This window comes from Enoplosus armatus, chromosome 16 (assembly GCF_043641665.1).
Source record: "Enoplosus armatus isolate fEnoArm2 chromosome 16, fEnoArm2.hap1, whole genome shotgun sequence".
NCBI lineage: Eukaryota > Metazoa > Chordata > Actinopteri > Centrarchiformes > Enoplosidae > Enoplosus > Enoplosus armatus.
The window spans coordinates 7820277-7890541 of record NC_092195.1 but is presented as its reverse complement, the minus strand read 5'-3'; the positions used below and the strand labels follow the sequence as shown (position 1 = coordinate 7890541).

At 41.5% G+C, this 70265-nt stretch overlaps 3 protein-coding genes across 5 annotated transcripts; 2 read left to right on the top strand and 1 right to left on the bottom strand.

The window, feature by feature from the left end:
* The first annotated feature begins 9731 nt into the window (after positions 1–9731).
* Positions 9732–27079, top strand: rims3 (regulating synaptic membrane exocytosis 3). Its single transcript, XM_070922228.1, has 6 exons — positions 9732–9996; positions 24724–24865; positions 24948–25060; positions 25744–25845; positions 25964–26103; positions 26867–27079. The coding sequence occupies exons 1-6, from the start codon at positions 9732–9734 to the stop codon at positions 27077–27079; spliced, it is 975 nt and encodes a 324-aa protein (XP_070778329.1).
* Positions 27080–36541: 9462 nt separating this feature from the next.
* smap2 (small ArfGAP2) lies at positions 36542–50982 on the bottom strand. Its single transcript, XM_070922292.1, has 9 exons — positions 50877–50982; positions 41282–41415; positions 39268–39432; positions 39003–39062; positions 38629–38686; positions 38101–38258; positions 37305–37485; positions 36752–37152; positions 36542–36667 (listed from the first exon to the last, which is right to left on the bottom strand). Exons 1-9 carry the CDS (start codon positions 50980–50982, stop codon positions 36542–36544), a joined length of 1389 nt encoding a protein of 462 aa, XP_070778393.1.
* A 1172-nt stretch (positions 50983–52154) lies between these two features.
* Positions 52155–57847, top strand: trappc3 (trafficking protein particle complex subunit 3). 3 transcript variants are annotated; one of them, XM_070921575.1, is made up of 5 exons: positions 52155–52302; positions 53599–53696; positions 54964–55063; positions 56636–56818; positions 57124–57847. In XM_070921575.1, the coding sequence occupies exons 1-5, from the start codon at positions 52261–52263 to the stop codon at positions 57241–57243; spliced, it is 543 nt and encodes a 180-aa protein (XP_070777676.1). In that variant the 5' UTR covers positions 52155–52260; the 3' UTR covers positions 57244–57847. The 3 variants fall into 3 exon arrangements, with proteins under 3 accessions (XP_070777676.1, XP_070777675.1, XP_070777677.1); XM_070921574.1 differs by having other exon boundaries at positions 54943–55063; XM_070921576.1 differs by lacking the exons at positions 53599–53696; positions 54964–55063.
* The last annotated feature ends 12418 nt before the right edge of the window (positions 57848–70265 follow it).

The following is a 70265-nucleotide window of genomic DNA, read 5'->3' as shown; positions in this document are numbered from 1 at the left end:
TTTTACACCATTGTGTAATATATTTAAAGTTTGTATTTTTCATTGCACAGCGTCAGGTGATCATCCATTTGAATGCCACTCCCTCAAAAAATCAATTCCACCCAACACCTGATATGTCTTTGAGGCTGCTGCAGGAGCAAAGGTGACCTCCATCATATGCATCTAGGAGACAAAAGTCTTCTACGCTTCCTGCCAAAAGAAGTGTGTAACAATATAAAAAATGGCCAGTGTGTTTTGTAAACTGTCTTGATGGACATAGCGTGTGTTGCGTATGTTTAAATTTGATCATTTAGCAGGGTGAAAAAAAACCCTGTCTGTACCAAGACACTGAGACAGCATGATAATATAACAAACTAAATAAGTGAAACTAGAGTTATGTAGGTCATAATCATTCATCAACAAAGTAATCAGACTGCATTCATTGGGATTGAAATTCTACAAAAGGAAAAGGATATGACTATAATAAGAAGACCTATCATCATTAGTATATGTTGTTAAAGTAACTGCATGTCAATTTGTGTAGTTTATGTTCCTCACAATGGACTGCATGATAATAAGAATTTAAACTGCATTTGCAACAAGTCACTCTGGAAGAAATCTGACGTAGAAATGACTTTTATTCTTAATTTAAAAAACATAATTGTGCATTACGATTCACAATATAAAAAAAACACAATATGAATACAATGGTAGACAAAGCGTTGAAATCCATTATATTAATGGCAAATAACACTGACTAGCTATAATGTCCTGTTGCACCAAAAGACCACTATCAGTCCGACAGATCAGCCAAACACTCAAACATGCAGGCGGCCAAAAAAATGAGGTCACGTATAAAAGGAAGATGGGAGAGAAATGGATTAAAAGCGTATGATAGAAGTCTTAAAAACATAAGCGGGGAGGGAGATAAATATACAGCTCTTATCTTGTCCTCCCGTGGGATCTGACTGAGTTCCAGTGCACACATCCCATCCAGAGGTCTAGCAGTAAATAAGACAGCGAGGCGTGCTTTGGTTGACCCCGGCCGTGTCCCAGCAGGCCTGTTGTAGCCCCCCCACCTCAGCACCACACAACCCATGCTGTCTAAGCTTGGACTTGGTGATCCCGACTTGGTAAGTGGGGTGAGATCCTGCGTGCTACTCCGCCCTGGGCTGGTTACCAGCATCCCAGGTGGGATAGAGAGACGGGGTGGGGGTGGCTGAGGGGTAGTGCGAGAGATGTCACTGACCACATTAGTCACCAGAGAAAACAGGCCATGAGTCAGGAAAGCTCCCAGTCTCATCCATCACGCCCCTCTTAACCCACTTTCCTTCCAGTCCAGCCACCCCGGCTTTTTATTTTTCTATTTTCTGCTGGCTCTCCATCCCCCTGCTGCTGACAGAGGGACTTTGCCATCCTTCTTTTGACGGTGATGAAAAGGAGAAGAGGGCGCAAAGAGAGTGGTTCAGGGCTGGACAGATTGCAGGTTGCGGCGAGAGAGCGAGAAGAAGTTTAGGGTCAACCTTTGCAGTGCAGAACGGGAAACAGGCTTTTTTTCTCCCCACACAACTTTTACATTTGAAGCAAATAAATACGATGATAAGAGGCAGTTTGTTTAGTCTGTGTCACTGTAGGGAGAGACAGAAGATAACACAGTGACAAAGTGTGTCTCATTTTCACACCAGATTCCCCACGGTGGTGTGTGGAGAGAAACCCTGCGAGCTGGTGAGAGTGCTTTGAGGTAATAAGTGATGATATGAGAGTCTCACTTCTCCAAAAGGCTGCTGGCTCAAATCCTGGACAAGGTATTTGATTCACTGCTGAGATGAAAACACTGTATTGCTAGCTCAGCTGTGGAGGGATTAGCGCGGAATACAGGGGAAGCTGGGGATGAGTGAATGAACATTTGAAATGATACTCCACAGGGTAGTGATTTGATGGTTATCGATGTGGCTGAACGCCAAAAGTACTTTCATGTAATTGTTATTGTTATAAACAGGTAGCCACCTAAGTATGAGAGTGCGTTTCCTGTATGTGTTCTTCTGTCGTTTATCATGTGCAATATGGTGTAGAGGGAGCCTGCAGTAGTGCATTCCAGTTTATTACAACTGAGGTTGGATTCACCTAAGTCTGGCCACCAGTTCGACATTGCAGCTAACTCATTCAGTTAATTGCTGAGGTATTGGAATGCGGCAACATCGCTAAAAAAGAAGGGAAGAAACACGAGCCGGCAGTCGATCAGACAGGTTTGAAACAAATCCCCATGTTAGCCAAACTTATGTGGAAAAAGAAGGAGGTGAGTGGTGAAATTGTTACTCTCAGCTCTCAATTGTAAACCTCCATCAAGATTCAATACATCAGTCTTGCCGTAGTTATGCCTGCACACAGTTTTCTTGAGCAGTGGATTATTACTAACAGTACTGGTAGACTCACTTTTGGTTTTACCTCCAAGTGGTTAAAATAATCTGGCTAAACCTTTATCTTATTTTATTGTCTGGCTGCTCATGTTGTATTTTGTTGTAGTAATGTTGCCGTCTTCCCAGATCTCTGCAGTCACTTAGGTGAGTACCATATTTTCATAGGCGCTAGTAATGTGAAAATAAGACCCAAGTTGTAATAAACTGACATTATCTTTTAATGGATAATGTTTTAGCATGATAACAAATGGCAACACCAGTGTTTACGTAAATGAATACCAAGCAAATCTTTGTCCGAATTCCAAAATATTAGCATATTATCCAGCACACAAATATGTATGCCAGCATAACAGTGTGGAAACTGCACATGTCTAACATTTTGTATGCTAACAACAGAAAATAAGCTTGCTACGGTTTACATTCAAGCTACACACTGTTTTGTAAACAAATGTTAGCATTGTCAAATATTATAATATTATTTTATTGAGAAAAGATGCTCTTAAAAAGTAGACCAACAAACAAAACAAAACAAACAAACAACATTACTGGCATATTAACACAACATCATTTACAGAACTAGCATGCTGAAGTATTAGCTGTGTTTTTTGTGCTCCTTCATCTTTGCTGAGTGGATGCAGGCAAACACAACCAGCAGTAGTTATAGTGTCATATGTAACTCAAGCATGCATTGAATAAGTACTATAATAAATTCTGTTTTAATGACAAATGGCAGAAAACGAAATAGATGATGCTTTTCTGAAAATATAGAGTTGATGTTTGCCTTTCGATAGCAAGAGGTAATGGCTTCCATCTTTTTGTTTACTGCTATCACTGGTCACAGTCACATTTTAATTGAGCATTTCAGTTCTATATTACATTTGAAAACAACCTCAGATGAGCTAATTTGACCCTTTAATTGTTGCTCTGATAGAGAAGGTGTAAACCTTTGCTTCCCTGCCATGGCTGACTCAACATGATCCAGGCAATTTGTGTGAAAACATGCTGTGACGGATCGAATTTATGTCTGCTGTCACAAGGTGATGTAGAGGGAGTGACTCAATGATTCACCTCATTAAAGATTTTATTGGATAAAAATTTGATTGGGCCAATGGGAGAGGCAAAGCGAAAGCTCATTATGAACTCCTTTTTCTGTTCATTTCACGGCTATTTGATTCAGATGTGTGTGTGTGTGCACCAGGTATAATATTGCTCTGCAAAGTGTGAAATGGGGAATTTGTGAATATTTAATGGTGGTGTGACTGTATCTGGTCAATTATTTTCTGATACACTGTACTTTCTTGGTCATTGTGATACTGGAGGAATCTAATCCGTGTCAGAGCAGAGTGTTTTACAGGAGATTTGGATGTTAATTCAAGTCCATCAGCCAAGACACCAGTGTCAATGCCCCCTCTCATTCAATATTTCGGCTTTTTCCTCTGCCACACTCTGGCACGTACATTTAGAACAGCATATGTGTGTTTGTGCTATGCTGGGTTTCTCTGTGTGTGATTTTGTGTGTGATCCATTTGGCTCTCAGTCGTCCCACAGCCTGGCACTCTTACTCTGTCTCTGTGTGTGTGGCTGCAAAAACAGCCTTCTGTTTTCTCGCCTTAAGAGACCCCTTATGATCAGAGAGATGCCACACACACAAATGCGACACCAGGCCAAACACAATGGCAGCAGGCGCCAGGCCGACACATACAGTATCATAACCTGGGATGTTTCCATGGTAGCCTCAACAGGAAGTGCATTACAGCTCCTGCCTGTCCTTGCACACTGCCGGTGTGATTGTTCATCATGAATTCCTTTTTAATTCTAGCTATTTTTCACTCTTGTGCTCATTGTAAGTTGCATGTACACAACATGTGTAGGATATAAAATGTAAAAAAATAAAACATATCATCAGAATATGCAGTTCCATAAATGCTGTAGACGTATGAAACATACGATGATACCCTCACCAACTTTATATATCTACTCAGTAGAGTTTTTCAGCTTTTACTGATAATTTTCGACATCATCCATGTACAGTATATTACATGTACTGTATCCTATAGTTCAGTTTGGATACAATTACTGGCAAGAAATGAAGGCAGCACATTTGGCCTGCCAGCCTAATTTGAGTAAAAGTTACATGTTTCAGGATGGCTGGTTAACACTGGTGGTTGGCATTCAGATAACCACACATGGCAACTTAACAGTCAAGACACATCTCATTCAATATGATAACATGCTGATTATTTGGAATATAAATGTCTGATGACATTTGCTCGATGACAAATAACCAACAGTACAGTTCCTGATAGATACTTTTTTTCTTAGTTGTTATTTAGTTGATTCAGCTCAGTTCGCTCTCTACTGTCCCACATGGGAAATTCGGCTTGCAGCAGCCAAAGACACTTGGCAAAAACACATGAAAGCAGACTCATCCAACAGAAAACACAAGAAAACAATCTATTAGAAAAAGTCACATGCAATAGTAAAAGCCATAACTGGAGGCAATAAGTAAAAACAAATTAGAAATGTGGAAAACCAATGAAGAAGAGCAAGGTAAGAAAAGATAATAAGGCAGATTTGGCTGTGTATTGGTTCAAATTTATGTTGAGGTTTATCAGCATTTCAAACCTTGGCTTTATACAGTTTGTTTTCTGTGTTTACAAGACACTACAGTATATATTTGCCATCTACTTTGCAGCTAAATTGTAGGTTAATTAAGTGCCCAGCAGTGGCAGTGTGGCCTGCATACTAGAGAGCAACTTTAAAGAGACCATTAATGGATCGCTCAGCCATATCTAATTACAAGGTTGTGGCATTTGTGTTTAGGGGAGAAACTGAAAGGAGAGATCACATTTTTTACTCTTTGCTGCTCTGCATCAGCTGACCGCAGAGTGTCTCGCTTGGTTGAATCACACTGAAGTTCATGTTTCTTGGTCTCCTACATTATAGCTTGCCAACAGAGTATTCTGCTAGACAGTTGGTGTTACTTTAAATCCAAACATTAATATTTTTCATTCATATTAAATGTATTGGTGCTCTCTGGGCTATTCTTTCTCCGATTTAATCTGTGAAATATTTATCTACCAAAAATGATCTGTGCTCATTCAATATGCTCTTTCACTTTCTTATTGAGAGTTACATGATCGATACCACTCTCATATCTGTCCGATAAATATCAAACGGGGTAGCTTAGCTAAACAACTGGAAACATGGGGAAACAGCTAGCCTGGCTCTGTACCAGCACCTCTAAAGCTCAGTACTTAACACGTTTGATCACGTTTGTTGAATCTGTTTAAATGGCCACAAAACAGAGTACTGTATGTGTATCTTTGAATGTGTTTGTGTAAAGATTGTCTTTTGCATCTTATCAAACCTAAAGAAAGTGTATTTTCTTTCATTTTCTTTTTTCTTGCCCTCAAATCTGGATCCCTTTCACTCTCAAATACTGTGTCTCCATAGGAAGTGTTTCAGCTGCATTTTTCAGTCATCTGTCTCATGTGTGGCTGACGGAACAGATATGCTCATATTTTAACAATCCAGCTGTCTACACAGGCTGCATAACGTCTCACGTTTGCATTATATGCGCACAAACGCGACCCGTAGCGTGTTTTTAAGTCTATTCTCTTCTGTTTATTATATATTGGGCTCTGAGTGCTGCCAAAACATGGGTGACCTACACTCCGTACTGTGGCTGAGGGATCCTGTGTAGACACAGACGGAGGACTTAGCTGCTGCAGCTGCTCTAGCTACACCTTTATATATAACACTCATACAAGATCTTAAATGGTAGGGGTCGGTGTGGGGATCGAGACGGGTGGTGTCGAGGTGCAGAGGAGGAGCTGATGGCCACCAGGCTGGGTGGAGGGGGGTTTGCTGACGGGAGGAGAAATAAATGAGCTCTGAGATGAGAAGTTAGAGCGCACAGAGACATACGGCAGGGGAGCTGTCTGGCACCGAGATGAAGATAGATGGGCATGGGGTGTACCTTTAGGTTCAGTGTGCGGGGACAGAAACATGGTGGCATCTTCAGCTGCAGATATCAGAGACTGAAAGACTTCTAAATGTAGGTGTGGGTTTGGGAATTTCTTTAATCCAACCATGAGCATGAACATTCTGGAAAATACACTTTCTTCCATCGATATTGCTCTCATATCCATACAGTAGATATAAAGCTGGAGATGGTTAGCTTAGCTTAGCATAAGGTAGGTGGACTTAGTTACCTAAGGACAGAGCCAGGAGAGCTGTTTCCCCCTGATTCCAGTCTTTATGCATTACTAAGCTAAACTAACCATGTCCTTGCTGTAGCTTAACAGTAAAGCACAAGATAGCAAATAAGCGTATTTCACAAAATGTTGAACTATTCCTTTAACTAGATGAATCTCTCTATTTGAAACTCACAGCCAAGCAGTGAAACTTTAGCTCTGTGGATATGAAACCAACACTGTTACCAGTGTCACTTGTCAGTGTAGCTGTCCTCTGGGCAAATCATATATACAATGTACCATATACAGTACACTGAAGTTAACCCTGGAGCGTGTCTTCAGCCAGAGACAGACAGACACAGAGACTGAGGATCTCATCATTAAGAGGAAAGGAGGAATGGATTCATGTCTCAGTCGTTGTCCCTATCCGTGTCATGTTCTTCTTCCTCTCCTTCTCTGGCTTTCACTCCATTATTTCTCACAGATCAGGCCCCAGCTTCCTGCAGGGTTTGTCTCTGTGTCCATTCATTATGAAGCATCCTCTCCTCCCACGTTTGTCTCCCTGTCCTTCGTCTTCCCTCACTTGTTCTCCTCTGTCCTCCTCATGGCTTTCTGAAAGCAGAATTATTCTGTTTATCTCCCCTCTCTCAGCAGCCTCCTCTGTCCCTCCCCTATCCTCGTTTTTCTCCTGCTCGGCATGCTGTGTGTTCAAAGTACAGAGGCCCCCCAGAGAGCCGGAGAGAAGTGCGCATGGGCTGGAATAGAAAAGAGAGGGTATGCAGGGAAGAGATGGAAGGAGAAAAAGAGAACGGAAGAAAATATAGGCATATAGGCTCACCTGAATTTCATATTTCAAGCCCCTAACTCCCCTCTCCCCCCCGTTCTTTCCCCTCAATACCCTTTTACGGTCATAACAAATGTCACTGCAGTAGTTCTGTACAAAGCGTTCATCTCCTCTTACTTAGCCATTATAGTTTTCATTACAAAATGTCAAAATGTGCCCTTTGCCACATCAGTTCATCGTTACTGAATAGCACCCGCTTCAGTTATTGTGGTAATGCTAAATGCATCCCAACCAAAAGTGTCGGTCAGCAACATTTTTTTGGGGCTGTAAGCATCAGGGTTGTGGTGATGTGACATCTGAAGCACAGGGCATTTACATCTGAGTCTTTAATTGGAGAGACATATTAAGGGCAGATTCACTGTAATCTATGTGTGTTATTTATGATTTCCAGTCATGGGAGCGAGAATTTTACTTGCATTAAGAGTTTGTGCACCATTCTCTGCGATCAGTGTAGTATGTATGTAAAATGTTTGTATGGCTTTTAGTCACGTTTGAAGAATGTCTCTAGAGATGGTACACCACATTAATCCAGACTGAAATCTCTCAACAACTATTAGATGGATTGCCAGGAAATGTAGAGACATTCATGGATCCTCTGACTCTAGCGCCACCATGAGGTTTACTTTTGCAGTTTTGAGTGAAAAGTCTCAACAGCTATTGGATGGATTGTCATGAAATTTGGTACTCACATTCATTGTCTCAGCTGGATGAATTGTAACTTTGTTGATCTTACTTTCCTTATGGCGCCATCATCAGGTCAAAATGTTAATTCATTCGATACTTTGGTTTATGGCCAAATACTATGGCAAAATGAATGACATCCCATCAGACTCAGCTGTACTCATGCTAATAGTAATTAGCAAATGTTAGCATGCTTACACACTAAATTAAGATGGTGAACATGGTAAACATTATACCTGATAAACATATTAGCATTGTCAGTGTGAGCAAGTTAGCTGATATTAGCATTTAGTTCAGTGCAGCCTCACAGAGCTGCTGGACTCGTGGTCTCAACTAAACTTTGCAAGGCACTTATGAAGTGGGTTCTGAGACAGCAAAAGACTGCATTGCTGTACTTTCTGTGCAGCAAAAAAAAAAATGAGACAAAAAAAATTCAACAGGGGTCATAATTATTAAAAAAGTGAGAAATCAGGTGGAAAGAGAAATATTAAAAAGGAGTGTGAAAGCATGATGTTGGCCACAGTGCATCTGCGTAACTAATGTGCCCTTGGGCTATCGGTTTAGTCTCAGTATAATTAGGAGTCAGGAGAGAGAAAAGGAAAGGAGACAAGGAAAGGAGTGAAGGAGAGCTATGGTGCGACAGATGCTGATAATAGTATTTGTATAACAGAAGACATTTTGGCATGTCACAGCAGGAAAAGCACAGGTGTAAATAATGAAATTACTGATGGTTGAATTCCATTTAGGTGCTTCAGTTTCAGGGTCATGACGTACTGGCACACTTCAATAAAACAGAGTCATCATTATTAGTAAGACCGGTGCTTTTCCCACTATGACAAGTCAAAATGTGAGAGTCTGCCACCAAACAGTGGTGTGTGCGTCACTTAGATATTACAAAGTTGATCAAAGTATGACTAGAGTGCACGCACACACACTGGTATCCTCCCAGGATTCAGCCAACCAGTGATGACTTGAGCTGTGGAGTTTATCATCTGTCACTGTTTAAGGTCAGACGTAGAATAAGATTCCAAAAAAACACGGGAGACAAATACCAGCTGACAGGGTCACCCCCTCAACAGCAGGCCAGCCCTGACATTCGTGTGTGTTTGTGTGTGTGACTGGAGATATTTCTTAACTCACTTGAACAGTCTGCTGCCATCTGCACCGTCCTCGTCTGCTGACCTTTGTGTTCTTTGTTTTCTCTGGTTGCAAAACTAGTGGCGATCAAAAAGACTTTCCAGAGCTTTTCACTTTTTTATTTGTCTTTTGTGGGGTAGGAAGTCATTTCTGCTGCCTCTGCAAAAAGCCAGGAATTTAATTGAAAACCAAACTGTGGTTGAAATTTAAACTCGGTGTCCTTCAGCCTCGGGGAGCTACTGCAGCTGAAAGACGAGTTATTATCCTGTATTTCATCAGACACACTACATATCAAGATGTCCTTTTATTTGAGCTGTTCTGTCCCTTCCACCTTCAACCTCTCCTCTCTAACCTCCACCCTCACCTTATTGTCTTTTTTTGTCCTCTTTCATCTTCCTCCCTCAGCCCCGCTCCAACTCTCCGCCCCCCTCCCCCTCCCCCCGAGCCCATCGGCCCTCCAGCCCAACAGGGACCATGATGCTCAGCAGCTCCGTGGAGGTGCCCAGCCCGGGCGGGATAAGCGGCCTCAGCGGGCTCAGCGCAGCGGCCCGGAACGTGGTGCGCTCCTCCAGCATCTCGGGGGCCATGTACAGCCTGGAGAAGAGTCCCGGCAGCGGAGGCCCAGACTCCACGTCACTGGCTGGCAACAAGAAGCGGCGCTCCAGTCTGGGCGCCAAGATGGTGGCCATTGTGGGGTTGTCGCAGTGGAGCAAGAGCACGCAGCAGCTCAACCAGCAAGGTCAGTTTACTATCAGTCTTCTATCTTTCTTTTACATGACTTTTGAGCCCCCATTGGATCCATCAAATTCTCTCTATCTCTATTTTTTGTCCTTTTGCCATTCACACCCTTTCAGCTAGGTCAGTGCGACTTGTGACTTCTTTTGTCCCTCTCCCCATCCTTTCTTCCCTCCTTCAGTGCTCCTAATTCTCAGCTTCCACAGGCCTCTCTTTGCTTTTGTCTGTTTTCTCTGGATAGCAATCTTTTGTTCCAATTTCGGTTTAGATTTAAAGCTGCAAAATCGTAATCCTTTCCAAATTAAGATTTAATTTGAATTTATAGGTAAGACATTTAATCACCTTTTACCCCCCTGGCTTGCCTTTAATATTTCAAAATATTCCACATGCCTTCAAAATGATTAAATGCTTTCCTGCTGCAGTTACACAGTTAAATGGATACTAACACTGGCCTAACAGGACAGTGATTGTTTTAGTGTATACACAATAACATTAGCATAATCCACTCCAAAAGGTATTTGGGTGGCACACTGCCTCAGTTATAATACCTATAATATCTTATTCAACAAGCTCTCACTGGCTTTACCTTTTATGGTATGATCATCGTAATGAGCCATTTTTAAAAGCCTGGAACACTATTGTGAACATCATTGTGTGTTGAACTCTGAAGTGGGTTTGCAGCAATTACAGATACTGTGCAGCTGCAGCAAGTGTCTTTCTGCTTGCCTGCTCACTTTGTGGTTTTTCACTTTGTATTTGATATTTAACAGAATATTGGTTAAGTGAGAAAATAATCGGCAGTCAGTTGTAGCACTAAATCACACAAACTAAAACAACACAAAAAAAAGGGGACACAAGGCTTATTTCAATGGTGGTTCATGGTGAAGAAGGTAAATATGGAGGAGTCCGGGCAATATTCAAACAAACAAATCACCACAATAAATCATCATTATCATCAGTAGAATTACTCCAACATAAAAAAAAAGTACATACAAAACTAATTGTAAGCTTATACTTATCCAAGAGAAACCAAGTTTCCCATAAGACATAACTTTTAATTTAACAAATATTTAACAAAATATGGCAAAGTTAATTTAACGTTGTCTTAACAGAATCAGTTGCACAAGGTATAGGCCTCAATAAAATAATCTAAAATGATCAAAGTTATGATTGAGATCAGAAAATCTAAGTCTGACAAAACAAATGCGCTGTGTCCTAGTTCTGTGTGAGTTTTTGCTTCATACATGTTGTCCTGCCCGCTCCGACATGGTCACCATATGGCTAATGGGCAGTGTACACAGGAACACACATACACACACAGTCATTCACATGCACACACACTCACCTAAATCTTATATCATTGTTTCTGGCACCCGTCAGTTTGAGATGGCTTGTAGCTCCAGTACTCACACACACACACACACACACACACACAAAGAGCTTGGCGCATTCATGCTCAGCTGACACTTGTCTGACGCAGGGAGAGCTGTCGATATTTTCACCACAGGGGCTTTCATGTCTCTGTGTTCGTGGTGATTAGGAGAGCACAATGGAGGGGAAAGTGTGGATGAGGAGGCTAGGAGGGGCTGAGGATGTAGAGGAGAGGAAGGGGAGACGAGGGGTGTGTCTAAATTTAGATGTTCTCAGCTGCCAGAGGAACACATCGCGCCTGGAACAAAATCACAGTATCATGCACCGCTCCTTCCTCTTCCCATCCATACCACATCTCTCCTTGCTATAGCAGCATCGTCCTCAGCTCCTGCGCAGTAGTTTTCTTGCTGTGTGGGCTACAACAGGTTTTGAGATACAGCACATACCTCTGACTGACTGAGCTTGACAATGAGGTATAACTAAACGGATCGGCATCGTTCCTGGTACCTTTTCAATTGGATCGGGTATTGGCCAGACGTGACTGACATTAAATACTGAATATTATACATTTTCTCTTCGGCTCTGTTCACCTGCTGTCATGAGCTTATTTTGATGTGTTAAGCTGCTGCCAAGGAGCTATGTAACATTAGCTTGGTGGGACAATATGTGTTATACATATTTAAAAAGTGAGCACTGGTATTTTATCTGTATTGGCAGATACCTTGAGTTTAGATATCAGAATCCGTATTGGGGGAGAAAAAGTGGCCACCATTGCCATCCTTATTTGAAATTGTCTCAGGTAGTTTAATTGATTTAGGTGTAAATTGAATCACAGTCCAGGTATTTTTATGTAAATTCTTTTATGTAAAATCCGCCCAACAACAAGGTTATGTCACTGCTCTACTAGGCGTTAGCCGTTTCCTCACTAGATTGAGCCTGGAAACCTGTCCCTGGAGACAAACAAGGCTGTTTACTCAATGACCCAGCGAGGCTGAAATGGGCTGCCCTGATCTGTTGTTTTCCTTACCTCCATTCACACCAGCTAGAGGCGAAAAATGGGTGCATGTAATTAGATGGGTGACCTGCACAGATAGACAGACTGACAGACTGACAGAAGGTCACACACACAGACAGACAGACAGACAGACGAACGGAGCGACAGGCAAACGTTCCCCCTCGCTCGATCATGTTCGATTAGGGTCCTCTCTTTGTTTCTTCCTGGTGGTCGTTAACGGTCCAATCTGGTCAGCTGTCACTGCTCCATGTTCCGAGTGACACATGCATCGATTGGCTGACGGGGCGGGTCGGCCCAGGTGCCGCTTTGCTCGGTTGCTCACCTAATAGCCGATAAGCCACAGGTTGAATTGGTCCCCAGAGAAAAGGGAATGTGCGAGCGACGTAATTTGGACTTAAGTTGCAGAAATGGGCAAAATAATTAAATGCATTCTGCGAAACAACAGACAAACTGGCTTGTGGCCATTGATTAATTGATTGATACCTGATATTATTGAATAATTTGCCACTGTATGAGTGGTGGTTGCAAAGTGAACATGGAGGGAAAAAGGGAGACCCAAAGCCACAAAATGTATCGTATGCGGTTTATTTTGTTTTCCCAGTCATTATTCTAAATGTATTGTGCCCTTTTTATGACTTTTAAGATCAGATCATAAGCAGTCTTCTATCTAGAGACTCAAAATCTGTTTCTATTTGTGGTTATTTCAAAAAAATAAGATTTATAGTGGATGAGCAAAATGGGAATAGAGAAAGAGATAGAGACACAAAGACATAAAAAAAGACAAAGTGAACAGAGACAGTGGGGGAATAAGTCAGTGTCTCACCAATAAAGTGCTATTAGGAGGTAATGTGGTTATGCCGTTGTTATTGTGTCAGAGTTTCTGCAGGGTATGTCCTAGCTGTGCTCCATTTTGCGAATTGGATCCAGTCAATTTACAACTATCAGCAGAATCTGTCCGGTAAGCTGTTGAGCAAGCAAGGAGGTGTTTTTGTTGATGTGTCCAAGCAAGAATTGCATGCTGTTTTCAAAATGACATCATTTCCAAACTGTAAAAAAAAGGCAAGTGTTCTTCTGGAAAACAGAGATGCAGCCGTTATCTCTCCGCTTTAAACTTTTGGCAACTTTGGCTTGATTACCATCCAATGATCTGGCCTTTTACAGTAGTCATCATTAGGAGTGTAACAATACATTCACAATATTTGTAACAAAGATAGAATGAAAATCCACTATACTTACTTACTTTATCCTCATTCGGAGTAAAAAAAACTCCCACTGGCATGGCTCTCTAGGTCTTTGAGACACACAAGCTTCTTCATGACAACAAACTGTCTCCATACAAAACTGGTTCCAGTGCAGAACGCAAGAAGAATAGAGGAAATGTCTGAACTGATTGACATCTTCACACAAACTGATCTTAGATGTTTAAAGTAGCACAAGGACATTTTTTAAGACTGCAGCCTTGTCAACATTTTCAGACAGCAGCTGAGGCCTCTGACAGCTCTTAGTGTTAATGGATGCCTTTTAATTGTGCCCTCTGGTGTTTCCGAACAAAAGATGTGAAACTTTAGGGAGTCCTAACTCATCAGATTTGATCTAATATTAACAATCCATTTTGCGTCTAAAAAATGTCACTTTTAACAGAATTATATTGTATCACAATATAGTGTGACACCTCTATTCCTGATTAATATCCAGCTGACGTGTCTCTGCACTTGTCTGCCAAAGATAAGTGTGAATAAAGGTGTCAAAGTTAGACTGATTACAGCATCAAAGAAATGTCGGTTAAAGAACAAATTTTATGAATATGAACGCTAATAAAATGCAGGTAGCGTAGAAGATACCTTTACATAGGTTCCTTCGTGTTGTATTGATGTATAGTACACTTCCACAGGACTGCTGTGTTGTTGTATAAGGTGTGCTTCCATATTTAGATTCTTATCTTTGACACTATTTTCATGCATTGCCACAGACGTAGTTCCATTCATAGCCCTCCTACTGTGCCATTGTCTCATTATTCTGGGTTTTGTAACAGGCGAGTTTCGGGGATGGCATTTTGGTTCTGTCTGTGTTTCTATGTATTACATGCTATTATTAGTATCAGTGAGGAGCAAGCACACACACACACACACACACACACACACACACACAAACACACAAACAGTTCCCCAGGTTTAATGGGTGAGTCACTCCTCTGCTGAACACGGTCTTATCTCCTGAGCAGGTTTATCCGTGGCTGTGAAAACAGAGCCAGCTGAGCGGATCCCGGTACACTGTCAGTCTGCACGGAGGGACGCGGCTTTCTGAGAAACAAGCGCCACTGATGAGATGCAGTGCACCAGGAGAGTTAGATTAAAGGAAACCAGGCGTGGATGAGTGTCTGTTTGTGTGTGTCCCAGTCAACTATAAGCCTTCCAGTTTATATATACTGTAGATGTGCGTGTCCATGTATGCATTTGACTGGTGCACGTTCACACTCAATCACCTCACTCTTTTCTGCTCCATTTAGCTCTCCCAACCCACTCAACACCCCTCCTCTTCTTTTCTCAGCCTAGCTTTAGCTATTCTTTATTTAAATCTCTCTGTCTTCTGCGTGTTTATTTCTGCGGCGCTGTAGATACTGTTGGAAGTCCACCAGAGACACAGAAAAGAAACAGAGACGGAGAAGGAAAATGTCTGACACAGGAAGAGAATACTTGTTAGTTTACTTATTGAATTGCTTCCAACTTTGTTCTGAGACCAATAGCAGCCACATCTCTGGGTGTGCTGTTGTCAGACAAATAATTTGGAGTTGGCTGACTGTAACTTTAGCTCCAACCTGGGAGTGAAGATATGGGAAGGTGCCAGTAATGTTAAGAAACCCATTTCCCATACTTCTGACTGAAATAACACAGGTGTTTCTGTTTTAATTGCCTGGCTATAAAAAGTGTGTGATTCAGGGTCACAGACTACAGTATCGGTCCATGAAACTTTTTGTAAGTTTTGTTTTTTCTGTGTAGAGTAAATTTAAAGCTATGCAGCTCTCCTAACTACTAAACTGTAATGCTTACAATATAAATCATGACATGTGACTAGCTTTAGTAAATACAAGCAGGTTTTATTCTCAAAAGAACAATCGTCTATGGCAACTCAAAGTCAAACATCATTATTGTGGATGTTTACCTTTTGCTAAAGTAGCCTGCGCTCAACTTCATGACATACAGTTGCTGAGCTCACAAGTTTTGCAGCGTTGTGGTACTAGTCATTTAGTGCTTGTGTAGTTGATTAGCTTATGTTTTTGGTACTTTGATTTAACATTATACTTTCGAACGGCCCCCACAGACGAGTGCACATTTATTTGGTGTTATTCTTTACAAGAGCACATTTTAGGGAAGCTAACGTTAACAGGAATGGCTGTGGTGTTTCAGACTTTTCTGGCTTTATCTAACGTTAATGTTAGCCCACAGTTATTACTGATAAGCAAAGAGCAGCGCTGATGCTGTGTAACTCTGCTGACAGGACAGTGTTTAGCTAAAGCTCTGCTTTGATCAGTTTGCCTGAACTACAGAGGACATAAAAAGTCTTTGCAGTTCCCTGAATACTTTAAAATGTGAACACTGTGCTCCCCCACATTGAGATAGCTGTGCAGGACAGGCTGATGTGATGCAGATGGGAGATAGCTATGGATAACATAACACAGGAGTCTCTGTCTGTCTCTGTTCTAGACACAGTTCAATACCACTTACTAAAACACCAATCTCTAAACAGTGCTATGCAATGTGTGCACAGATCGTCCCTTTATGTATTGTCACTCATGTAACATTAGAAATATATACTGTATAGCTGAAAGTTTCCTTCCTCTATAATAGTCAGCTTTGTTTCAATTAAACAGGGATGTTTTGGCAAGAGAAAGAAACCCAACAATGAAAGGTCACAGACTTGTATGTCCACTGGTTAAAAACAGTTAGCCTCTACATGTCTTCTAGCCCGTGTTACAGTGGACCACAGAATAAACCTGGCATTTTAGTACTCAGGGTGTTTTCGGGGTGACTCACTCATGCCCTACTTCTTGCTGTGTTTCTGAGTCACAGCTAGGAAACACACTTTAGGAATTTTGGCAGACATTTTGGAAAGCTTACGGTGATCAGATCCTTTGAGGGAAAAATCACCGCTAAAGAGAAATTCTTACACATCAAGACAGCCCAGAAAAGGCTTGTGAACAAAATGAGCAACAGCGGGTGAAAAGCTATGAGCTGTACAATAGTAGCAATTGAATCTGTTAAATCTCTGCTGCAGCTGAGCTGTGAAGTGCCCTTTCATAATAGTAGCTATTTCACAGGATGATAGCTATTCATATTCGCTATGACTAATCAAAAAATCCTCCTTGTGTCTTTTGAGCTGCTATTTCAGGTGAGACTGCTGCTCTGTTGTCTCACTCACCCCACCTCCTCATTTTTCTTTTGAAGCGTATTGAGTCACTGGCTCTCCCGATACAAACTGAAACCTTACTCGTGTCTCTAAAAGCTTTCTCTTCCCCACTGGTGCTTTTAGAGGCTACCAAACACCAGCCAAGCTGACCGGCCATCACTTTCTCTCCCCTTTCTGTCTCTCATCTCTCCACTTGCCGTACTCCCTCGTCGCCGTCGTCTTTGTGTTTCCTCCAGCTCACTGACATCTTCATTTTCCCTCTCCTTTATCTCTCCTCCCTTCATCTCCATCTTTTTTTTTTGTTCTCACTTTCATTCAAAGCGTCTATCATGTTTTCCCAATCTCGCCCACAGACTGCTCCTCGTTCCCCACTCTATTCTTAGCCAGACAGATTGGTGAACCGTTCAACTGTGAATCTCTTTTTCTTTTGTACCTGTATACCTGCTATTCTGTGCGTACGTGTGTGTGTGTGTGTGTGTGTGTGTGTGTGTGTAGCAAGCTTCTGCATGTAAAACACTGCCTCTCAACCAAGTGTGAACTAATCTCAAATATAAAACACTGCACCTGCAATCTGATGCAACCTTTAGGACTAATTTGACATTTTGGAAAATATCCTTATTTGCTTTCTTGATACAAAGCTACGGTGTGTATGTATATATGAAGTTACTGCTAGCTGCAGTCAGCTTAGCTTAGCACAAAGACTGGAAACAGGGGGAAACCACTAGCCTGGCAGCAAGAAAGCAAATAAGCTTATTTCGTCCAACTATTCTTTTGACAACATTGCAGCTTTCCACCCAGAACTGATTGATGAAAACCATTGAGTATTTCTTCTTATAGGTATTATCCAGTATGTCAGAGTTTTCACACAGCAGAGCGGCTGAGGTGCTATTTCTCGTATATGTTGGGGGCTTTTAGCTGATCTGGCAAAACCACGCTAATAAGGGTGCTCTCAGTAAGAGCTCTCACCCCAGCAAGGCTTTAACAGGCAGTAAAGTGTCACCAAGCTCAAAAGTGTGTGAGGTGAGTGACCATGTTGTGTGTGTATGAATGTCTGTGTGTAAAATACCTATAATCAGGGTGTCATTACCACTCCTCCTGACATAGAGAGCTTTAAACACACAGTTACACAGAATGTACACAAGCCTGCAGCCATGTGGTGCTGTGAAAGAAAAGGTGGACTGGAGAGCAGCTTTTGGTGCATAGGAGCAACACACACTTCTAGTTCCTTCTCAGCCAAAGCGAACATGCTGGTTGATTTCTAAATCTGTGTCATGGCACAGGGAGGCTGCTGCAGCACTGCAGGAATCATCGACTGAGAGATTTTGTAAAGTTCTGAGACTTAAAATGTTATTTGCTCTTAAATCAGAGAGCACAACGCTGCCAAGATGGTGAGATAGCTTCCCTTCTGCTCAATGTGAATCCATTTGTCTGGGGGATTTTCTTGACCTGAGTGCAATTTTCTTCACACAAACACTTGATTCTGCTTTAAGGGAAGATCCAGACCCTGTTACCTGAAAAACAGTTCAATTAGATTAGAAATATCTCATCTCCCACTGGCAGAATTTTGATTTTACGACTTAATGACAAGACGGTTTATTGAGATGAACAATGCAATGTACCAGATATTATTCTGTTCTCTCTTTGTCTCGCTGGGTTTGTTAGTGGAACATCATGTTCAGTGTTTAACATGCAACGGAAGGTTTTGTGAAATATTTCACATTTTTGTTTCTCTGTAAATCGTTCGGCCATCTTGAATCATCTGCCCATCAGCCGCAGAGTTGAGTAATCAGGAGGAAATTGCTTGTGAATTAGATTACTCCTTTCCTCATTGTAATTAATTGTCAGTAGACAGGAGCCCGTGTGGCATATTAACTCACTGACAGACATCCTGCCATACATGAAGGTTTTAGATTTAGAAATCATTTCCTATGCAACATGGTGCTGAGAAAGGCTAATCGCCTCGCATTGACCGCTCCCTGGCTTATGTCCCTGCCTGAGCTGTTAATGTGACTCACACACACACACTGACAGTGCACACACACAAAGACAACATAGGAGATTAATTTTGTTTAATTCCCATGCATTATCATTAAAGACAGAGTAACACTTAGCATACTAGGCTACACTTAACTCTCTGCCACGTTTATTTGGTTTTGCACGCTCTGTTAGGGCTAAATAACTGACTTAGAAAAGTGGACCGGCTGGCAGCATCTCATAAATGGTTGAATTATAGAGAAAAAGGTTTTGGAAAGAACACAAACACACTCACAAAGCAGCTGGGAAAGAAAACACAGTCGTATGATTGCACACAGACGTAAATACAACCAAAGAGACACACAAAGAGCTTCACAAATCCTGTTCATTAACCTAATTACCTTAAACTGGCATTGTTTGTATTAGTATTATGAATGATTCTCCTCAGACTGTTGATGTGCCCTTAAAGGAATAGTTTGGCATTTTGTGGAATTACTTGTATGTGCTAATTACTTTCTGAGGTGCTGGTAGTTGAATTTTATTACCTTTGGACAGAGCCAGTCTAGCCGTTTCACCTTGTTTCAAGTCTTTATGCTAAGCCAAGCTAACCACCTGCTGGCTCCAGCTACACATACAGGTATGAGAGTGGTATCAATCTTCTCATCTTAGTCTCTGCAAGAAAACAAATTAAGTGTATTTCCCAAAATGTCAAACTATTTCTTTGACGCTCGAACAACTCAGTTAACCTGCTTCAGCAGGACTGTGTGGGTGTGGTTTGGTCAAATGTGATTGACAGTGTCCAAACAACCTGTCATCAGATTCAAATTCAGAAGTTGCTAAATCCTGATTGGAGCACTTAAGTACGTGACATTCCTTTTTTTCCAATTAAGCCCCGTCTGCATCAAACCAGTTAGAAGAGCACAGAAAAAAACAGGTAGAAAACAGTGTGTTATTGTAGGATCCTATTACCCATAGTAAGACACTGATTGAGAAACTACGTTTTCAGGTCCTTTAAGTGTTCTACTAGTTGGAGGCATTACTTTGTATTGGTACCATGAATGAGTCTCCCCAGGCTGTTGAAGAGCCCTTGAGCAAAGCACTGAAACAGTAAGGCTGCGGATGTTTCACACTAATGTGTTTACAGGGTTATATTATGTTTAAACAGGGATGTCCTGGAGGGTAAAACCATTGAACTCTATCTACATAAGTTTTTAATTTGCAGAATAGAGTTTACTGTCATTTGTAGGCTGACACGATCCTTGTTGTTCCTAGAAAGTACTTTTAAGTTACATGAAGCTTTCTATGATAATCATAGTTTAGTGTATATATATATATATATATACACACACATATATGTGCATATATACAGTATATACATACTGTGTTAACCACGGACTATGATCTTATGTAACTGTATGATACATGGATATAGGTCTGGATCACAGAGTCATATATATAATCTCTCGTCTAACTTAAGCTTCTACCTTGAATCCTCCTTTTTTCCAAATTTAGCAGGGGTCCGGCGGTAAAGATACCACAACAGATCTTTCATCTCCAACACTCATGCTTGGTTACTGTTGCTATGCATGGTGGATCATTGCCGTCACCAGTGCATCCAATAGGCATGTCGGCGCAGCCAGGGAGTCTAAAAACAGCATTCTATATTACAGCATATAATGAGAAAGGCTTCATCAGTGTTCTCTCCAAATGTCAGAGCAGCTTTAATGATCTACTGAGCACACACACACACACACACAGAAGCTATATATCGTGTGTGAGTGTGCATGCAGTCAGTGTGTGGCTCTTTTCTGCATTGTTGGCGTTTTCAGTAATCCCACCTTTTCTTATTTCCCTCTCTGCTATTAATTCTCTCCACTGAAGCTATTAATTCTTTCCATCCCCACCACTTCTGTCTTTCTCCCACCCTAATCTTCTTCCCCGTGACTTGATCTTGCCTTATCGTGATCATCAAACGTGGCTTGCATAAGTTGGTTCAACGAATACCTACTTTTTTTACACACACAAAGAAAGTTTTGAGTGTGTGATTGCTCCTCCGGGCTGCACATTTCTGCGAGTGTGTCTTCGGGGACGAGGTATTGCTCATCACAGTGAAGCCAACAGGAGACGCTTTTAACAGCCGTGTAGCACACAAAGACCAAGAAACCCTCTCCTCTAGCACGGTAAAGCACAACAGCTTATGTAATGTTGTTATTTTAGCTGCTCAAATGGCATACATGTCAGACTACCTCTAATTACTTCTTCCAGGATGTGTCCGTGTTTGATGTTAACACTGTATAACAAAGTTAGTTCAGCAGAGGGAGAGGAGAAAATACGCTAAATAATTTAGATGGGATGGACCGGGAAGGGAGATAAGAGTTGTGTGATAAAGATGGACAGAGGCCAAAAGAACTGGGGGACTACCAAAAAGGGGAAAATGAAAGTGAGGGTGATTTGGAAATGTAGATAAAGCAAATTCAATAAAGGATCCAGTGCATAAGGAGTGTGTGTATAGGAAAAGGGGGAGCAAAGACAGCAAGCAAACAAAGAGCTGGAGATAAAGAGCAGTAATAAAATGAGAGAAGATTGTTGGGAGATTTCAAGGTGGAGAAAGAGAATAAGAAGTGGTGGCTGATTAAGGAGACTCATGGAGAGGACAATACGAGTGAAGAAAGACACACACAGAGAGAGGGGAAAGGCTTATGAGCGAACACGCCGGGGCCGGGGCTCTTGGTGCAATGCAGACGGCATTGCCATGGAAACGAATGGAGGGAAAGCGCAGACGAGGAGGAGGGGATTAAATAGGAAGGAAGAGAGGATGGGGGCTGTTTGGATGAGAGGGGAGGGGCCCGGCTGACAAATGAGTAACAAGTGTGGATATGAAGTTAAATGAAAAGCTACTTGATAGCTCAAAGATGGCTTTATAATGGAGATGTCCCACTTGTGTGTATGAACTCACCCTTAAAGGTATGTTGACACATTCACCATCATTATAGATCCTGTTCAACTGTCCTGATACTTCATATAATCATACACACTTGGAACCAAAAAATGTTGAAATAATAATTTTGATTCTGTGTTCTTGACCAGCAGGCCTGTTATTTCAGGTTGCAGTGATGGTGGTGTTGGTCCATGTTTCACTCTAAAGTGCAGTGCAGAGTTTCGGTGAAATGTTGTCTTGATAGATTAATTTAAAAAAAAAAAAAACAGTGATGGGGGATGAGCCTGTCGCCATGGCGCCAGTTGTCTCAGGTGGCATTGTCTGGGTCCAGATCCGAGGGCGGGGGTTGTCATGGCAGCAGGAGTACATGGAGTTTGTCTGAGTGTGAAGCTGCAAACACAGACACACACACACACACACACACACACACAGACACACACACACACACACACACACACATGCACTCTCTCTCTCTCTCTCTCTCTCTCTCTCTCTCTCTCTCTCTCTCTCTCTCTCTCTCTCACACACACATGCACACACACATACTGCCTGTTGGAAATATTCTTGACTGCAGGATTATAAATAGAAGGCAGCAGAAGAGGCAGCACCCTTCTCCTCATCTCCAACACCCATGGGACCCCATCATTCTCATCTTCCACTTCACCCATTTCTCCTCAACACTTACTTCTACTTGCCCCCCACCCCACAAAGCCTCATCAAGCAGCTTTGTTTGCTGTCTGTTTATCTCCATAGTGATGGTGATGATGTTGGGTGTCTGTGGTTGTCATGGCGATGAGATAGGCACAGCAAGGAGGCTTAATGAGCTTGGAGTTGCTCAGGCTAATGAAGTGGGATGGCTGTACCTGGGTGTGCGCTTAACTGGCAACAATGGGCAGCCGCTTGTTAAAAGTCCCCTTTGGTGACTTCGCTGCACCATTCAACTATCTGGGCTCCTATAGAGGAGAGATGCACAAGTTTCTACAGCAACAGCAACTGCGGTTATAATGAGCTGCACGGATGCTGCACTAAAACAGAGGAAGCTAATCAGTTTGTTCCCCTTGTTGTTGCTTTGTTAACCGGTGATTTACCTCCACATTAGCCAGCTGAAGGGAAAAACTTGTAAAAACCTTTTTTAAACTCTGTAAAAGGTTTAAGGCATTTTCAAGAATTTAAATCCCTACTGCAGGATTTAAAATGTCTTCCAGCCTTGAAAGCCCCTGTCATAGGGAAGTCCCAGAAATTAGTCGGTGACTTTATAAAGCAAGCTTTGCCGACACAACCACTCACAGCAGCTTCCTCATCCTCCTGTCTGACTAAACTGTCACTCTGAAGCCCCGACTGCTCATGTGCAGACACTTTGTGTGTGTGTGTGTGTGTGTGTGTGTGTGTGTGTGTGAGTGTAAATGTTGCGCAGAGGTGTGAATGTACAGACACTACTGCTGTCTAGTGTCAGCATGATATTTGTATGTGAATGTGTACACGTGTCTCTGTAGATTAAAGCCATGGACCTCAGGGAGAATGAAAGTGTTTGTTTTTATTTGTCTCTCCTTCCTCCCTTCTACTACCAGCTTCTAGCCTTTAGTGGTTTTACTATAAACTCCAAGTAACATCTTCTTCCAGTATACATAATCAGTGTGCATATTGATATGGTGATTCGTTTCTTGATCAGTCGGTTAATGATTTTTGTCTCTTAAAATGTCAGGAAATTGTTAAAAATATTATTATTTCCCAGAATCCAAGGTGATGTCTTCAAATTCCTTGTTTTGTTAAACCAACAGTCTAAAACCCAAAGATATTCAGTTTACCATCATATATGACAAAGAAAATCTGATAATATTGAATACCTTTGCTTGACAAATTACCTAAATGATTATTCTATTATGAAAATAATTGCAGATTCATTTTCTCTCAATCACCTGACTGATTAATTGGCTTCTTCAGGTCTAGTATATATGCATTAGTATGTGTGTTAGTGTGCCCTGAAGTGCAGTGGTGAGATATTTGCCTGCATTGGACCCGTGCTCAGGGTAATGTTGTGAGAAGGATAGCGAGACAAAGATGGGAGTGATAGGAGGGATAAGGAAGGCTTGTCTGCTAAAACTGCATGAGTGCACAACCTCACATGTCATATCCTGAACCCAAATCACTTCGACTGCCCTACCACTTTGAACTCAGCATGTCAAGTCACACGGAGATACAGTGTGTCATTACAGGGGATGATGCCCTGAAAGCTTCTTGTGAGGTTAGCAGCTCTTCAGCTCGCCTCCCTTCTCCTAGTGTCAGCAGAGCTGTAAAGCCTAAATACCCCCCCCCCCCCCCCGCAGCTCAGCCTCCCGACTTTCTTTCTACCCCGCCACTTCCTCAAGCTGGCAATTTGTGTGTGTTTCTACTTCTCAAGTCAGGCTCAAGAGTCCCCCTAAAAGCTTACTGCCCCCTACTCACAACAGCCATTGTAAAATGGCTTTACGTGCTTAAAATGGGCCGTAGTAATACCTGTGCGGTGGGGAGATTTTCCAATAGTGCGGGGACGTCCCAGTGGAAATTAGGTGAGATTGCCTTCTCGCCTGAGTGAACTTGCGTCAAAATAAATGTGAAGAATTGGAGTGGAGAAATGGGTGTTCTCAAGGCCAAGCTGAATATTTCCTTATTTCTAGTTTTAAACGTTGTGGATATTTCTTGTACAGCCCAGTTCAGGGACATAAAAATGTTTGACAGAAACATCAGTCCTCTGTCTGTTACAGGTGTTTTTTTATAAGCTATATAAACTATGAGAGCTTAAATAAATCTCGCCTGAGCAAAAACATCTACTTTTAACATCTGCAGAGCAAGACATATAGAGGTTCAGATCTATGTACACCTAAATGTACCAGCAGCACGTCCCTTTGAAAGGCTGATCATGCAGGTGCTGGTCCTGTGTAATACCCAACTTCCTTATCAGACAACTCTACGACTCCCTCCGATTATCAAGCTCAGTGGATTATCCTGCTGAAATAAGGGCACTTAAAGCTGTGACCTCTACGTTTTTTCAGACGGCGGGACGAAGAAGCTTCGCAGCACCATCCGACGGAGCACAGAGACCGGCATCGCCGTGGAGATGAGGAACCGGGTGACACGGCAGGGCAGCAAGGACTCTACTGATGGCAGCACCAACTCAAACAGCTCCGATGGAACGTGAGTATCCGACCAGCAACTCATCCATCCATCCATCCATATACAGCATCCATCCATCACTATTCTGTTTCCTCTCTCTCAGGTTTGTCTTTCCTACCACACGCCTGGGGCCTGAGAGCCAGTTCAGTGACTTTCTGGATGGACTAGGCCCCGCTCAGATCGTAGGCCGGCAAACACTAGCTACGCCCTCCATGGGTAAGCCAAGAATGAAGAAGACCAACAACGCCATCTTTTCCTGTTCAATCCATCAAATTCTCATCTACTGTTGTTTGCAGTTGATTAAAAACTATGCTGTTAAGGTGCCTCATCTGCTTTTTTTACCAGCATTTGATTGCATTCTTCGCACTCATGTAAGAGCAGGATGTGTGTCTGTTAAACAATGGCACAACAGCACATCACATATCATCCATTTTAATATAATAATAATAATATAATTAGCAGCCAGATCATAGGTAATTAAAGCTGTAATACAAAGATATCTAGATGTTGTAGGATGACAGAGAATCAAATTCAAAAATCTACAGCCTTATAGCAACGTACAAACTGCACCGCAGCATCTAAAAATACTGCGCAATACTGTGTTATACTGTGTATTCACTCAGCACAGATGAAGTTATTCTTGCATGAGGCATAAATCTTTCATGCAAAGGTCATTGCTTGTGAAAAACAACAGAACAGAGCGCTGTGCTCCACCATACCTGGTTGTGAAGGCAGATTCACAGCTCTGTGTCACCCTCTGCAGTTAGATATTGGCCATTGCAACCTCAGAGAACCAATTAACTTAACTGAGCACCGCAGTGTTTGAAGTTTTTGGTTCTGATAACATAGATTTCTCTTGGATTGTTAGAGATGGTGTGTGTTGTTGTTTTCCTCTACAGGGGATGTCCATGTAGGCATGGTAGACAGAGGAGGGCAACTGGAGGTGGAGGTCAACCAGGCCAGGGGGTTGACCCCCAAACCGGGCTCCAAGAACATACCAGGTACTCTGAACTGACTTCACCCACTGCATTAAAAGCCTATTCACTTTACACTCCTTTGTCCAATCTGTATGCCCATGTAGGAGTTTCACTGGGTTGTATTTTGTTTCCTTGTCTGCAGCAACCTACGTGAAGGTGTATGTGCTGGAGAATGGCATGTGCTTGGCCAAGAAGAAAACCAAAGTAGTGAAGAAGAATCTGGACCCCACCTACCAGCAGGCTCTGTTGTTTGATGAGAGTCCTCAGGGCAAAGTCCTACAGGTGTGTGATTTCTCTGCATTTCTCCCTTTCTTCCTTTCCTTTCTTCCACTTTGTTTTTATTCCTACTGATCATTTTCACACCAATACACAAACTTAACACAAAAAAGGTCCTCCCTAAAGTATGTTATCTCACCTGCCATTGAGAGAATTTCATATCCTGTCAAAGCAAACTGACTTTTCTTTCAGTCTAATTACATTTTCTCTAGCAGGGTTATGTGCCCTGCTCTTCCTTGTTTCAAGATATTGACCATATTTTAGAGATTTGTGAAAATGGGCTTCATTACAAGGCTTTGGGATAGGTAGAGTATAGATTTTAAATGACCGGGATCTATGACCATATTTTAAAGGACATTTATATTTGCAATCAGCAAAAACATTTTGATACTTCACAGGAAGAAAAATAAGTGGAGGTTTGATGTTGCCCCTGAAAATGTATTCAAACATTACTAAATCCTGATTGGTGCACAGAGGTACGTGACATCACCTTTTTCTAAATTAGCCCCACCCACTTCAGACCACTGACATTAACACAGGAAAAAAATGTCCTTTCATGTGAAATAACCAAAACAGTTTGTTCATGTAGGACCCCATTACTCATATAAAGCTGACTGAGATAATGAGTTTTCAGGGCCTTTAAAATATGTGAAAATGCACAATTTTTCATACAACAACAAAGAGCAGAACAGTCTCCTCTACAGTGCACTGATGGCACATACCCATATCTTAGTCTGATATGTATCATTTATTCTCATCTCTCCTCTAGGTAATAGTGTGGGGGGATTACGGGCGTATGGACCATAAGTGCTTCATGGGAATGGCCCAGATCCTTCTGGAGGACTTGGACCTGTCTGCCACAGTCAGTGGCTGGTACAAGCTGTTCCCTACCTCCTCTCTGGCAGATCCCAGCATCGGACCCCTCACCAGACGCCTCTCCCAGTCCTCCCTGGAGAGCGCCACCAGCCCCTCGTGCACCTAGACACCCAGTAGACACGCACATGCACGGGCACAGGCAGAGTCACGCAGACATGGACACACGTACTGTATATACACAACGACTGTATCTGAAGTGCAAGACAGGTAGACATACACACACACACACACACACACACACACACATATCTGTGCAGGAAGACACATTCAACATGTAGGTGCAAATACCTGATCTCATCCACATACACACACTTGACACGCTGCCATATCCTGTACTGGACATTACACACTACGTCCATACTCACACCCATTGATCAGTGTTTTTAGTTGAGAAAATGGTTAGCAAATCCAACTTGAAGTAGACATAATTTGCCAGAACATGTAGCATTTTTCAACTTCCCATTTCAACATCTCCCACCATGACTTGGCGATCCACCGGGTACCATACTCTGCATTCCAAGATACCAGATTTGTCCGTGGCACGACTCATCCCAGGGCCAACCCGATGCCAGTTTCTAAACTCTCTATGCCAAACTAAGGAAAAAAAACACTTTATTTTTTAAAACCAAAGCAATTGTTATTGTTGTTATTATTACTATAAGTAGTAGGTGAACTAGTATACAATATAAAGTATGGATATGTAGCAGAGTCAATGACTTAGATGTAATGCAAAAAAAGACGATACATTCTGCACACATGAGCGGAGAATGGTAGGCCAGACACATAAACACACCTGGGCAACAGGCTTGGATATTCACATAATGGCTATTATGTGAGGTAGCAACACTGCTATTCTTATAATTTTCACAGGGCAGAGTTTATATATAGATATACATATATATATATAAATATAGTTCAATACTTATTTGTGTTTATGTATGTATCGGCTGCATTCTGCATGTTTGCTTGCAACCCTCTGTAGAGACATTTTAAAGTGCTTAAATCTTTTTTTATTTAGCTTGCCTTGACCAATGTAAGAGGAGTATAATGCCACTTTATTTTGCAAATCCGTCCGGAGAAAAGAGCACTGCACTGAGTTATGGAGGAGGTGACAGGGAGAGAGCGCTATCATCGCCATCTGCAGAAGAAGAGAACAAATTAGTCGGCCAGCTGCCCATTCGCTGATGAACACGTTTCTGATCTTGTCTTCATCTTTAGAGTTTAAAGGACTGTTGTACCACGCAGGGCACTCAGCACAAAGGCGTTGTGGGAAATGTGTCTGGGGTTCTTTTGTTCCACATCCAGGGGGTGCCACAGTCTCACTCTCTCTCCGTATACCAGCACCTAGACTTGTTTGGACTTCCTGTTGATTTCCCCCGTTTCGATGTCACCTTTTTTTCACACTCTTCCTGATCCATGAAGGAGGAAGGAAGATGACGAGCGTGCCTCTGTCCCTCTCTCTCCACGTCTGGTCAGATCACAGCCAGACTCGCAAACAGTTGGTACCAACTACAACCTTTAACCCACCTCCTTTCTCTTTGGCCCCTCCTCTCTGTCACACTGACTGTAACTAAACCTGTTGTAAATGTGTAAACATGTAGGAATTTTTCTTTTTGACACCCTACTATTTTGCCAGTATTACTTTGCTAGCAGGGTGATTGTTAACCTGCCGTGTCGGGTTGTTTCAGGTGCAATATGTCACTCTTCATATTTCCTGTCAGGCAGCCTGTTTGTGTTTAAGATGGCACTTTAATGTAAAAAATATGTATTATGTTTGAATTACAAACATGCAGTGGTTGACCACCTGTTTATTTATTCGTATTTTACTTGGTCACCCTGCAGTGTGCACCTCCTGAATCTTTTAATTGAATGCCAGCATGGAAATGTAACTCAAGTGTGTTTTGAATTTCAGTGTAAAGGCCCGCTCGGACAGCTGAAACAGGTCAGTTTCTGCCACTGATAACAGACTTTAATCTGAGCAATCATAACATATGCTTACTCAAAAACATGGAAATGTTTTTTGTAATTGGATACATTTAAATCACATATACATCTTGTGTCTTCAAGGACAAAGATGTGTCCCAAAAAGTTGAAACATTTGTATTTGTGAAGGAAATTAGTCAACTGACAACTTTGACCTTTTGTTGAAACAGGAACAGATGCTTTTAGATGATGCATTTATTATTTGAAGCATTTTATTTGCTTCTGAAAACACAAAAAAGGTGAGACTAACCTGACGGCTGTTCAAGTAAAATGTGCAATGGTTGAGTCTTCATTGATGGCAGAGGAGTAGCAGGGCAAACTGAGCTACTGGTGTTTACTGTTTTTCTTGAAGCTGAAAATCTCCCTTCAGTGTTTTGAATCTGTCTGTCTTGAGACCCACACCAAACCTTAGGTATGGATAAAGACACTGAAGATGGTCGTATATATCAGCGGTGTTTGGAGACACGACAGTCTCAAGCTTCAGGCCATTAAAAGCTTGTGCGTGTTTTACGAGCTCACATTTGGTTTTATCACCACCGTATGTTCTGTCGTCTGCTAAGAACTGTGTAGCTCATTCCTCTCTTCATCTATCCACAAAAAGGGAAACTCTGAGGCATTTTTTGTCTTCTCAGCACCTCAGACCAACAGAATTCACATTTCAATGCGCTTTGAACTTTGGATAAAGGGATCTCTGGCACTCTTGAATTTTTGGGAGGAGGATGATGGTCATTTTCTGACCCTCCCATCATGTATACAACCCTTTTTAGGAGAGCCACCATGGTCTGGGTTCCAATTTCTGTGTACGTTTTGGAGCTATTCCTTGCTGGATCTGTAAGCGTATGGTCATGTATATTAAGTAATTTTATGTACCTTTATTAATTTCTATCTATCTATTTTTGTGGACAGCTGGCATGATGTTAAAATAAGGACTTATACTCTTGGTATTTGCACACATTCTCTTCAGTGTGCACCTTTTGTGAAGACAAAAAAAGCTTGGTGGACGAGAGAGAAAATAAATCAATAATAACATAAAACAAAACAAAAAAGAAAGAAATCTTTAAGAAATGTCTCGACTTGTAAAACATCCCTGCTGAATGTTTAGTCCTTGGTAAACTCTTTAAAAATACTGTTAATATTTTTCCATGTGATTCCCAATATTTTGGAGCTTATATGAGACTCTATATGTCCCTTTGCTGTGTATTGAGTAGCCCTAAACATTAACAGTTCTAATGATTGAAAGTAGAGACAAAGAGACACTGCGAAGAGATGTAGAATTATCCTATAACAAGTGTTTTTATTGAGAGCAGATTTTGCCTAATTTTTAATCCCGCAACCAAAACGAAAGTTGAAATATTGCCTTTCTTCAAAGTGTAGTGTATATCTTTTAATGAGATGCATTTATTGTAGGAGAGGTCGGGCAGCAAGATGTGAGTGAAAGAGATATTTAAATGTGTACATATTTATTAGAAAGCCACTTGTAAACTCAAGTTGTGGACCACAGTGAAGAGAATTTAAGGATCAGGGTTTTCAGATATGAACATTAACACCTTTTTCTCTCGTCATATTTACCACAGATTAGAAAGAATTTACTGTAGTATCACATGATTAACATGCATTGTCTCATCACATGGTTATTTTATTTGTTTTGGCATAGACTCTACCATTTTAAGTGGGTTGAAAAAGGATGCTTAAGCAGCAGGATTAACCATGGCAGGTTGTCAGAGAGTCTTAATGGTCGTGTGAAGCTGAGCGATGCTCAGACTTTTGTAAATGTGAAGGTAGATGCATGCAAGCAGGAGCAGTTTATTGGAAACAGCACAGAGCATGTAGAGCCTGCTAAACAGTGTTACAGATCAGTAAAGATAGTATGAGCTTGAGTTAGACAGTATCTGGCTCAGCTGAGGTTTGAATGTAAAGGCTGTGGATGCTTGAAATGTAAAACCCCTACGCTTGCTCGCTTCCCTATAAAACTCCACATTGAGCTCCAACTCACCGTTGTTGTGTGCAAAACTTTTATAATGTATCTTCAATCAACCTAAACCCTGAATCGTCTCTCGAGTGCTATGTTGAAGATGTGTTTTATTTTTGTAAGGAGAGAGGTATTATTTCCGAGGAGGAGGAGAGAGAGTCGGATAGGCGGTGTGGGTAAAACCCGCCTTTTTAGACTTTTTTCGTGAAAATGAGGGCTTGTTCTCTTTACAATGGCCTTATTTTGGTTAGGAGACATTGCTTCACTATTGTAGCACACAACTGAAAGTTTTGACAAATGTATTTTGCTTGAAATATTGTACTGAAGTTATATATGTGTATATGTATAGTTTTATGAATGTATTTCTTAATCCTTACACCAGAACTGAGTGTAATTTTTTTGTCATCTTGTTTGCTATACCGTCTCTTTGAAGACTTTCCAGGGACCTCGCCTGCATTGGTTCGGGCAGCCCCTACTTTTACTGTACTGTATACTGTATGTCTTATTTCTTTGTGTGTTCATTTAAAGGAACAGCTCTGTGGTTGAAACAAGCATGAACTCTGTCTGGCGAAATGCATTTTTATTTATTGAAATCGCCATGGTGGGTTTCAAACAGAAAGGATTGCTTACCCCCCCTCCCTGCACCGAACGTATGGATTTTATCTATCAAGCTGATGGAATTGTTATGATTTTTGTACCTTGAACTAGAAAATGTCTGCCGCATGGTTACTCTGATGATTTTCTTGTATTTAATCTTAATGATGGTATGATTATGATGATAATAATTACGATAATGACAAGTGACGAGGAAGTCAATTAGACCCAGTACAGTATCAAAGGGAATTCAATGAGATGCAAACGAATTGTCAAAAATGCTGTATCTTATAGTAGCATGGACCTTCCATTTTCTGAAATCCTTCTGGCAATAACCATTGGCTGTAGCGACTACTGTTGCTGCGGCCTTCACGTCTGGCCTCGGCCTCTTTCTCACTCATTACAGCTGGGTCGTGGCAACCTCAGGCTGAATCCGTATCAGCTGACCATGACGACAAATGAAGTTGAATCACATTTTCAAGCACTAGAAGCAATTTAGACTCAACAGAGCATGCACTGCATTGTGAATAACTGCTATTTTATGATAGCCCCCATGAGCAACAACTTCTTTTATTTTTTTCATTTTACTTTCATTTTCTAATGACGCATGCATTCCATATGTCTGTCTGCCAATGTAGCAGCTGTCAACGAGAACAAAACAGACATTACTTCTGAGCTGATGGGCAAATTGGAGTTTTTGCTGCTGAATATGCCAGTTTGTCTTCATCCACGTCTATAAATGTCTGTAATCACAGCACAAGTTTCCTGAGTAGCCATCCTGTCCTTTTAGCTGTCAGACTATATTAAGGCCACTGTAGCGCCCCCCCCCCCCCACTGTCAAGACAACCTTCATCTTATCAAGCCCAGCAAAGCACAAACCGCACAGATACAACCTGAACTAAAGGCTTAATGTGGAACATCCAAATAAAATCAATCCTTATTTGTAAGGTTTTGATTATATTTAATGACATTCCCATGCACATGTAGTAGATTGACGTCTTGGAATCAAACGTAAAGATGGATGAGAGCATCAAAACATTCAGCCCAGCTGAACTGAATTGCTGGTGTTGGTAGATGAGTGGTTGTCTTTCCTTAACCGGCCTTAACCTTTCCACCGAGGAGTGTTCACAGAGAACGTTTTTAAGGGCAAAGCATAGCAGACTGTCTGATGAAAGGATGCAGTTTATGGTAAAGAAGGAGCTGTAATTTTATACCTGTGCTTTGTAAATGTTTTCTATGTGCAGTATTTGATAATGTAAAACTGGTATTTTTGTGGTTTGTACGCTGCAGAATTGATTACTTAAGGTGCACGTAGTTTTGTAAGAAAATAGAACCAAACTGAGGAAAAAAAGATCAATTTCGGATTCAGAAGCCTGTATTTGCATGCCCTTTGACATCTGGACGCAAAGTCAATAAAGTTTGTTTGAATCACAAACATTTGTCAGGTGTGTATTTTAACCTTTTAAGTCCCTGGCTTGTTGATTTGAGGTTTTTATATCTGTCATTAATCTGCCTCTTAAACCTGCAATAACTGATTTCTTGGCCACTTGGGGGCAGCAGAAAGAAGCAACACAACACTGACATACTTTTACCTTTTAAGTTGAAATGGCAAACTTGTTAGCAGTGTCCTATTAGCGCGTCCAGCAGATACATGCAACATGTATTACAACATGACAAATATGACAGATCAACACAGAACAGTAATCCAGCTAATGAATGAAATCTGTGAGGGCTTTGGTGCAATTGATTAAATGTGGGTTTACTAAAGCATCATTTCCATTAAACAACACCAAAATGCTGCTAGGATTAGTAATGTGCATTTGTGAGTGGGAACATGAATGGTTAGCAATTTCAAATTAATATAAGATATAGAATTTCATCAAAAGAATATTTATTTAGTATATTTTCACAGAGAATGAAGTATTGTATGTTACATTCTCAAATTTATGAGACTAACTTGTGTGAACATGAAATCAAAAGGGGTAAAGCATGTGGAAAAAATGCAGAACTAATATACAGTACAACTTCATCAATCTTGTTTAAGAAACATAATATACAGTGGTATTCTGATAAAGAATAAAGTACACAATATCTTGATCGACAAGTACATAAAAAGATACATTCCTTCATTTGCTCTTATTTCACAAAAAATATACCAGACCAAAAAATAAGAAACCGATTACGAGCAACCTAAAGTTAAAGATAATCACAGATGAAATAGCTCAGGAGAAGCCTTATCGCCCACAGAGATTGTTACTGGTTATTACTGCTGTTACAGTGTAGAGACGACACATTGTCTTACGGTGATATTGCTCTCAGCAGAGAAGGTGACTGCCGCTGTCGCGCTGTTGCCTCAAGTGCAACCAAATGAGCTCAAATGGAAAGAAATACATTGTGTTGTGTGGGAGAAGTGTAGAAGCGTTAACTAAAACATTTGAGAGGTGGTCATACAATCACTTTTTTGCTTCACAATGTGGTTTGGCCAAATTGTAAACGCCCCGAGTGACCTGAAAAGACGTCAGCCATGGTCACAGTTTGCTCCCAACTTGACGGTAAGACAGTTACATTAAAACTTGGTTGAATTTAACAATTCACCAAAAACGAACGGGACGCTGTTGACCACAGAACATTCAAAAGACAAGAGTCATAGAATATCAAAAAACAAACACACCCCAGCAATGCTCGAGTCCAGTACAATCGTGAACACATTCAGGACACACATTCATTGAGATTTTCTGTTGGTCTTGGTCAGAGACTGATTGACATGTAGAGAGAAACATTCAGAAATACACATTCGGATATCTTAATAAACATACAGGACATACAATCAGAGCTAGAAAAAACATTCTCCTCATGCAGTTCAGTGGAAGAATCTGAAACATGACTGATCTGTATCTTTCTGTCCTCACCTCTCTCCCTCTCTATTTCTCTGGTATTTACGGACATTCAACATTATTTGAGGCCTCTATTGTACAAGGTAGATTAACTTGAGGTGTGTGAGCGTTACCTCAGCATTTACACGATGGCATTGCATGCAAGTGACTTTTTAAGTGTCCCACCCTTGCTGAGGAAATAGCACAGTGAATTGATATGCCCAAACATTCATTGTGTAAGAGCATGTAAGACCAAACTGTTAAAGGACTGCTGAATTAAATGTTCTACTAATCACTAGTTAAGTGGCTATGCAGATGTAACAAAAGCATTGGAATACTGTACAACCATAATAAAGCTAGCTTTGATCTTTGGTCTCCCAAAATCCAGTTTAGGACTTTTGACACTTAAAGTCGAGATTAGACATTGATTCTAAAAGAAGCCCTCTGTTAATAGAGTAGAAGACATCATAATTAAGGGTTGTTTAGGTAGGTTTTGTAGCTGCTCTAACTTGTGAGACAGTGAGGATCTAAGAACTTATCAACACATACAGGGATTTCTTATATTTTACTATTGTTGGACGGGTAGGATAACACAAGTATCTAAAAAGGAATACATTGTTTTTTTTTGTAAGATTTTACATTTCTTTCCTACTTACACAGAGCCAGACAAATTCATTAATGCCTTTCCCCTCTACTTGCAGCTTGAAGGTGTGATGAATTAAGAGACTAGTCTCCTCTCACAACAAGGGGAATATCTTTTAAATATAAATAGATTTTAAAATGATAGGTCACCTAAAACCTTTAAGGTATCAAACTCTTAACCCCTGTGTGCTTGAAAGCTGGCTGGAAAAACATTTGTACATTTGCTCCTTCACAAATATGGTTGCGGCTAAAACAAAGCTATTCTGTTGTGAATGATTTGTTAAGAAACAGTTAATGTTGGGTTAAAAGAATAGTTTGACATTTTGCTTTGACATAAACTTATTCACTTTCTTGCCAAGAGTTAAATGAGAGGATTGATACCACTCTCATGTCTGCATGGTACATATGACGCGACCCCCAGCAGCCGGTTAGCTTAGCTTAGCACAAAGACTGGAAAAGGGGAAACACCTAGCCTGGCTCTGTCCAAAGGTAACAAAATCCACCTACCAGTACAGCTCACTAATTAACACATTATATCTGATTTGCGTAATCAACACAACAACCTCATGGTGACAACTAGACTCCAGGAAGTTACTTTGCCTTGTCAAAAAATAGTCCCCACGAGAAAAAACCACAATGCTTTGCTTCTAGACTTTGGTTTTTGCATAGATTAAACAAACGAGATACACTGTGTTAATAAGTGAGCGTCAGAGGTGGTGGTAAGCGAATTTTGTTACATTCGGACAGAGCTATGCTAGTTGTTTTCCCTGTTTCCAGTCTTTATGCTAAGCTAAGCTAACCGACTGCTGGCAGTAGCTTATTTTGGTATATTTGGTGACAAAGACATTAGAGTGGTATCAATCTCCTCATCTAACTCTCTACAAAAAAGTAAATAAGTGTATTTCCCAAAATGTCAATCTGTTTAACACATTTTAAATAAACCTATTAGCCTTGCATCAAAGCATTTTCCCCTCCTTTTAGGGGAAATGTGTCTTGTTCCAGTAACTGTCAATATTGTAGCCCATCAACCAATTGAGTTAAGCTTAGCTAACTTTGCATTTTTTTATTCTGATTCTGATCAAGTAAGAAAAACTGTAAAATTCTCCAAAAACCAAACTGGTCTTTTAAGTCAAGCAGTTAGTTGACACCTCACATACAAGCTGGGTACAAAGAAAGATGCGGAGTCCTAACCAAAGAACCTCTGGACCTTGTTGTCTTCGTCATTATACGAAAATGTTCTGAAGGCAAGCATGGAAATATGCAAAACATACTGTAGCAATGGATGAGACGAGAAGAGGAAGCATGGGCAGAGAGGAGAGAGAAAGAGAGGTAGTAGTGGTTTCCCAAACCTTATTCTTCTTCACACCTGTCTCCTCCTCCTCCTCCTCCTCCCTTGCATTAGAAAATGTCTCATGGAGAGTCCACAGACTCCTACAACTCAGTTCCCTTCTCTTTAGTGGGTTATTGGCGTTAATCACTTAGCTAGATAGATAGAGAGATCATGAGATCATTTCCAAACGTGTGCTGTCATGTGCTCTGAGCCTGGAGCTGTCGAGCCTCCCATGTGTTGACTGCTGTATCCCATCATGCTGTTGGTGTTGTAGAGATTCATGCCAGCCACATGCTGAGTCATCTGAAAGCCACAACACATTTTGTTATTATTTTACTCCTTTCAAAATTCATATGGTCCAAAACAAACACACACGCATACACACACCTGGGTAATGTTCCACTGTAGCTGCTGGGCTTGTTGCACTCCATACACCTGCTGATGAGGTAAAGTAGCCAAACCTCCAACCTGCTGCTGTCCCATCATCCCAGTCGGCTGTTGTACCATCATTCTGCTTTGCTGCTGTCCAATCATGCCCTGGGTCATCCCCGACATGTAGGGTGGCGCCATAACGCCACCAGGCTGAGCCATGACACCCTGGCCACCTATTAAGCCATTCTGCTGTCCCATCATGCCGTTCTGTTGAACTCCAATCATGCCACTCTGTTGCTGTCCCATCATGGCCATCTGTGATGTCATCATGGCGCCACCCATTCCACCTGCCTGGGCTAAAGAATGGTACGAACCATATGGGTGTGTCGGGTATCCCATCTGGTTCATGTACAAGCCTGCTGAAAATAATCACAGATAGAAAGCGGCCATTTTGGCAATCAGTAAGCAATTAATAATGCAAATTCTCTAGTCTCTTTAATGAAACTCTAATTAAATTAAGACTTAAGGACACATGGAGAAAACAACATCAAGGTTCTGCAGTTCTCACCGTGAGTAGCCATACTGCTGGCGTGCACTGAGGGGGTGGAGGCGTACAGGGACAGAATAGAGTCCTTGGACAATTTCTTGACAACGCCCTCCTCTACTTTGGGCGCCGGATCCAGGAACAGACTGAGGTTTTCAGGCACCGATGCAGTCACTCTGCTCTGAGGCATGGAGTTGGAAACAGGCTGGAGAAGGAGGGTGAGGGGGTGGCATGGATAGAGAGAAAGAAGAGAGAGAGGGTAGGAGAAGGTAATCATCAACACTGGAAAAATGCAAGCAGGGGTGACAGACGGGGCAATTGAAAGCACAGCTACAAAGGCAGATTTAAACAAGACTACAAGTATATGTGCACGCTAGCGGCTCTATGAGGGTTAGGGACAGTACTTTGAGCCAAATGCTAACTTAAGCATGCTGACATGCTAATGTTTAGCAGGTAGTATTACCATTTTCATCCTCGTTCAGCATGGTAGTATGCTACCATTTGCTAATTAGCACCTTAACAATACAAATACAGATGGGGTTGATGGGAATGTAATTAGTTTTGCAGGTATTTTGTCATAAACAACGAATTGAAATTGTGACCTGATGACAGATAGAAAAGATCACTTAAGTTATTACAATTCATCCTGAAGGGGACATGAATACATGAGTACAAAATTGTATAGCAATCTATCCAAGAGTTGTTGAGATATTTCAGTCTGGACAAAAGTGGTGGACAGACTGACGCTAGCATGGCTAAAACCATAAGGGTTCTGTGGAGAGCAGACGGTGCAGAGCATGTTCAGTGTGTTAACTCCTACTGTGGTTTTAGTGGAGGAAGCAGAAGAGGGTGCTGGCAGAGAGCTGAAGAGATCCAGTGCAGAGTGTGCCAGAGCTGGATTAGACACTGCTGGGCTCCCATTACTGTCTGGAACACACCCACCACCATTCGACACTGCAGGACTCGGAGCAGGGGCATCTAATAGAGCATAAATGAAAGCACGGTTATGATTATTTCAAGTATAACTTGTCTATTTCAATAACTATTTCATCAAGATAAAATATAATCAAACCTCAAATTGTCAACCTAAAGTTGGTGTTTGGTGTGTCCACTTGCTTAAAAGTAGAATTTCTAGCATTTCTAGCAACAATTGATAATAATCGATAAAAACATGGGATCCATGTTAAAAAACGAAGCTTTCGGGATTCTCTGACATTTGGAAAGAACACTGACAAAGCATCTCTCGCTTCTGTGTTATAGATGACAGATACATTTTATAATAAATAACTGAATGTGCAAGTAATGGTGTGTGTGTGTGTGTGTGTGTGTGTGTGTGTAGGTACAATACCTAATCCAAGCAGGTCTGTAACAGACTGGGAAGCTGTCTTTGGGCTGATGTCTTTTTTCTGTCACAACAGAGAAAGTCGATACAATAAATGCACCATGTCTGCTTTGACAAATGAGCTTGAGTCCAGAATCACTTTTCTCCAGACTCCCTGGTGATGAAATGGCCTTCCTACTCCAGTCAGAACGGCAAAGTAACTCCCAATTTTCGCCTGCTGGCTGAAAACTCATCTCCTCAAGATGCAGCTCATGTCACCTTCTCCTCACTGACGGACTTCTCCCGGCACTCCAGCTCAACCTAATGCTGCACTCACTCTGCATAAGAGCATCAGCGAAACGTTTCAAATGTAAGATCAGGGCATGGAAAGATGTACTCACCAATTTCATCTTCTCAAACACAACTGGTTCCTTGGGTATATTGTCGCAGCTCTTTTCTTTCTGTACAGAGAGAGAAAATGGTTTTGTTGAACAAGCAGACACTTCAGATGGATTGGCCTTCCTCAACAGTATCGTGACAGTGGCAGATAAAGAGACACAACATGAAACTGTGTTATTCACTGTCCTGTCTAGTTTTTTCTTCTTCTGCTGGTCCTGTTTGAGACACAAGCACAAAGCTTTTTTCTGTGTGGGTGTGCAGACTCACCCTGAGCATCTGGATGTCGATGACCTTATCCATGTACTTCTTCTTATCATATTTGTCCCTGATGAAGACCTCTGCAGACTGGTCTGTCTCGGGGCGCTGGAAACACTCAGGTAAGAAAGCCTCGTAGAGACGTTTGGCTTTGGCATTTCCCATCTCCTGAACACACTGGTGACACAAAACACAACAAACCATGTCACAGTGTTAAGAAGTCTTATAAAGGAAAGATGCAATATCCAAGATGCTATTCCTATTGTGTGTGGTGGAGTCCTGCTAATAAAACAGTGTGGATTCTTATTGTGGATGTAGAGAAAAGAGAAAGATAAAGATGCTGACAAGCATAACGCTGACTTTCTTGCCTATCAAACTGCATACTGATGAGAAAGTGTCTATTTCCTCTGCTGTATGTGGACATGTAAGTATTAATATTACGCCCTGTGTCTTCCTTTACAGTTGATACAGAAATGTTGACAAATTCTAAATGAATTTTTCCTGCAGTCAGAAATATCAATATTGATCCAACAACTGGTCATTTCTGACAAAAGGTTTTGTGTTATAATTCTGTTGGTAAAATATAAAAAAGTCTGTAACACTTTATAATACAGCCCACGATTAACAGTGCTACTTCATTGTATGAATCACCAATTCACATCACATCAATACCAATTAAATGCTTACCAGCTCCTACTGGTATTTAAATGTAGGTACAGTGGAAGAAAACAAGACTGTGGGGAGTAACAAGGGAGTAACAATTGGGCATTTTAGAGGAAAGGAGAAATAAATTATCCTCATTAAGAACTTAAAGCTGGTCAGGGTTCTCCTCTATGCCCTGTTTGGGCGCCTTACCTAATAACTGCCACGAACAAAGGGCAAAAGCATTTGTTTATATTGTACTTCATCCAGTACTATAATGAACAGCCCATACACTGTAGTCAGTCCAAAGAACATAAGCTGGGATTGCCTATGCAGCAACATTTAACCTGTTAAGCCCCATACTGTATAAGTATGTTGCTGTGCCCCATAAATGATTGACAAGTCCCTAATTATTCCAAGATTTATACTCTACAAGCTGACTACCCTAAAACTACATTGCATTGGTGAGTACCCCTGTTGTCATTTTGGGAACGTTACCCATATATTCTATATGTTCTTAAATAACCCCTCCAAGCCCATTTTGTTACCTTATGGCATCCCTGCCGTTTTGGTCGAATATTGTAACTCTGAAATCCATTATACCATACAAAAAATACTTAACGAATAATTTATTTCTCCTTTCCTCTAAAATGCCTAATTTACTCTTGTGTTCCCAATAGTCTTATTACCAAAAACCCAATATTTGCAAAATAAAAGACTGTAGTAAGCAGCGAACAAAGAGAGTTGTTTTGTATGAAAAGAAAAATCTGCTCTATATTTTAACATTGTACTTTTCCAAAGATTTAGCCTTGTAAAGTTAAAGGAATAGTTTGACATTTAAGATAAAACATTTAACATTAAGTGCTTTCTTTCTGAGAGTGAGATAAGAAGATCGATACCACTCTCATGTCTTTAGCTAAATATGAAGATACAGCCAGCAGCTGCTTAGCTTAGCTGAGTATAAAGACTTAAAAATGGGGAAACAGCTAGCCTGGCTCTGCCCAACGGCTAAACGTGTCCCTTGTTTAATCTGTACAATAACTGAAGTATAAAAATGACACGTAGTGGTTTTATGGACTGAGCAATGCTAACTGTTTCCCCCTGTTTCCAGTCTTTATGCTAAGCTAAGCCATTATGACAGTTAATACCTACAAATACAAACAACTGCCTCCATAAGAAATCAGAGCGTAAAGGCTTTAGTTGCTGTTGTCAGGTGACACTTTTTGGAGTTGCTCTATGAATACTGAATTAGTGACTGGGTAGTGCCATGCCCAGATCTATGTGAACACAATCAGCGTGTACTGTATCACATTCATATTTTGTGGTAAGCCATGTACTGTATACCACACATCTTGATGTTTGGATCTGTAGTGTGACCTCTGACCTGGACCTGCTCCTGCGTCCACTGGTCCAGATTGACAGACTTGACCTTGGAGATGTGGACCCCCAGGTTTCGATGGATACCAGCACAGCGGATACAGATGAAGATGCCCAAATTCCAGGATGCCCATCTTGGACCTGGCAGGGAGAGGAGGGTAGTATTTAATATTTAGAGCAGAGGGACCTTTAGGGAGGGTCAGTAAAGTAATTGGGCAGAACAGAACAAAAAACTAAGAGATGGAGAGTAAATCTAGAAGAAGAATAGAGAGGTAGAGTAAGCAGGTGAAAGGCTGAAAAATGATGAGAAAAACTCACTGATTAATTTTAGTCCAATTATAGAGAGACAAGCCTGAAATTCAATTATGAGTTTGAATCCAGCTGGGAACACATCTAATCCTGTGTAAGTCATGCAGTGTCCTGACACATAATGGGATCCAATAGGAGAGTTAGCCTACATAGCTGAGACTGAGAGGAGAGAGGGGGAGTAGAAAGTCACACAAACACACACAGACGCAAGCAATCACACTCAGACACACACACACACACACACACACACACACACACACATACACACACTCAGAGCCTGGATACCTGCAGGGATGATTACTCATTTGGTCATGAGCCTGCGTGTTCGGGTGCGTGGTTGTCTGAGTGGGCCATTTTGTCCATCTTACTGCCATATGTATCTTAATGATTGCATTTGAATGTTACGTGCCCCATGTTCACCCCCATGCTTTATAGGTTTAAGCTGTACATTGTGTTGTGTGTGTGCCTTTGTGTATCTTCCTTGTATCTGCAGAGCTGTCAGGATCCTCGCCTGAACAGACAACTCTGAGAGAGGGGAAATAAAAACAACACTGTCAAGGCTATTTTTCTGCTGAAATTATGCAACGGTCCTCTTCAGAGAATACAGTCAGCTTCAAAGAGAATACTGGTGCTTCTCTCCCTACATATCTCCCTCTTTTTGCCCCTCCTCCTCTTCTCTTTCCTCCATCTCTTCCTGCTCCCCCTCCCTCGCTCACTCCGGTCTGCCTCTGTCTCCACCTCTCTACTCCTCCCCGTTATGAGACCTTGCTTGCAACCTTGCTGTGTTGCTACGTTGCTAAGTTGACGCACTGTGGCCTTTACGCCACTAGGTGGAGGAGCAGCTTTCGATTTGGATTTTGCTCCTGTCAGCCAGAGTCACTGAGCAGTGTTTTAGAAAGGCCATTCTATGCAAATAAAAGAGGAAGTTGAGTTTCAGAAGAGAAAACATGCAAAAACATGCAGAAACACTGTCTGGGTGCAGAGTCAAATAATAGTCTTGTGTCTCGGTTGCATCCTAAATTATGAATGCTAAAAGGGTTATTCTGTTTCCATCATTAGAGGGCAATCATAAGACTGGCTTTGTATTTTCATGTGTTTCTGGGTAGCCCAGTTTGCAGGCTACATTTTCAAATTAGAAAAGGGAAAGACGCCAGTGGGCCAAAAATGCAAACAAAAGTACGAAGAGCAAACCAGAAAACATAAACAGAGGGTCACGAGGCAGACGGAGTGTGTCCATCATCCTGACCATCTGGCTGCAGCATTAGCTGTCATGCTGGCTAATAATAGTAGAATTACTCTGCAAAGCCTGCTTGACCGCTGTAAACATTGGCACTGACGAGAGAGAAAGAGAGAGATTGTCAATTGTGTTCAACTCCATAAACGCTGGAACTAGTTTGTCCTCCTCATCCTTATTCTAATGCTCCTCTTATCTCTCTCATTCACCACCGCTGCCTCCCTCCTCTTCTCCCCTGTTCGTCTATATCTCTCGCTCACAGTTCTAATTCTCCCTTTCTTTTACATTCTCCGCCTTTACTTTCTGGGGCTGCATATTGTACTGATATTCTATCTCTTCTAGCCAGGCTAGTGGTGTGGCTCTGGGGATGGCAATGTTGGTCTGTTGGTCCACCACATTGGTCCAGACTGAAATATCTCAACTACTGTTGAATGGATTGCCATGAAATTTGGTGCAGATATCCATGGAGCCCAGAGGATGATGCCTGACTTTGATGATCCCCTGACATTTGCTCTAGCACCATTATGAATTTGACATTTCGGGTTTTAAATGAAATATCTCAACAACTACTTGTTGTATTGCTATAAAACTTGTTACATATCCATGGTGCCCAAAGGATGGATTCAAATGATCCCTTGACTTTTCATCTTGTGCCACTAATAGGTCAAACTTCTTGCTCATCCAGTGAAACATCAACATCAAAAAATGGATTGTCACAAAATTTGGTACAGATATTCATGGTTCATAGATGTATCCTAATGACTTTTTTCTCTATCACTGCCATGAGGTTACCATTGTAGTTTTGACGACTATTGATGGACATTCCCAACACCCTCAACTGCACTGTGTTTAGTGCCAATTAGCAAATGTGTGCATGTTAGCACACTAAACTAAAATTAACCTGGTAAACGTTATACCAGCTAAACATCAGTCGTTGTGAGCATGCTGACATTAGCATTTAGCCCAAAACACTGCTGTGCTTACAGTCCAGCGTCACAGAGCTGCTAACATGAATGTAGACTCTTTGTCTTGTTTCCATACACTGCCATATTTTTCTTTCCAAATTGTGTGTGTGGGTTAATGTGTCCTTGTGTAGGTCTAATCTGCTTGCAGCAGGGTATTGTGAATGTAGTTGGAGTCCTGGTGCTCAGGTGTGTGTGTCGACCAGGTGAGCCAAGGAAGTGGAAGCAGGACAGAGTTGAATCACACCTGCACACTGCACCACAGTAGCCTCTTTAGTTCCGATCAATGCAGTGCTTGACTAACCCATATAGAGTATGTCTGTCCAGCAACAATGCACACCTCCAGGTACTTTGAACAGATATAGTAGGACGAGAGTAGGAGGAATACACGTCTAAAAAAGGAAGGAAAGATTGAACAAACAATCTCTAAAAATCAGATTCTCTGTGTTGCAGGGTTTGCATTGCAGTGTACATTTCTCCACTGTTGAGTAAGAACGGTGAGTAAGCTTCCTCTTCTCATTTTGTAATCAAAGAACAGATGCCAACACCTTCTTTTGAGGTATAATTAAATATTTATTAGGTTTGACTAATAAATCTGTCCTTTATAGGGCAAACTACAACTTTGCATTGGAGATTGATGAATCATCCTGGCAAAAACTGACTGTGGTTTTGGTTGTCAGAGATGCAGCTTGAAGCACATCAGGGGAGGAGAAGGCAGAGCCGGGGCGAGAGCCAAAAACAGAGACAAACAAGAGGGGATTTTTATAGTCATCAAATGGTGGACTTTAGCTGTTTGATGACCTGCTGGGATGTACAGGGGGTATGACGAGCAGTGAGCACAAACAGAGATCTATAATGAACCTCTCTGTCACTCACCCACACACACGTTTATTTGTATTACAACACTTGTGAGGACCTTTACTGGCTACATTCACTTTGAAACCACTTTGAAACGTTTCTCCCTCAAGTACACATCTGACTTTAATCCTTTCCTTAAATAAAATGTTAAATTCAAAGAGCCACACCAGTGTATTTGCATTTTTTAAGTTATATCCAAATAGATATTGTGTATAATTTACATTTTTAGTGACCATTTTTAAATGCATGCTATACAGTCAGATTTTGTATGCATTTAATCCTTATAAGTAATGCCATTTATTTCCATTCATTTCCATATGGTATGAAAACCAATTAGCGAACTCTTAAAAAACTTAATAATAAGTAATAAAGTTAGAGCGCTCCGAGAGAAGTTTGTAATGCTGTATGAATAAAGCTGACCAATACCTCACAATGAAAACAAAACAAAAAACAATACAGACTTAATGTTCACGATGATGAATTATACAAATCAGGCAGGTTTACAGAGCCCGCTAATAGATTTTCATACCATACGGAAATGGAAATCTATGGCTGCCTGGAAGGTAACCCAAAACTGTGCAGAACGTCACTCATTTTTCAAATTATGAGGATATTAATCATCTTAAATATGGAAATAGAACAATACACACTACTGTGATGCATTAACAATCACACACATACACACAACAGTTTTGTCAAGCTCTCTGTTAGCGATCTATAATGTTTGTTAGACAGTAATTGCGGTGGAGAGAGCTTACCATTTCAGACCCTGGGGAAAGTGAACAACAGAACTAGGTTTATGGCTAGAAAAGCTAATTTCATTGATAGAGGAAGTCAAAGATTCTGGGCCAATTCTCCTGTTTGAGTTGCTTTTACTACTCAATCTGCACAAGCCTTTAAAGGTCTGGGAAAACAAACAAACAAACAATTCCAACAGGTCCAACAGCTCATCTCAATGAGGTACATAATATTTAGAACAGAAGTGCATCTCAAAGACGACCTTAGGGTTTGGATTGGGGGAACCCATGCCAACCACACTTGAGCTAGTTTTGCAGACGAGCAGGTGCATATGGCTCATTAGCCTATATCCCACAGGGATAAACGGTGCTCTCTGCATACATCCAGTTAATCCCACAGAACCTCAGGCATCAGTGGATCCTACGCCTTCCTATGCCACCACACAAACACACACTCATGTATACACACACACACTTATCCCATGCTCCAGCCCCTCAGCATCTAAACCATCCAGAAACCCTGAGGCCACCCAGTGACCCAGTCCAAGTCTGAGCTAAGCAGATGGACCCCTATTGATAATTTACTTATACACACCCACCATCTGTGTTACAATGAGAGTGTCACGACTGTGATCCTGCAGGTGAGTCATTGAGGTTGAATGGGTTATACATCAAAAGATGAGTAAGACCCTGCATCACTGTAAGCTTTAGGTTCTTCTCAAAACAGTTTTAGACTTTATGCTTCACTTTATTCCTATTACTAACATTATTGTTTGTACTCTCTCTATTTAATATGATATATTGAATATGATCTTTTAAAGAGTACAATACAAATGTATTATAACATTTACTGTAAAATAAACATGAGATAAATCGATACCATCCCCACCTACAACAGCAACACTACCTACAGTACTGTATATAGACTCATCCTTTATCACTTGAAAGCTACAGCTGGTGACACAGCACAGTAACAATATAATAGCCCTGAAATTCCTGCTACCTTTGTGAATGTGAATTCTTTGAAATCTGGTCATTTTTGAGACTGTAGCCTGTTATTATAAACTGTTACTGGTATTTTGTTTTGTTCCTGTACAGTGGTGAGACAATTTCCAGGTAAACTAGGCATAGCAGATTGATGTTTGACCTTATCAAATGGTTTGTGTTTTTTTCTGTTATATGCAGTTGTACAAGGCTGGATTACCAACCAGGCCAAATGGGGGAACTGCTCCAGGGCCCCAGACTGTGAGGACCCCTCCTCAAAGCCCAAGGTTCACTGTGTGGCATGCACTAATTTGATTAATTTGTAACTTTGTTTGGGAATATTGGAACAAACACCACAAAAACACAATATCAAATGACATGATAAGGACCTTAAGGGGGACCTACTTTATTTCCTCATCCTCAGCTAGTTTTATAGAGGGGCTCTGTGTCAAAAACTAGTTTGAAGACCCTCAGCTGAAGCTGTGCTTACATGTTGAATATTCTTAATGCAAACAGCTTATTTTTGCCATGGGGCCCCTCGCAGGTTAATCCGGCTATGGCAGTGTATTAGAGAAGTGTATACACACAGTAATATAGTGTAGACTACCACTGTACCACCCTCTCCTTGGTACTGAGAGACTCTGTGGACTCTATGCCAGCCAGTGGATACAAACAGCCATCCTTGATTCAATGTAAATCCCTGCTGCCTTCTGATTGGATGAGATTAAAGGGTGTGAGGGGAGGGGGGTAGGTGGTGGTGGAGGGATAAGGCATGATATTGCCAGGTGATATCTCCACAGCAACCGAGGCCCAGTGTGTACGTAAACACAAGTACAATGGAGACAATAAAGGAGAAAGGCTTTTATGCAAACACACACACACACACACACACACACACAGGCCCTTGAGACAGAAACCAGAGGTAGAAGTGTTGTTACTACATTATGCACCTGCCTCATCTTCTCTCCCTTATTTCCTGGCAGTATTGAGGACTTACAATAGACGTGTGACATTGTGAGGAAGTGAGAAAAAGAAATAATACAGAACGTCATGTGGTACAGAGGAAAAGAGAGACAGGAAGTTGGGCAGCACAGGCAGTAAACCGCTGTCAGAAAGCCGATATGTTTCATTGCTGCGTTATCTGTACAGTAAGCATAGATGGGGATGGCCTGATAGCACCGTTAATGTGTTTTTGTGTGTTTTTTCCATATGTCTCGCCACTTCCTCTTCAATCATCCAGAGGGAGGAAGGCGATGAACGCACAGTAATCTCTGTCAAAGCAAACAAGATTAGACCAAACCTCATCGCGCACCATATGGCCAAAAGACTGACTTGACAGAGGGAAGGGCAGGGGGACAAACGCTTTAAAGGTGTGCACGTGTGGTTTTGTGAGCGTCTGTGTTTGTCATCTAATGTGCAGAAGAGTAACACTTTCACATTCAAGAAAATGTGCTAATCAGGTAGGAGGATAAGTACCTCTCATCTAGCATCAACCAAGATTACAGTATCAGCTCATTCATTGGCACAGTTACATGAAAAAAGGTGGGAAGTGAGACCTTCCACCCAGTAGTCACATATTATTACATGGTTAAATAATAAATGCATGACACATTTTTTTACACATAATTGACAGAAAACACACTTTAGATTATAAGAAAAGATCACTAAATGATACTGAAAAAAGGTCACTTTTATTATTAGAGCCAAAGCTTCAGCATCCTTTGTGTGTGTATGTGTGTGCGTGGTTGCTATTTTCTCCCCTAGCTGCTAATCGTGTCTAATTAGACCAGTCTGTCACACAGCAAAGTCACGGCAATCAAAAAAGCAATGCACAGGCATGCTCGATGACTGCATGTTTGAGAAAAAGAAAAAACGAGAACAACAATCATGCTTAAATTAATTAAATGAACTTTGTCTTTCCACACATCCCAGATTTGGTCCAGAACATCCACCCCTTCGCAAATGCAAAAATTATGCCTTATTATTTGTTTTCATTGCTTTCAAGTCTTTAAACAGTCTGCAGGGCTATGATCACGGTGCGCTTTTTAGAAATTGACTTCAGAACAGTCACAAGTGTGTTTGCCTGAAGTCTAACCACATCTGCAGTTCTATTTATATCTTATTAAAAACACCATCCAGAGGCCATTTGCACCGGAACAGAACCTTGTTTTGTAAAACTAAGTATTCACAGTATCCCGGTTTTAATCCAACCGAGACCTTGACATCACATGTCATTTCGACGAAGTACTGCACAAATCTGGCCATTGTCTGTGCACCGTGCATCAGTGTAATGATGTTATTTTATGTTATGTAAGGTTGCATGTCCAAAGAAAAATAATTTTCTCTACGTCTGTATTGGCGGTTGTTCTCTTTTTCAGCAGCCACGCAACCCGCTTAGTGTTTCTAATGAAATATTTGTGATGCCAGCGTCAGCACCCCAGATCATTTTCACCTGCATTTGGCAGCTACCTGAAAGAGATGCAGACTCAGAACTGTAAATGAACAGAGAGACAGAGACTGAGAAATATAAAGAGACACAGAAGGAACACTTGCATAGGGACGGTCCAAATGAACAACACGTGTAAAAAGAGGTTTTTCTGTCTTCACTGTCTGTGGGCACCACCTCTCTGAGTGCTCCTGTCCACACATGTTTGCACCAAAGATTGGAAATGTTTCCCCCTGTCATGACACAGCCTGGTACATCAATCCAGAAAGAAGCTACCAGAACATATTGATTTCAACTCTTTCATCCCCTTCTGTCATAAAGCAGAAGTGTACTCGCAGGCGCAGACACAGATTAATGGTGGATGTTTGAGCCATGACACAACTGAGTGCTTTGTACACTTTGTATTTCCCGGACACTGTTTGCCTGTCTATTTGTTTGTCTATCTGTGTCTGTTAAAGAGGCAAACACAGATCTGAACCTGAATGCAGTGCTACAGTATTATCTTACTCCCTGTTAAATATGGGAAGCTGCTTACTCATGTCATTCATGAAGTTTTCATAAGGAATCCCAAGGATGTCCCCCACGTGACAGTGTGCGGTGATTTATGTACAATCAGGGCCTTCACTTGAGAATTTATGACTGAAGTGGAAGCATTGCCAGCCATGTGGAGGAGTAACATGCAGCTGCCCTGTTGAATCATTTCTCGGACATGGTGCAGTATGGAAATCATCATCAATCTCAATACCAACGGTGCCAGTTACATCAGAACCTGACTGAAATCTAGCATAGGACTTCTGACTTCATAATGGTATCAAATGGGCTAAACAGGGTATCTCTTTAAAATATGTAGGGTTCCTATAAAACCTGACGTAAGAAAACAAATAATTTTGTCGAAGAAGGATGTAACGACTTCCTAATAAATATAATTACTGTCAATCGACACAGGAGAGTTGTTCACTGACACCTGAGGTTTGTCTCTGGGAACCACCACTGGTTTTGTGCAACACTTTATCAGCAAATGCGTGGAGCTAGAGTGGTTTGAGCGTTTTACAGTCACAGATGTTATCAGTTTATCCTGAAACAAAATGTTGGGGTTTGTTTGTTTGATTCAGTCTCCAGCTCAGTGTATTTGCAACCAAAACAGCAGTGTTTACCCACCAGTATGGCAAAACAGGTTCCGCAAATAGCTGATGAAATAGTTCAAGGCCTCATTGTGGCTACAAACAGTCCAAGAGGGGGTCAGGGTGCACATGCACAAACACATAAAATTGAGTGTCTGGCAATGGTGGTTCTTATGTGCAGTATAAATAATAATACTATGATGCATTTTAGAACATTTGCAGAATAATACAGGGAACATCCCAAAAAAAATGTAAAAAACATGAGAACATGGGAAAGTATGGCGTCACTATAACCAGTTCCTTAGGTCACTGTAACTATTACACTAAACAAGATTATTGAGGATGACAGACTTTCAATATGTCCGTATAATGCCATTATACAGTGAGAATATTGTAGTGCCCTTTTGATTAAGAGTCTGGCTTCCCTGTGTCCCCATCTGCACTCAGACTGCAGGAACAGCCTGTTCAGGGTGACTCAAAGTCACTTCAAGTGTACAAAGCCTGCCTCTATGTCTGCTCCCCCTATGTCTGGTTTCTGTACTGGGGCTCAGGGAGCCTCAGGTGTCTTGCAAGGATCCCAATAGTTGGAGTAATTTTCACTAATGAACACATCTACTCATTTCACCCTGTAATAAAGTTGCCAAATCCTCATTATTAACAGAAACCTTCTTAGATGATAGTTATTCCTCATAAATTATTTGATCTATTGCGGCTACCTTGGCGATTATGGACACTCTATTACTTGGGAGAGCTGGCATGATGTAGCTGCATGCCATGCTCCAGCCTTGAGAGGACGTGGCCCCGTGTCTTGCACCATAGTACAACGTAATTGGTCGAGGGATGATGAATGCAATGCCGCATTTCCTAGCGTAGTAACTGAGCGAGAGGGTCGGTCCATGCACTGACCATTTGCCTGGCGTGGACATGATGAAGACGTTGGCAATCACCTACCTTTTGATTCGCAGTCAGCGCAGAATTTGTTCTCTTCCAGCGCCAGCAAAGAGTTGAGGACAGCCTGGTATCTGTCAACGTCTTTCACAGATTTGCCCGTCATCATTGCACTGGTCCACCTCCTCCACAGCCCCAACAGTCCGTGCCGGCTATTGTCAAATAGCCTCTTATTTGACTAAATTAAAGCAGTGAGTGTGCAGAGCCGACTCGCTCTGTTCCTCTTCCTCCTCGATATAAAGCAGAGCGAGTTTGTTTCACCACGATGGGATGATTGCCTTTCAGCCAACCAGCACGCGGGGTATTCGAGACGCTAATAACCTAATCAAGACGTAACGTGGAGGAAAACACCATGTGATGGCTAAGATTCAAAACCTAATGTAATGTCGACTTTAAAGCGCATCTGCAACCTATCACTGATTGGAAGTGAGTCCTCGAGCTCTCACAGTCCTCCCTCTCCCTCTCTCTCTCTCTCTCTCTCACGCACGCACACGCGCGCGCACACAAACAATATAATACATTGTTATTAAAACACAGCTGCGAATTTGTGAATAGTCACTACAGTGACAAACGAAATCTATTTTAAAACTGTATTTTCCTGGTTTATAAAGAAAATTTCGGGTCGTTTGGCTTACAGACACTATATATTACGTATACTGCCCCCCTGTGGTCAATCATAAGACGTTTTTGAGAAGTAGGTCTCACTGTGGTCCTCTGTTCCCCTCCGGGACGCAGGACGGCGATAGAACAACATGCCAAGAGGAAAATAGCAGAGGAAAGGCTGATGAGACAGCTGACTTGAAGAGCTTCATCAAGCTAGTAAAGAGTAAACAAAGCAATACCGGAAATAAGATGACGTTCTCTTCAAAATAAAGTATGTCATGTGTTTCTCCTAGAAAAAAGGGGACTCTATATGCAAGGACCTGATAATAACTGTTACAGCTGTATGTGTTTCCCTGTACTGCGTGGCCCTTTTTCCTCTTCTACCTTGTCTTGCTCTGCCCAGGTGTTCAGCCTGATTGCCTGATTGGCAGCTGCACCTCTGGCCTGGGCATATGCATATAAGACAGAGGAGGAAAAGGCAGTACACGGAAACACATACAGCCGTAACAGTAATAACAATAGCTTGTTTTTATCTACTGGATGTTTTCTTCTCAAATACATTGTTTCCTTTCATCTCTGTGCTTTGTATTACTCAAGGAATTTTCTTAATGATTATTTTAGTCTGAAATACGACCGGAAGCGTATGTTTTAATCTATCTAACTTGACGTTGGCGGAAGTGTGTGACTAAACTGGCGATTACGGAAATAACTGCTTAGCCAGAATCAAATAAATAAAGGATTAATATCGAGTCGCCACCTGTGTAAGCCTGTAACACTGTCCACAATGTCCAGGCAATCCAACCGAACAACAGACAGCAAGAAGATGGTAGGCGACTTCCGCAGGATTAACATCAACCGAACCTAGCAAGCATAGCTAGCAAAATGCTAACCGTAGCTGAATAGCTAATTTAACAACAGCTACATTGTCCTTCTGCGAGTCAAGCTACTTGTCAGTCATGTATCTTTGTATGACAGGTGTGGCTAGATACACGAAAAGCATTTGAGCCAGTTGAATAAGTATTTAATTCATTGTTTAATATTACTGTCTGTTACAGGAAGAGTAGGTCGTTGTTGCACATTAAGCTAAATAGTTAGCCTCTGTAACGTTACCTGTTCCTGGCCCCCTCTGGGGCCGTTCACGTTTAAAATAACTTTCCAAATTAAATCCATAATATGCGAATATTTCCGAAATGCTTTCTCGCTTGAGTAAATGCAAAAAAAAACCCAAAACATTGTGCAACATAACTATTGAGCTGAACTACCTTGCAGGTCAAAGTTTGCTGAAAATGACTTGAACACTTGAAGTAAGAAATTGCAGCAAGACGTCAGTATCATCTATGCCATGCCAGGGGTCTGTAATCATGTTCAGCTACGAGTCAGTTTTTATTAGCACCGTTAAATTGGTGGCATCAAAGTTTCACATATGTAGCGAAGACACAAGCCTTTAATTATTTGTTAAAACCTTCATTTTTTATTACTTCTATTAGACTTCATTTCAGCACCAGGAGCTGTCCATAGCATTAGCTGCTAGACATCCTGACGCAAGAAAGGATCCCTGTATCTGTTTGCAATCTTTCATTATCAGATGACAAGTTATATCTTTTTTCTTTTCTTTTTTTTTTTTTAGATAAATTTAGGGAGGTAGTGTAATTGGCTACACTGCTTTAAAAAGTGTGACCCTTGCTATCATTGTAACCCCAAACAACTGGCCACTATTTATGTGTTTTACATAATTTTACCTGGATGCTTCCTGCTTTGTTCAACATATCCCTGAGGGACTTGGTGGTTTGATATGAAAGAAAAAATGTAATATACAACTTTTTCTACCTGATTTGATCATTTTCTGTTTGTATAAAAGCTTGCTACCATCTGGTCACTTCACTATAGATGTAGCTACATTAAGTATTTGGTCATGATAATTTATGGACTTGCCCTGGTAGTTTCCCACATCTAACAAGGAGGAAGCCTGCTACTTATTTTATACAAATTTAATTTGCATCACCACATCATAGTTTGCCACACTCTTATCAGTTACATTTTCTGATTCCCTTATTCCAGCGCAATTCATTTAATGTTGAGCAGCACAAATAATATGAGAATTATTTTGTTTTCTCTGTTGTAGAACTCTGAGCTGTTCACTCTGACTTACGGGGCCCTGGTCACCCAGCTTTGCAAAGACTACGAGAATGACGAGGAAGTCAATAAACAACTGGACAAGATGTAAGTATCCCTGTCTACTGTCATTAGCTACTGAATGCTCACACCCAACTGTAGTGTACAAATGGTGTAGATGCCAAACAAGTGTGCCAAGACTTGCTGGTGTGAAACAAACAAACAAAAGTAATTTTTATCGGTGATTTATGCACACAAAATATCTTATCTTCCTTATCACATCCTTATCACACACACTTTTCTTTAGTTTTATGAATTGCATGGATGTTTAATTTATCATAAAATCTCTGTCTTCATCCCACCTTTATAATTCCATCATAATTTGCAACCCCCCCCCCCCACAAATTTAATGTGAAATGAACTATAGGCTAGCCTTATAGCATTTATTTGTGTATGGTGACGCAATTGACTTTAATAACTAAACTGCTATGCAGGTGGAATTTGTTATCGGTACATTATGTAACGGCACAGCGTCAACATCACAATATACATCACATACCACTTTCAAATATCCATCAAATTACCAGTACCATACAGTACTGAATATATTGTACATAAACAGAGTTGCTTTGCTTCAACATGTCAAAGTTGATCTTTTGCTTGTTTAACCAAGGGAAGCGAAGTGATTTTTCTGGCCTCTTGGTTGTCTCTCTTTAACTCACACCTTCACACTGCTCTGACACATTCTGCATAATATACCTAGACACAAACTAGATGACTTTATCAGGCTTTATTTCTCACACTTCTGTGTCAGAAGTTCCCCTCTGCTTTTCTTTGAATTTCTTAGAACTTATGGGGCCCCTGAGAGAACACTGATATGTGTTTTCATGAGAGAAAAGAAATCTCTGGCAGGCAATGCTGGATACAGTTCTCCGGCAGAATAAGATTAAGAAAAATCGATGGGTTTATAACTCAAAAATTCAAAACATCCTGTCACGCTGACAGGACTTTGGACTGGATGTACTTTGCTTTTCTGGTTGTGCAGCAACCCTAAGCTCCCCACAAGCTAAGTCGTGATGAGGCTTGTCTTACCTGCCCTTAGAAGGCAGTGAGTCTGCACTGCCCACTCTGCTAGTTGCCAGCCAACTGGTCAGAGGCAGACCATGTTAGGATCGGGATGCATCAGTTGGCTTCAGGTTCTGTAGTAAGAATAAATTGACTTGACCTTCTAATCATAATTATCGTCATTTGCCAAGTATATGACTCAGTGTGTTACATTTGGAACGTACTTCTATCTCTTTACTATCATTTTACCTCAGAATGACTTTGTCTCTCTTTCTCTTGCTCCGCTGTCTGTCTTTCTCTCTTTTAATAGGGGCTATAACATCGGAGTGCGTCTGATCGAGGACTTCCTGGCGCGCTCCAGCATCGGCAGGTGTCAGGATTTCAGAGAAACAGCCGATGTCATTGCTAAGGTAAATGGAAGGTTCCAGGCCAATGAGAGCGTGACCGTGGACTTCACCCTAGATGGAGGGAGGGAGAAGGGGAAGGAGGGACGACAAAAAGATTAGAGAGAGAGAGATCTTGACGAAACATCCTAACAATTGATGAAGGACGGAAGAGAAGGATGTTGGGAAGGGTTGGGAGAACTGACAAAGTCCCAGTCTGCATCCTTCTAAACCTGAGGCCAAGATCACATTCCTCTTTGCTCTGTTACTGTGGTATTCAGAAGGCGAGGTTTCACTTACATGTGCAATGAAATATGATCTCATCCCTCAGAAAGGTGATGCACATTCAGTGATACCCCTTCTCAGCTTCATTGTCCATGTGCTTTTAGTTAAGCACTAAAACAACTATAGTACATATGAATGTGTCTTTGTTGAAAGGAGTCGGTAATCTTGTTATGTACTGAATCACCTGGCTGATCACATTACTGATATGTTGCACTTCAATCTTCCTCTCTGTATTCATCACTGGCCCGTGGATTTTGAACACAAGTCCGACTCTCCTTATGACAGAAAGAACAAGGCAGACAATGAAGGCGGCTCTCTGGCCTGAGTGTGTGCTCAGCTCTCCAGCTGTTTTCAAGGTGTTACTGCTGCTTGCTAGGGGGAGTCATTCCACACATGTAACCCCACACTAGCTCAGGGACCTGGCTCTTGGTCACAAGGAGAAGGGTCAGGTTTGTAAATGGAGGACCACTAGGGGACAGCGGTTTGGAACATGCAATGATAGCCTTGCCTCAGGATATCACGTGACCTCTAGCTAAACTCTGAAACCACCTCAGTCATTCGTCAGATGGTTATATATGGAGGAGGTCTAATATGCTTTCTTCAATGTGTCTGAAATACTTTTTTGTTAAGGTAATGATCCGCTCCAGAGTCCAACCATTTTACATATAAAAGGCACCAAAAATCCGCCCAGCGCCAATGGAATATATATATATATATATATATATATATGGAATATTTTCATTGGTTTGACTGCAATTTCACTAGCTTGAGCGAACTTTGATTTGCGCATGCGCGAGAGAAAGTATGCCGACCCTCCCGTGACACATCACAGGGACAAAGTTCTGCAGAAGAAAGGACGTTAGGTATCAGAAATCAGGTGTGTGCAGATACTACTGTCAGTATGCCTGTAGTGCATATTTAAGAAGATTTAACAAATCACCCCTCTAGGTTAGGCCTGTTCCACCTGAGCCCAAGATAACACTGAACTTAGAGGAAGATGATAATCATTCAGTTAGTTGCAGTAAATGATTAATGGTAATGATATGATAGAATATAAACTGACAGAGTTTAACACCTTTTTGTGTGGCACTGCAGTTAGTTTTATGTTTTGTATGACTATATTTTTGTTGGAGCCACTGCAACTAGGAACAGAGTAACTGAAAAACCTTCTGCCACAAGTGCCACTGATGTAAAAGTTGAATCTGCTTCAGTTAAATGGCTGTGCAATCAAACATTACTGTTTTCAATTGAGTAACCCTGCACTGTTTTTTAATATTTTTTATTCACTCCTCACCGTGTTGTGGTTGTTGTTAGGTTGCGTTTAAGATGTACCTGGGAGTCACCCCCAGTGTGACCAACTGGAGCCCAGCAGGAGATGAATTCTCCCTCATCCTTGAGAACAACCCGCTGGTAGACTTCGTGGAGCTGCCAGATAACCACAGCACGCTGATCTACTCCAACCTGCTGTGTGGGGTCCTCAGAGGAGCCCTGGAAATGGTAAGGCCAACACTCCAGGTGTTAACACAGTCTGATTGAAGAGTTACACATGTTACACATCCATTTTAAGGAGGAAATCAAAGAACATCATTCTCTGAAGTGTAGGGGTCAGTATTTTGAATATGTAGACGATTTGCTAAATTATACATGTGCTAATAATATGAAAAAGACAATACTCAATATTTGAATAAACTTTAGGTAAATTGATGGTTGTCATGGAATAGAATTGTCAATAGATTTCCTGTGCAAATTGGTGCAACAATTTAACCAAGAGAAAAACTGTTATGATTATGTTTCTGATTTAGGTCCAGATGGCTGTTGATGTGAAATTTGTTCAGGACACTCTGCGAGGGGACAATGTGACAGAAATCCGCATGAAGTTCATCAAGAGGATCGAGGAAAATCTCCCAGCAGGGGATGAGTGATGGGGAAACGAAGAGATCTGTCCCTCAATCTCTTTTGTCTCGTTTGGGGAGGACTGAGTCATGCGAGGAACATACAGACTTGAAAGGATGAATGAACTCAGAACACCAAGATGAGTGGCAGATCTGGATAGCCCAGTGGATGATTACTTTCACCACTCATCAGTTTCTAGTGTCTTCATCTCCAGTTTTTTTCAATCTGTGTTGTTTGGAGAAGAAATGCTTGGAATTAGAAGAGACTATTGAGATTTCCAGAGAAAAGAAACACAACGCACGATCATAACATGGCCCTGCTACCTTGAATATCTTATGGGTAAAAGAAAAATTCTTACTAATACTTACTATAGGTCTGTACTTAAATGAGGAGAAGATAATGCATCTGTCCATCTGTCGCCCTCCCTCATGGAAGGTCACTTTTTCTTCACATTCAGATATCTGTCCTTGTTTTGTTTTTGGTGCAAGGCTGCAAAACCTTACATTGTTTATGTTTGTCCTGTTTGTTTTCTTTTTTTTTTAATTAAGAAATCACACTATGTTGCTGCCAATTATATGGCATGTTAATTTATGTAGATGGATATGTCAAATAAAAGCGACATATTTAATATGATCCTTTTGTCATGTGTATGTGGAGTGTGGAGAGACTCTCTCTCTCTCACACACACACACACACGCACACACACACACACACACACACACACACACACACACACACACACACACTCAGTCCCCTGTACCACCTTGTCAGTTCTGCTTCAGTGTACTGTGGGAGCGTTATTCCTTTGGAGTACCGCAGCTGCTGTGCAAAGGCAAACAGACCTAATGCCTCTCTTATGTTTGTTCAGGGTACATGGAAGCTGTGTGTGTGTGTGTGTGTGGAAAAAGACAGGCTGCCTTACTAAAACTCACCAGTGCTTGGTTCTGGTTGTCACACCTGTGAATGGCTTTACATCACCCAGAAGTAACTAACAGAACCTCTCATTTAGACCCACTGCACACCTCGTCAATAACTGAAAACACAGGCGGCCATTCACACACACACACACACACACATACACGCAAATCATCCCTGGTGTTGCTTAAGAAGCAAAAATCTGGTCTGGATACCACTAGAACATTAGCCATGTTTTTCTTATTCTTTGTCTTTTTAGTTTTATTGTGTAACAGAACAATAACATTAGTACCAAACGCACGAGTCTGCTGAAAGCACTTAAGAGGATGAGATCGTAAGATAGGGATTTCCTTTTGGAGAAATCTGTCAGCTATTAGCTGCTGGAAACCTTCAGGCTCTACACATCCTATTTTATAGCTGCTATTACATGAACCCATTTCTGCTTTTACAGTTTTTGTATTAAGGCACTTGAAGTAAAATTCTCCAGAAAGCCACCAGAGGTTGCTGTGTACATTACGTTCCTCAGCTGTAGGCAGCATCGGTCCCAGTGTAAGTCTTAAGTTATGTACATTTAGCATTTTTTGGTCAAAGATGGGTATTGTGGGAGAAAAAGCTAGAGCTGCCAGAAAACATAAATAAAAGGTTCATTTTCAGATTATGACTATGGGAAGAGCAGAAAATTTGCAGTACTTGAGCAGAGTGGCTGATGCCAATAAGTGGACTCTAGCTTTGATTTGGCTGGAGATTAGACAAACGATGACAACATGCAGCCTTTGTACTTCATAATCCTGGGGAAGATGTATTAGGAAGGGATTTCTCAGTATTATTTACTGTCTTAAGCCTCTGCCCACTCCTGTCTGGGGTACTGCTCATTTAAAGGGATAAAGAGTGGAAAGTGGAAGCACCGTGACGGCCGTCAGCGTGCAATAAGCCCGGCGGTCCATTTGGCGAGCTCTCAACACATTACGTGCACATATCTATGCACCCTGTAGGTCTGTGATGTGGATGTTGGATGGAAAGTGGGCAGGAAATAGTTTTTGTGCAGAAGCTCAATGTAAATGACTTGGCAGAATTAGAGCCGTGTACCTGGGGGATGGATGGACAGCTGGGTTTGTGTATTTGTGAGAACCTGTATTACTCTGCCATATGCTCGCAGGAATTTGACTTGACAAACACACATCTATGCACACATACTGTACATGGAGGCCAAAGTGAGGATGAATTTATTACAACCACTGTACTCACAAATAGGTGGTAATACACACTAGAAGGACCTTGTCCAAACACACAAACAGGCCATATTCTAGTCTCCCACCACTTAAAGTTCTACCAGTATGTCTAGTGAGAGTTTTGCATTGATTGTTTTCACAGTTTTACCCATTAAACACGAAAGTATGAAGACTACAAACTAACTAATGCTCCGTTATGACTTCACTCCTCATAACCCCTACATCTGTGATTTCTATTCCCTTTGCAAGACTGCAGATGTTGTCGCAGAATGAAAACACAAGGAGGAAAAAAAAAAGTTGTTGTTGAGGCACTTAAGACTATCTCAGAGCCATGAGGAATTGCTTCGAAGATGCTATTTTTATCTATTGTTTTTTTCCCCCGCTCTCCTTTGTCTCTCTCATAGTTTGTTTAAAACACGCATGCGCTTGGGGAGACGGACATCTCCCATCACTCACATTTCTGACACAGTTTGTTTGGTGTCACACCTTTCTTTTATTTTATATTTTAGTTTATGTTATTATTATTAATATCATTTATTGCAGCTGCCTATATTTTTCAGAAAACTTTATTAGGACAGACCTGGAAAACAAGTAGCAAATGTTACGGGCCCGAGACAACGTGCGCCGATCTGCTTTAAGCCAGCTAAACGTTTCCATGTGGCCTTTATGGGAAACAAATGGTGAAAGGCACGCTGTGACAGTAAAGCCCAGCACACAGCCCGGTATTGACCTGCGCTTATTGAATACCGCATCCCTTTCTTCTACCTCCACTCCATCCATTTCCATTCGCTCTTAGTTTCCCCACTTTATTTTCTCAGTCCTTTTCATTGTTTCAATTCTCCCCTTTTCCATTTTCTTAGTTAATGTTTTGCTGATGTGCTCAAGGAAAGCCAGCAGTCTCTAAATCAAAGAAAGGATGTGTGATGGTCAGCCATTTGGGAATGTCTGATGAGAAACGTGCTGTCTCCCAGGTGAGGTAAGGGGCTGACTAAAGATGCAGTCACCCGGAATTTGCAGAGGGTTTCCGGAGTGTGTGTTTTGCGTCTGGTCAGTGGAAAGAGCGGAGATGACAGCAGGATGGACAGCACTCTTTTGAGAAGAGAATGCAGTGAGTCAGCAAACAAGCGCTGGTACAAATCCCAGACAGACTGAATAATGTTCCCGGGCAGTGAAGCGGTGGGAAGAGGTGGTTGATTTAATGAATGTGTCTCTGGTGCACACCTGAAAAGATGCTCACATGAACACGAGAGTTGTTGTTACATAATTCCCAGGCTTGTTCTCGGTGAAAGTGTGATTTTAGCGGTTTGAGGGGATGTTCGTTTGGGATTTATGTGCATAAACACCTCAGTAAATAAATGTGGATGTGGTTTTGAGAGGCAATTATGAGTTGATTTGTTATTCAGTCACAGTATGTACCCACTGAAATCTGCTACAGCATCTGCTAGCCATTTGGAATGTGAATCATCGCCCACTTCCAGACAAACTGTTGAGCACTTCCTATAAATCTAATAACTCATGCTTTGCTCAACCATTTAGCATGGACTGCACATCCAATAGAAAGTGAGAAGTTTCTAGGCCTTTGCGAAGTTATGCTTGGGTCATCAGGAGTGTTGGCAGGAAGGGTGAAATGAGAAACAATACAAGTAAAACACACCTCTCCAAGCTCAAAAATAAAAGCATGGATCAGATCCAGCTAACCAGTACAATAAAATCCTGGATCACCAGTGTCACAAGGGATTTGTGCTAACAAAGAAAACATATTTTCAGCAGGAAGACATGTCAGGTTGAAATTGGTCCAAAGCTGGGTCTCTTTTCTGTATCAGTGACCTGGCTGGTTCCACAAGGGTTTCAGCCGCAGCCCTGGACGCCGCCGAGCCATTTAATGCCTTGTTTTTAGTTTTTCCTCCTTCCCTTTCTTCCAGGCTTTTTGGATGGGAGCTGCTAAGCTGCCTTCACTCTGCTTCCAATTTCCTCCTGCTCTTTTGTTCTTCCTCTTTTCTCCAGGATCTGATGAAGAGGAGTTTTAGACGTTCCTGATGATACAGATTTTACCCGTTCCAGATCCTCTTCATCTTTGTGCCTCATTTTCCCACAATACAACTCAACTTTTGTCTTGTTTTTCTCCCTCCTTTCTTTCCCTTTTTTCATGACCCCACAGCCGTTTGAGCTGGAGTTTATGTAACAGCGGCAGAACTTTCCAGCTTGGAACGGCCTCACTTGAAGATGGAGTGAGGAGAATGAGTGGGAGAGAAGAAAAAAAAGTGTCATGTAATATTAGACTGGCTAGCCCTGAGGGCAAACGGCACCTCACCTTAGACTTCATTATTTCTGGGCCTTTTCCTCCGAATGCACATGTGTAAGCATATATTTATATCAGTCTCCCAGGCAGTAACAAATACGTTAATTCCAATTGAAAAGCAGGAATGTGAAAGTCCTGGTTTGCCCTGGACTAAAATCAAACCAGGCTTCCCTCCCAGAGTACAGGGCTGCCTAGAGGCTGCAAACCAGCTGCACTGGACGGGATATCACCGCTCACCACTGCCAAGCATGAACCGACCGTGTGTGTGTGTGTCACATCAAAATCTTGGAGTGACAAAACACACGCCATACATTGATTAGAGAGAAGTACTTCCGATGACGCATGTCTCCCAAGCAGGCGGTCTATCTAACTTTTAAAGAATGATATCCGAGCTAATATCACAGCAGAAATCTAGACACCAGCTCCAAGGAAAATGGAGGACTCATGGAGGTTCATAAAAAAAAGTGGGATATGCATGATTAGGCATTATTAGCAATATTTCCAATCAACTGTTAAATTTCATGCAATCTTTGGAATTTTTCCCAATAAAATGCTGATTATGTGTTTTTCCATTAAAGCTAAGACCTTAACCTATATGAATGTAAATTGAACACATTCATTTGCAAAATAGCAAAAAGGCTTTAAAGAAATGGTTTCAGACAAGTTGTTATTGTTCATTACTAATGGGAAATGTTGGCGAAATGTCATGCATTTTAATTTAAAGAAGAAAAAAATGTACTTTCAAAAAATCACACAGCTGTGTTCCCACGTTAGTAGTTTGAATTAACTGGAATGCAGCCCTTCTAGCCTCGTCCTAAACTATGTTGTAGAATTGATGCTCCGTTTCAAGGCACCTCTGCTGCTTGATTTTATTTTCTCACAATGACAATGTTAACATGCTAATGTTAGAGGTAATTATTTACTTTGGTCACTACCTTAGTTAAGCATGCTAACAATAGCTAACAACACAAGGTAGAGCTAAGGAATAATGGTAATGTTGTCAATATTGGACAAAGTTACATTTTGACCTGGTTGTGGTGCTAAATGAAATGTCAGGGGATCACCAGAGTTATTACAATTCATCCTGTGGGATACAGGTATATCTGTACAGAAATTCAAGGCAATCTAATAGTTGTCCACTCAAAACCACATGTCACCTGCTGATGGCGATAGAAGTCCGGGCACGAGTCATTAGGATACATGCATTCAACAGAAGTTGGATTTTACTGGATAAGTATAAACTTTGACCTGCTGGTGATGCTGGAGAAAAAGTCAGGGGATCATCAAAGTCAGGAGGAGTCATTCCTCTGGGGACCACAAATGTCAAAACCTTATGGCGAACCATCCAATAGCCCAGTTGTTGAGATATTAGTCTGGACCTAAGGGGTGGATCAACTGACGTTGCCATCTCAAGAGCTCTGTTGCTAGTGTAGCTAATATAAATTGTGAAGTTGTCAGCAAATCAGCTATCATTTCTGCTCTCTTAATGACAAGGCCAGACAGTTGTTCACATTGTCACTCTGGGTATTACTTTTATCAGGTGTAATGTTTCTCCATCCCAATATTGCTGGAGTCTGTGATAGTGTGTCTGCTCAACTGTAAAGCCTTCAAAGTCTTTCTATTGTTGCCAAGTTCAAGACCTCTTGTTCACCTGCCGGGCAGAGATACAAAGGCCTCGGGGTGATGAGAGATTTATGTAATGGGCCGTATTCATCGGACAGGCCAATACACACAGAGCATGCCTCTTCACTGATCCATGCTGAAAATCAGAGGTCAAATGAGATTAAACACAGTAGATTTAAAATTGCCTGTGAAAGATATAGTGTGCACACATTCAGTAGAGCAGGAGTGATCTTCTCTGCCGTTTTATTGCCTGTCTTGAAAGTCCTCTGCCTCCAGGTGTATGACGTTACAATGTCGTACGGTTTTGGGAAACATACAGGTATAACAAGATGTAAGAACAGTATGATTTATGCTAACAATGGGGGTTTTTGAACAGCCATTAGCACAAGAAAGGATGTTTTAAACGCAGTTGTACTCTGAGAGAGTGCAAGAGGACGTATATACCTACGTGTATTTATCGTCCTTCAAATCCAACACCTGCATACGTATATTTGGGATGCATAATGGGAGTGTATTCTCAAATGGCAATGTCCGTGCCAAACATGTGTTGCTGAAAGTTGCTTTCCCATTTCCTTGCTCATGTCATTCAGTAATGTGAGCACTGCGCCAAAAGTTCTTCTTAATTTTATGGCCTTAAAAATGTGATGTTTGTGTCTGCGTGTGGACATAATGTAGAGGATTTCTCCCATGTGTGCATCTGCTTCACCTATGTGCCTCCTTGTGTGATTTCGTTGCTCATTCAGTGTGGAGGTGCTGAAAGCGCTCTCTGCGGGCCTCATAACGCACAAACCTTTTTCCAATTAGCTGGCCAGGTTGGGCTCAGTGGTGCTCAGATCTACAGTAAATCTGACCTCGACGAAACACCCACTGGGTCCTGCTCCAAAGGGACAAATAGGGAGACGAAGAGGGAGGAAGCTGTCAAAAACTGTGTAGCATTTTGTCGGATGGTTTCCGGGCCTCTCGTGCTGCAGGTCAGTGTCTGGCCCTCTGACTGTCAGCATCCACATCAGTCAGCCAGTTAAAGGACAGTCATATGGTTTCATGCAGGAAAATATTTAAAAGCCAGACAGATGCTGATCTCTGTGGCCATGTTACAACCACACACATGTACGTATACAGCCACAAACAGCCCCACACGCAAACATCAAATCTTTTCTCTCTGGACTGACTGAACCAGAAGCATGCCTCATGTCTGAAGAGTCTCTTGTTTGCAGTAAACAGCGGGTAGCTTATTGTCACCAAGTGAGAGTCTCTTTGTATTTGTTAGTCTTTCCAGCCACTGTCATCTGAGCACTCTGTGGTTTATGTTTCACAGTAACTATGAGACGATTTTGTTGTTAATATGTTGTGAGACCATGTAATTATTTCCTATTTCCCCTTATTTAATTCTACAAAAGCGTTTCTTTGATTCAGAAATTTAACCATAATCAGTTCAACCAAAATTGTATATGTACGAAACAAAGGAAAGTGAAACATAATCGCTGACAACAATCCGTTTTCTGAATACCACATTTGGTTTCTTTTGCACTCGGTATGCAGCGCGCACCATGGAGACATTTTCAGTGGACATAAAAGCCAGTGGAGCTGAGTGAATGAGAGCTGGATGTCCTCGGAGATGTGCTTTGGAAGACAAAAGCATGACTCGAACTCCAAGGGAGCATCCAACATTCATTTTTTCTCTTCACTTTTATCTCTCCTTTGTCCCTCTTTGTTTTATCTACTTCTTGGCAGGTGTGAATGAGTGCAAAAAGATGATGCTGTGAGAAAAATGAGGACATACCTTAGCCAAGATGAAAGTGATGACACTTTCTTAAGAGCAGTAAGTTTATCTGGCACGAGTAACCAGTTTGTGTCTTTGTCCAAACAGCTGTGAGTCAAAAACCTTTCTTTAATGCCTGGTATCCTTACCACAAATAAGAGCATTAAACACATGTAAACGTCTTATTTATTCCTCTTAAAATCTGAGAATCAATCAGTATTTATGGAAAGGTAACAAACACGAGAGTATGAAAAATGACTGATAATAGAAGTACCATCAGCAGCAAAGTATTTACCACTTACGTAGTTTAGTTTTTTCCTAGGGGTGGCAATGTCGGTCAGTCGGTCGGTCCACCACTTTGATCCAGATTGAAATATCTCAAATACTATTGCATGCTAATACCCTAAACTAAGATAGTGAACATGGTGAACATGACCTGCTAAACATCAGCATGTTCGCATTGTCATTGTAAGTACGTCAGCACACTGACATTCAATTTTAGCTCAAAACATATGTAGTATAAATAGCTATAGTTTGTAGTAATGGTGCTGCAACCACAATTCAGTTCAAATACTGCATCTACTCTAACACCTGAGGCCAGAGGCACCAACCATCCTGATGGCGACACCTCTGCCATGAATGCTCAATCTGCTAGGGTGGACCTGGTTATTGAAGCTCAAAGAGTGGACTGTTCAGACACACAACCCCCGCATTGACACCCAGCTCCGGTGCTGCATGGTCTGGTTCAACTTTACAACATGAACGGGGGTCTTAAAAACATGCCCTGTCACTACTCAACCTCCAAAAAATGTCACTGATTTGCACATACACACACACCTGCCCTTGGCTCACCAATCTTTGACACGTGCCGGGAGGTAGGTGGGGCTGCCGTCTTTGCAGGATATTTATGATATCATGACATCATCAGGCCAGGTGATGGAGTGCTGTGTCATGCTTTGTTTGGTTTTCCAGCACTAACCGTATTAGCAATAACACCAGCTCTGGGAAAACATGTCAGTGGAGGATATAACTGAGATTGGCGCATAACGGCGAGGAGAGGAAAAGAACATGAAATAATAACCCAGGGGGCGACTGTGTTCGGAAGAAATCCAGGTTTGAACATAAGTGTGTAATTATAACAAGGTGCTGTCAATCAGAGTTTCAGCTCCCCTGACCGGTGCCCCCTCTCTTCCTTCACACCTCAGTGACCCCTGACACCCACTGCCTCACACACACACACACACACACACCACAACACTAACATTGTGCTCCTTGTGACACATGAGGTACCTCTCAACACCTTCATACTCAAGATCCTCAACATACTGTATGATGGTCACATACACATACTGTAGAGCCAAATACACACATCCACACTTTAATTTGCTTTAAAAGGACTGTGCCAGTGGTTTGGGATGTTTTAGCTGATTTTTGAATACAATGTAAAAACAAATCACATATACTGCGTAATTTTCTAAAGCATTTCTAAAGCAAGCCATTACTTTCAGTGCAGTTACACGGCGTAATAATGCTGTTGGAAAGAATGCTAAATGAATGGATGGATGGATGAATAGGTTGTCGAAGTGTAACCCCGGGATCTTTTTTAAACATTGTATAATCACTTCCCAAGTTAGAAACTGAGAGTGTGAGCATGACCACCAATAGTATTGGCTACTATGAAAATAACAGAGTGACTGTGGTCAGTGGTGCAAGGTGTGGACACTTGAATCAGCAAGGAAAGAATGACTGAATGCGTAGTGGAGGGTTCCATGAAATGTGAGTCATTCATTAGCACCTCTTTATAGAGTTGTGTACCTCATTTTAAAAAAAGGTACACTGCACCTAAAAATAGGAGCAAGTAAGATGCTTGGAAAACTGCATCTGATATTTCCATTTTCACATTTTGGACACTTAGGTAAAGTGTGTGACGGGGTTAAAACCAAAATAATGGTGGTGTGATGCGTCTTTGAACACATCACACCACCTGTAGACCCGCCCTCAATGCTGGTCTTCTAAAGGCCAAGTAGGCCTGTGACACCAACCAGCAGCTCCAAGGAAATGCATAATTATTTCCATTTACTGAAAGGGCTCAAATCCATATACGTCCTCTTTTTGTGTGTATGGGTATGTGTGTGTGTACAGTGTCTGTATTTGTCACTAATATGGTATCATTCAAGATCAAATAGCTCTCATCTACATCTGTTGATGGTTGATATATATATATATATATATATATATATATACAAAAGTATACATTATCATTATATATATTCTATTATATATTTATATATATTTGGTATATTGTAGCAAGAAACCATCTGTGAACTTCATTAAAGCCAACACTGGCATCTACATGTTGGAAGGACAGTGGGATGGTAACAATCTTTCCTGTCTAATGTTTCTAATGCCATTTCAGGGCACCCAGAGGCTGAGGTGGGAGGGGTATCGATGCCCGCCACAGCTGACAGATGAGGTCACTGTAGGAAAAGGAAGTGGGATGCACTTGTTTGACCTGTCAACCGGGCGTAGGAAATGTGAATCGTCATCTGGGGCCAAGTCAGGTCAGGTCTGTCTGTGTCTTACAGTAGCCCCCTGATCACTGCTACTTGCTGACTTTTTATTCCATTGACAAATTGAGAGGATGCAAGACATGATAGTTTTTCAAATGGGGATAGTGGTATGAATGCTATGCCTTGAAGTCAAGTGTTGCACTCGTTAGTAAAGTTAGTAAAGTCACAGATTCGGTTGAAGCCTACTGACGCCTTTACCGCTTTGCATTCAGGAGGTGTTGCGAACCTCATTCTGCCAAACATCTGCAGTGGAGGATGACACTTGATCTGCTGTCTTCTGCATAGGTGAAAAAGTGATTTTAGTGCAGTGTCTGGTGCCAGGTTTATCAATCTAATCTAATTAAGGTTCCTGATTGGTTTCTCTTGACAAGCTTTGGTGGGAACCGTCACACAGACCCACCAAAGTAATTATGAAGTCAGTGGCGCGAAATAATTGGCTTCTATTATCCTTGTCTGGATGAGTGAGGACAAACAAAGCTGTCCTGCTGAGGAGGGGAACAACGGTCATAATAGGGGTAGCTACCCCTATTACCTAAGCCACTTTTGAGGTGAAACTGGAGAGGACATCCCTTGCTGTGGAAGATTTTTGGCTAGCTGAAGGGATCAGATATGCGAGAGGAGATTAGAAAATAATTTGGCAAAATTGTAGATAGATAGAGGGTGGATTAAAGAGTTAAATTGGATGAGGTCTGGCCTCTACATGTAGAGAAACCACAGAAAACCATATATCTATTACAGTAAGTCATTCCTGAGCAGTTTCTGGCACAAAGTGCTGATTAATTTTCCTATCTTTTATATCCCACTCCATCCTCATCTCCTACTCACTCAGCTCCTCCTCTGCATCATTTTCTCTTCATGGTATTATGGTTTCAAAGTGATAATTCTAATTTTACCTTCATGCTTTTGACACACACAGCATAAATCTCTTCTACTGGTCTTCAACATGGACTTAACACCACATAGCAGGCCCAGCCCAAACGCACTTCCTTCATAAACCCCTCGATCCTATTTCCCAGACTATTATGCTTGCATATTTCAATCGGCATGGAGCGCAAGTGAGGGGTGGAGGAGGAAGGGGGGAGAGGGAGGGGGGAGAGGGGAGGAATGAAAAACACAAGGAGGTCAGCGAGAGAGACATTTCTTTCTTTCACACCATGTGTTACTGTAAGATATTCATTTCCTCTGCGATTCCTCTCCCTCGCTCCAGCCCTTTTGTTTTTCTTCTCCATCACTGTCAGTGTGCACTGGCTGAGGTAGTCCAGGTCGCATCAAGTCCACTGGAACCCGTCTCTATCTTGGATCCATCCTTCCAAATCGGTTTCCCAAATTGTGAACCGAGCAGAGTGCAGCTGTGGTAACCCGAGAGCTTTCTGTTGTAGTTCTGAGCCGCCAAAGCCCATTAAAAATGAGCATGTTTGACATCTGAGCCTGGCTTTGTGATTGAACTAAAGGGACAATCTTATTTATCAAATCGAATGTAGATAGAAATCTGTTGACTTCATGTGAAATTTCTAGTCAGGCTTGGATTGACTGTAAGGTAACATGGCAGCAACATGATCTGCTAACAGGGCTTTCATTTGCAAGCCTGTGAAATGTTATTAATTAATGTCATACAGTAATTAATAGATTCTTGAACAATCAAGGCAAATAGAAGAAGAAAGTGAGATTCCTTCCCCTCATTTTTGTCTCATTCCTCTTTTTTCTCTTTGTCTGTTTCTAACCCCTGGCCTGTACTGCCTCAAGTAAGCCTGAAGTTATTATTTAACAGTGAAGTTAAGACTCGTCATAAAATCATAAAAACACGACTGTGGTTGTACTTTAATATGCAAAGCATTCTGGCAGGCGGAGACTGAATATAAGTCATTCCATGTGGAGGCGAGGGTTGCTGAGGCTCAAAGTGTCACATGCTTCTATTGCAGCTCTTTGGTTCCCATGCACAGTAGCCAAGGATCATCATTAAATGGTGTGTTTTTATTTAAGCCTCAATGTGCTGTTGTTAACTCGTTACATCATTGAAACCCATCAAAATAAGGAACAGGATGTTTTTGACATTCACCCTGTTCCAAATGTTATCCATCTTTGCACCAGATGTACTGTGATAAGCTCATCAGAGGTAATATAGACACCGGTGTTCACAAACACTCTCGTAGTGGTTTGGTATGCTGACAGGAAGCGGAACTGTTACTTAGGGTAACCATGATGTACCATACCCTCCTGTCCCACTTGTGAACTTTTCTTTGGGGTCATTTGTGGATAGTCTTTTTGTGTGGTTAATGACAGCACCAAGTCAGCACTGGATTCCTAACTCAAACAAAACCACCAGAGCCCTGGAGTTGTCCAAATAATGTCCATTGTTCAGGCTCCATCAGTTAAACTACTCGTCTTCTCAGTCTCATTTTAGAAATATTAAAAAAAACATAGTTAAGGCTCCGTTTTTCAGGCCTTTTTTTAGTCAAAATGCCAAAATACTCTTACTCTACTCACAATTGACATTTGCTAAACCCATCCCCTAATCAGGGATTGTCCAATCATAGCAACCATTACTAGGCATCTCAGCCCTGTCAAGTTTTTCTTTACTTCCGAGGCCAAGGAGCATATCATTAACTAACTGCATTAGTTTGCAGGGTTACAGGTTACTTAAAAAGCCCTGTTCGCG

Excerpts from the sequence above, each read along its gene's own strand:
- rims3 (XM_070922228.1), top strand. The coding sequence starts at position 9,732 with ATGATGCTCAGCAGCTCCGTGGAGGTGCCCAGCCCGGGCGGGATAAGC. Across the intron at positions 9,997-24,723 it reads GCAGCAGCTCAACCAGCAAG|ACGGCGGGACGAAGAAGCTT; the intron begins GTCAGTTTACTA and ends ACGTTTTTTCAG. Across the intron at positions 26,104-26,866 it reads CTCAGGGCAAAGTCCTACAG|GTAATAGTGTGGGGGGATTA; the intron begins GTGTGTGATTTC and ends TCTCTCCTCTAG.
- smap2 (XM_070922292.1), bottom strand. The coding sequence starts at position 50,982 with ATGATGACGGGCAAATCTGTGAAAGACGTTGACAGATACCAGGCTGTC. Across the intron at positions 39,433-41,281 it reads GGACGCAGGAGCAGGTCCAG|TGTGTTCAGGAGATGGGAAA; the intron begins GTCAGAGGTCAC and ends TTGTGTCACCAG. Across the intron at positions 37,153-37,304 it reads CAGCAGTATGGCTACTCACG|GCTTGTACATGAACCAGATG; the intron begins GTGAGAACTGCA and ends TATTTTCAGCAG.
- trappc3 (XM_070921574.1), top strand. The coding sequence starts at position 52,261 with ATGTCCAGGCAATCCAACCGAACAACAGACAGCAAGAAGATG. Across the intron at positions 53,697-54,942 it reads AATAAACAACTGGACAAGAT|TGTCTTTCTCTCTTTTAATA; the intron begins GTAAGTATCCCT and ends TGCTCCGCTGTC. Across the intron at positions 55,064-56,635 it reads CAGCCGATGTCATTGCTAAG|GTTGCGTTTAAGATGTACCT; the intron begins GTAAATGGAAGG and ends GGTTGTTGTTAG.